This window comes from Apium graveolens, chromosome 5 (genome assembly GCF_009905375.1).
Source record: "Apium graveolens cultivar Ventura chromosome 5, ASM990537v1, whole genome shotgun sequence".
Lineage (NCBI taxonomy): Eukaryota > Viridiplantae > Streptophyta > Magnoliopsida > Apiales > Apiaceae > Apium > Apium graveolens.
The window spans coordinates 208468186-208540274 of record NC_133651.1 but is presented as its reverse complement, the minus strand read 5'-3'; the positions used below and the strand labels follow the sequence as shown (position 1 = coordinate 208540274).

Here is a 72089-nt window from a genome sequence, read left to right as displayed (position 1 = left end):
CATATACATATATATATCAACATCAGGTATTATAGCATCGTATTTCACATGCCTAAATATTTTTAATATTATGTCCATCATTCTATGGACCCATGCTCTTGCTCGAGCTTATACACAATCACCTTTGAAACTCCCTCGACGTCGAAAATCGAATCTGGGATCTCATTCTAGACATCATCGTTCTAGAATTATATGCTTGCACCGCAACCTTCCTCGTATAGTAATACGACTCTCTATTCATAAGAGGGAATAAACATATAATATGTAAATACTCCACTAGTTAGTCTATCAATGATAACTTATATATCATCACGACCCCATTAGGGGTACTCAATCTCAACATCCATTCCAATACAACTCTCACGGTTGTAATCAGCTCATTACTCGCAGAATCATTGTTGCATTACTATGGTCCACCACTGACCTACTGTAGTTCATTCATTTTCTATGAAGTCTTAATAGCTAACCATACGGATTCCATACCTGCCGTATCGGATTCTTCTGAGGAGGTAACATAATCACCATTCATGATTCGTGAAGAACATTCATGATCCTGACGTACATACATGACATGAAGCAGATAAAATTGCAGAAGAGTTTCAGTCAAAGCAACGATAGCAGACTAATACCATTATTAACAATATTTCTTTACTGGGAGACATGAAGCTCAAAGGTTCATTTAGTCCTTTCGTAACATGCTCCTGGCTTATCTCAAGATAGGACCTTCTAAGATAGAAAGCCCGCTCATGGCGATTACATGAATTAAATCTTTACCACCAAACTACTATTACGGTTGAGTACCGCACAGTCATCAGAAGGAATGTCAATCTTTCACACCATAATACAACCTTCACGGAATTAACCATTATCACTATATTCCTCTGGCACGAGCGCCGATAATTGTCCTCTTACACTTAAAGTGTTGGCCACCTCTTTGGCCTTTCCTGATAGTAAAATTTCCTTACAATCAATGTCATTTAAATGACCTTCAACTAAATTTTCTACCTCATTTCCAATCACTGCTTGTGTGAAAATGCTCTTCATTACGCCTTGGTAAAAAAATATATCATCACTTTTCCATAAGTTATTGCCTCGGTCTTTTAGAGGTTAACATTGTCACGATTGCCTCTTGATCATACTTAGGACGTCTCTTATTTTGGGTCCTTCTTGATTTCACTAATCTCGACCCTTATTGGGTCAATATATACTTTCTTATGGTTCAACATGTGCCCCACCTGGCATTATTATAATTACGTCGCATTTCCTTTATCAAAATTTATATTCTTGAGAATTTTGAATATTACCTTTCTCCTTGTAAAACCTCTAAGGTTATCCTTAAATCCTTCATCAGGTACACCCTAGGCACAGGGCATATCAAGATACCATTTACTAATACTAGAATCATTGTCTATATACTTCTGAAAAATTTCTCCACTGATCCTTAAAGGTTGTTGTTACCTTAATCCTTTCCAATTTATACTGTCAAAACTCATACTATCCCTATTAAGGGTGAAATGCCAACTTTTATGCATTCCCCTAGGATTCATTCTAAGTTACCGATGTTCTATCCTTAATTCCACCTTTAAAAAAAGTACATGCATCCTTCCATGGATAAATCAAGTTATATATCCCTAATAAGGGTATCTTATTCAATCATTCCCACCTCGATAGTATATGCCTAATTTCACAATAACATCTGTATTCAAAATGAGGTCAATCAATATGGCCTCCAAAATATAAGAACGGTTATCCGCTTTTCTTGCCTGATTCAGTAATGACAACAAGGATGTTTTGAAAGATATTGGTCGTGTTCAACGTGAACTTCTTCTTAATAACTATTCATTTACTTTTGTTGTTTATCTCAACAGTCATCTTAATGTTGGGATATCTTTCATACCTGGCGTCTCCCTTTCTGGGTATCATGCCACCGGTCTTACATATACTTCACATTCTTGAAGGTCACTTCCTTCATCCCATTTTTCTAATATCTTGTTATCATGTCTCCTCAGTCCATCCGTGTTTTCTTTTTAGCCCATCGATCTATCTCGAAGTATCTTCCAATACTCCCAACTTAAAGGGGATACAATATACATATCACTTATGCCTTAAACCATCAACTTTAACTCATGGTGAATCACCCTCATCCTGACAATGACATACTTTTCTATTTCTATTGCTACGAGTTTTTAGGGTTTCCTCATACCCAACTCCCTTATCATTCCTCAAACTCTATTGCCTTTATATTCTGTTTCACTTCAGTTTCTTTTTATTTTCCTTTCTCTTATCATTATTTCACGAACCAACACAACATAAGCATTGATTTCAAACATCCCGTCATTCTGGATTCGTGTCCTCAGAACGAATCTTGACAACTTTTACAAATTAGATTCATAATTCATCATACTCGTCTGCCTTTGTTCTGGCTCTAAAGCTTTTACACTATCTCCATAACCTTGGGAAGTACTTTCCTGAAAACAATTGACTGAACTTAAATCAGTTTATTATAATCTCTTGCTCCGTGCCTTCCTTGGCCTTTCACCAGCGGGTGGCCTCTCTCTTAGGAGGGTAAGTGACAAAAAATAGTCTTTTGTGATTCGTCCATCATTTAGAATCTCAAATAATTCCTATATTTCCTTTAGTCAGGCTCTCGCCTCTACTGGGTTCGCTTGTTCCTTGGAACTCTGAGAGCTTAGTAACTTATAGGTCCTGAAAGAATTTACCACCGCACTGTCTCCTCAGGGTGGTGGTTGGGGATAATAGTCTAAGTTCTCTTTAGACAGGTCCATGAATTGTCGTATAGGAGTACCGTCTCGGGTCTCATTTCCTTACTCGACTTTCTGTTTCCTTAGTATGAAATGTTTCATCCTTCTCCCATACTTGGGGTTATCTTATACGTTAAAATCCTTTTTTCCACTTCATTATGTTATGGGCTCCTTCTTTCTTAACGGCAACCTTCCTGACTATCACATTCGGGGTTTTCCCTAAATCTTGTTCCTCGAGTTATGGATTTCATCTAAGATCCAGTCCTTAAGCTCTTAAACGTTTGGAACCTAAATTCTGTAGGAATACCTCGTTATTCCCTTATCATCTTTCTTGGTATTAATCTCTTCTCCAGTCATTGACTATCTGCCTTCATTCATCACTTTTTCTTGGCACAATATGATCTTTTTTCGATAATTCGGGCTGTATTGCAATCTCAAACAGTGTTTCGGTACCGGCTCCGGTTACCTTCACTTCTATTTCCATTTTCTCAAAATCTCTTATCAACTCTCCCAAAGACATTATCATCTCGAGTCTCTCCTTTCTACTCAGGGCGTTACCCACCATATTGGCTTTCCTTGGATGATAAAGAATCTCATAATCGTAATCCTTGATTAGCTCAAACCACCTCCTCTGGCGCATGTTGAGCTCTTTCTGCGTGAAAATGCACTAGAGCACTTATGGCTTGTGTAAATCTCGCACTTCTCTCCATACAAGTAGTGCCTCCAATCTTTAGGACAAAACTATTGCCACGAGCCCAAGCTCATGGATGGGGATATCGAATTTTATATTCCCTTAATTGTCTTTACGCGTACGTGATTACCTTGTTGTGTTGTATAAGAAGCACCCTAATTCCTTATGCGAAGCGTCACTACAAATCACAAAATCTCATTTTCCATCCGGCAACGCCAACATAGGAGTTGTCACCAACCTTTGCTTCAGTTCTTGAAAGCTGTTCTCGCATTTCTCTGTCCATTTAAACTTCTCAGTCTTATGAGTAAGCCGCGTTAAAGGGGATACTATCTTTACGAACTTGAACGAACCTCCTGTAGTGACCGGCCAATCCTACCTCTGGTAGTCGCCCTAACCATGGTCATCAATTCCTCAGTGGTCCTTTATTCATTCTTGTCAGGATCCTTCACGGGATCCTTCTCAGCGATGATCCCTTCTAGGACAACATCTTCTACCGCTACATCCTCAATATGAACATCATCCGGTCCCGTGTTAGGACGCTCTATCGGATCCACAATCTAATCACCAATAACTAATAAAACATCATCGCGTTGTTGCTCCTCAACCTCAGGGTTCGGAGTCCCGCTACCATATACGATAACGAACTACGCTCCTATCACGATATTTATAAGGGTTCCTATAAGGGTTTTAACTGTCAGTACTACGTTAGGTAACCCGACTATGAACTTGGCAAGAGTTCTTATTATCTTAATGAACTTATTATCTTAACGTCACATCATCTCTGAGGTTTATAACGTTTAGCTCTGATACCATTTCTGTAACACCCCAAAATCCGGGGTCGGGGATCCGGGTTGTCACGAGTTCCATTTCCCTTAATAACACCCAATCTTAATAAACAATCAACTACTCTGTACTGTGACCCCACAATAAACACACATACCACAAGTTATAGTCTCAGAGATGAATATCCAAAAATAACACGAGTCATTTTATTCCACAATTATATGCCATTACACCTTAAAAGGGTTTCTGAATAAATTTACATTTATTTTCCATTATTACAATTGATAAAGATACATAAGTCTGGTACATCAAAAGTTGAAAGCCTGGCCTATTGGTAGTTCCTACCTCAGCTACAGCGAAATCAACGCCTATAGGAAACTGCGAAACGTTTCCTATCCGCTCGCGAATTGGGAGCTTGGTCATGTTCATCTTGTCTATCTGATGTTGTGTGATGAAAGAAGAAAGTAAGGGTGAGCAACAAGCTCACCGAAATGATATGTATAATGATTAACAATATATGAGCATTCTCATAGTACTCATGAAAGTCTTGGTCAAGTAAAAAAATGAAACAAGTTTGATATCTTATCGCGACCAAGTCGCAAAATATTCAGTATATATGTATATATACTTTTCAAAATCTTGGAAGTCCTCTTCCATGCATAATATACACAGAGTTCCAGTTGATAATTGTATAAAAATATCATTGCAAGGTGATCTCATATATCTAACCTTGTCTTAACATTTTTGTGAAAATCTTTGTCATGCATAAGATAATCATTAACCAGATATAAGTTGAAAAGATGAAGTTACAAGATACTCTAATATACTTATATCTTTTCCAAATACTACTTGAACTACCACCGTTCAATGTATAAATAGTTCATCCCATAGATTAAGCTACAAGATAAAACTTGTATAGAATCAATCTTTATAATATCATCAAAATAAAATGAAGTTACGAGATACTTCATTTGATGCAAACATCATTTTGAAAACTCGACCCTGCCAACACTCAACAATCGCCCAACCGTAGCCTTTCTATCGAAGTGCTCTGGTTAGTGTTGCAGAAATATCCAATTGGATGATGAACTCATTACGGGAGTTTGTCGTGCCAGGAAGACCTCTTACGATGATCAGTCGTAGTAGTGCAACCCCGACATTTTCTACATGTAGAGGAGAACCTGTCGGATTTACTTGTCAACCGAACACTGGACTCCTAAGGAATTGACCGTCTTAGCGGAACTTCCGGGCCATTTGGGCCAATATAATAAGGCTGGGTCGGCGCCACTCAACCACTTACGGCACTCCTAGTTCAGATGAAATCCATGACCCTGAAACGTAAAGCTCATTCTCCCTTTCCCCAAGTAGAAACTTGTTGATACGGCTCCACTAAGAAGTCGTATCTAGTTGGAAAGGAAAACTCACTGATATTTCCCAGGTGATGCTTCTTAATGGATTAACTTGTTCCCAGAATTTTACTTCCCGAGAGTTGGGTAAGTAATCAAAAACTCTTTTGTCAACGCAGCAACCTTGGTGCGAATATAAAACACACCACAGAGCCGGATCCCTCAGGTTTTGAACGTGTATTTAAATCCCCTTCGAAAGGAAGATCTTAAATATAAAAATGGGTTTTGGGATCCGCCCTAACTTTTAAAAATCATTTTGAAGACTCGAAAACATTTTTTAAGAATGTTTGGAGTGATGCTGATTTAATAAAATAAATCAGTCCCAATATATTAGAAAATATCTGAATATTATTATTTAAATAATATTCCCATAAAGAATAATCTTTATAAAAATAATTGAAGTAGAAGTTTTAAAACTTATACTTGAAATGAATATTAAATAACCAAAGATATACTTATACGAAAGTACTATCTTTATTTGAATAATCGAAAATAAGTTTGATTATCGAAATATTATTCTTTAATAAAATAAAGAATATTATTTAATAAATAAGCGGAGTCATAAGTCCTCAAATGAATATTCAAAATAATATTCATTAAATAAAATAAACGGAGTCTTAAGTCCTCGAATGAATATTCAAAATAATATTCATTAAATAAACTAAACGGAGTCATAAGTCCTCGAATGAATATTCAAAATAATATTCATTAAATAAAATAAAGTTATCGAATAAACCTTATTCGATTAATAGTTTTGAAAACTATATATATATATAAATATATATATATATATTATACTCGGGAACATCGACTCCCGGTTTAGAAATATGTTCACCTTTGGGTCCCTTATACTAAGGGTATACGCAACTACTGCTTATCTCTAGCATAGGTATTATGCAACTTATAAACATTGGAATCAACAGATAGATATCAAGATTACGAAATAGACATGCATATATACCATATCAGCATGCTCCAATATATCGCAAGATTTGCTAATTAACCATCATGCATCTATCACAAGATAATGCATATACATATATACATCACAACAACAGTATAACGGGTAGAAAACTTGCCTGAGCAACTGGGGGTGATAAATGGCTTGGGACGAGTTTGGTAACCTATAAACAACATATAAGTTGGAATTAAACCAAAGTCACTTATTAATCTATACTTTAACCAATTAGACCCTAACGTTCGCTTTTGTGCTTAATGATTCTCTTAAGTCGCTTGAGTACCATTTTTAATAAATTAACCCTTAAGAGTTTTAAGGCGATTCTTTCGCGAGTACCTTACCAAATGCCTAATCCACTTAACATAATTGTTTCATATCCCAATTAGTCATTTAAAGATCTTAACCAAGGTTTCAAAGTTAGGCGAGGGGTAATGGTTCGTTCACGAAACACCGTTACTTAAAACGGTCGTTTCTCCTAAACCGTACATCGGATTCAAGAGAACCACATATCAAAATGAAGCTCGTAACATGAACTATCTAATCATGGCAATGGTCAAAACCTAATAGTGAGTGCACGGGTCCTTAAGTTAAGAACAAAAACAGTCTATGGAAAATTGGGCAATTACGACGGCTATGTTTACGCGATTACCAATTTCGTACAACTCCAATTCAATTCACAAACAACCCACAATCATCACCATTCCACCATCATTCAACCACAATACAATATCATTCAACCATAATTCAATATCTCAACTTATTCATCTAAACCAAGTAAAAAATGTGGCCAAGAACTTTAAATCCAACAAGTATCACTCCTAACTCCAAAATCAACAAAACCACTTACTAAACAAAGCTCTAAACATGATTACACACCCATTACACTAACCCATCATCTAAACATTAGGAAATCCAAACAACAAAACTTAAGACTAAGATCATGAAGAGTTATACCTTCCTTGAAGCTTTTAATCCATGAAAGATCCTTGGAATGCCCATGGAAGCCTTAATCTAACCTCCCACAAGCTTGATCTTTCAAAGAAATCAAGAACACAAAAATTAATTTCAAGAAAGTACTATTCACCATCTTCTTGAATGATTTATAGGAAATGCTAGGAAATGATTTTGAAGCTAAGATTCCTAGGAAGTATGTAACTTAACTAGGAGAAGCTAGGATAATTACCTTGTAAATTAGCAAGTGGAGGAGCTTGGACTTCCCATTTCTTAAGGAAGAGGCCGAGAGCTCTTGCTTGGAAAGGTGGAGAAAATATGTTTTTGTGATTTGTGATTTGTTTGGTTGGTTGTGCTTCTCCTCTTGGGCTTTGAAGATGAAGGCTTCACAGTAGGTGCTGAGGATGAAGGTTGAGCTATCTGTGAAGGTTTGAGATGTGTTCTGATAGAGGATTGAGGTATAGATGTATGAGTGGTATTTTCGGATGGTTGTTGTGGTGTTTGGGATGTGGTGGTAGGTTGAACATCAGGATAAACAGATCTATAGGTTTGAGGATCAGCATTTACCAGGATCTATTTTACAGACTGAGGAATCTGTAAAGGTCTAACCACCATTTTCTTAAGGTCAGCATTTACCAAGTCATTAAAAGCCCGTTTTGCAAGTTTAAAGGGTGGAAATAAGTCAGTGGTAGGTTGGGGTTCATCAGCACAACAGAAATTATATATAAGCTGACAGAATCTAGCAAAGTAGACAACATTCCTATCCTATGTCATCCTATCCCCTATAAAACCTAGCACAGCACTTGCAAAATCAAAATGAGTTTGGTTAATAATAGCATACCCGATGTGCTGACTCATTATTGGAATGGCATCAAAGTTGGAACACTTATTCCCGAAGGCTTTAGTGATGCAGTCGAAGAAAAAGCTCCATTCCTTTCTGATATGTGCTCGTTTCAACTGTCCAAGCTTAGCCAAACTCTTCTCATACCCCAAATTGGCCATGAGCTGCTGTAGAACTGGTTCCTCCGGTGTTGAGAAAATGCAGCCTTCTGGTAAACGTAGAGCCTTGCGAACTGTTCCAAAAGTTACCACATGTTCAAAATCATCCACTTCAAAAACAATGCTGGGAGTACCAGTAGCACCACCATTATTAAAATACCCAGTCCGCCAAAACGTCAGAACTTGTTGGCTTGAAAAGACTGGTGGTTGGGTCAATGCATACCCAATTTCACTGTGTGCAAGAAGATCTTGCACAATGTGCAACTCAGATGGAGCTTCATCATGATTTAAGATTGCAGCATAGTTGTTGGGAACGAACTTGGCTCCATCTATAATCAAATCTTTAGGTGCCATGAGAAAAATTGCGAAATAAGTTTGCCTGTAAGGTGTTTGACAAAATGTCTGTATGAAAAATAGTGTCAGGAGATGAGAGAGAGTAAAAGTAAAGAAAGAGAGATAAAGTGTAAAAGTAAATAAAAGATTGTATAATCTTCAATCTCTCTTACTTATACATGGTTAAAAAAAATAACCGTTGGACACCTGTCAGACATGCAGCAATAATGAAGAGTTAATGGGCACGGGAAAACAGTAATCATTACTTATCACATGCAGTTTTTCAAGGAAAAACCATTCCACTTACCAAGTAATCCTATTAATTGAGGTAAGTCAGTTTTAATTGAAAATTTAAACTGTTCCCACTTTTTTTAATCATTTTTACTGCAAAACCCATTTTCTGGAAAAATATAAAGTGTGAGAATGACCAAAAAATAAATCAAGTAAACAAGTACTGACATTTCAGAATCAGAACTTAATTTATATCAGCAATTAAAATGGTCATCAGAATATGGATATATCAGGATTTAAAAATGCAGTAGAATTGCAAACATCTCAAAGACAAAATCTTGCAAAGATATAAAATTCTATTAATATATTAAGAGAATATATTCATGAAATTGAAATTTACATCTGAACATTACAAGACTGTCCTAAGCTACAAACTCCAACATCAACAGCTTTTGTCCTTTGCTAGGAAGCTAGACAAAGCTGACGATGAAGAAAAATAGGAAGAAGAAAACAAATTATTTCTTCTTCTGACTCACTACAAAAAGAATAGCGAGTCGAATGATTCGCTCTTGTTGGCAGAGAGCTTCCAGCCTTTCTTCTTCCAATCGCTCAAGATGGCGATGGTAGTCCATGTAAAAGAACAGGAGGTGTGTGAGAACCTCCTGGGGAACCGAGTCCCAAATCTCATCAGGAATGGCAGTAACATACCATTCCTGCTGCCAGTCCACACAGCTCAACTCCATGTTGAAGGTCTCATAGTTCAAGAACATGTTGTAGTTAACCATGATTTTGTTGATATGAAGGAAAAGAGAGTGAGTGTTTAAGAAAAGAAATTATGTGTAGGCTGATTTGAGGTGTTGGTTTATATAGGCAATAGAATGCCAGGAGATGCAAGGAAATTTAATGGTGACAAGTAGAAATAATTGTACCTCGTCTCCCTAGACTGGGAAGAAAAAAAAATAGTCATTAGAGGAGTAAAACAGGGTTTAATGCGCACAAAAAACAAGTAAATATTACTGTGCATGTACGTGTTCCACTAAACCTAATTGTATTGACTGTTAATATCTCACCCGTACATATTCTGATTTAAAATAAGACTGTTTCATATTTTAACCACAAATAAGTCAAGTAGAGGATCAGAATTTAATATCAGCACTTAGACTTATATCAGAACTTAACAGTCATCAGAACATGATTTCTTACCTCGAAAAGTGAATGGCTATTTCTGTAATTCTTCACACAAATTCTGATTTCGGTTCTTCAGAACTTAATCATCAGAACCTGTCCTCAGAATTTATGCAATCTGACACATAAACTGTTCATCTAAAACAATATTGAGCGCCACAGTAATTTTCATCATTCATATGGAGTGTAAGTGTGTGCATTAAGCAAAATATCAGACAAAGAGTAAAGTCTGATTCACTTCAGTACATCTTAGAAATAAGGCATAACTAAGAACTTTACAAAAAATCTGTCATTATTCTGAAGTTTACTTTTGAATGAGTTTATGCACGAGTCCACCTCAACTGTTTTGTGCTTATTTTATGCATCTTTTGAAATTCCATTTTATAGTGCCTTCTCAGTGTAAGTGAGTCACGACTGCTTATCAGAATTTATGCTTTTATCAGAGTATTTCTCCAGTAATCATAGAGTGTGAAAAGTCACCGAGAAAAATAATTATTTGCTTTTCTGATGCATATTACTTAATACCAGCAATGCACTTGGGTCGTCCCTTTCACATTTTTACTCTAGATCTCAAAGGAGTACCTGATTTTTATTCCTTGTTTCTTTTTTCTTTTTTTTTTTAATAAGTGAGGTTTATCAGCACTTAGTACATTCACCAGATTTACTAACATCAGAACTTAACAGATGAGAAGCATTATTCTAGTTTTTTGACTTAGTAATAAGATAGACAAAGTAAACTTAACTAAGCTCAATATCAGAATTTACTTGTGTCAATAGATTTCCACATAAATAATTACTTCTAACATGAGATCTCTAGTATATTAAAGACTACTAGGTCAGCATCTAGCACAGTTATCCTCATAGGATTGAATAGTCACATAAACAGTCATATCACTATCAGAGTTTAGAAATTCACATCAGACAACAATCAGTACTTAAGCAATTTTCAATTAAGCACAGAATACACAAAGAGAGTAATTTCTGTAAATACTGATCATAAAGTCTGGTGCATCAGAACAAGAGTTAAGCAGATTTAGAGAAAGAACCTGAAACCATTCTAAGTTCATTTACCAATCTTGTAAAAGTAGCTTCACACAGTGGTTTTGTGAAGATATCTGCTAGTTGTTGATCTGTTGAAACAAAATGCAATTCCACTGTACCTTCATCCACATGTTCCCTTATGAAGTAGTACCTAATGCTGATGTGCTTTATCATTGAGTGTTGAACTGGATTACCTATCATAGCAATAGCACTTTGATTATCACAATAAATAGGGATTTTAAAATATGTTAACCCATAATCCAGTAACTGATTCTTCATCCAAAGAATCTGTGCACAACAGCTTCCTGCAGCAATGTACTCTGCTTCTGCAGTTGATGTGGAAATTGACTTTTGTTTCTTGCTGAACCAAGAAACCAATCTGCCTCCAAGAAATTGGCAGCTTCCACTTGTGCTTTTCCTGTCAATTTTGCAACCTGCAAAATCTGCATCTGAGTAACCTATTAGTTTAAAATCTGATTCTCTGGGATACCACAATCCCAGATCAGCTATTCCTTTAAGATACTTGAAAATTCTATTCATAACTGTTAAGTGAGGTTCTCTTGGATCTGCTTGAAATCTTGCACAAAGACAGGTAGCATACATGATATCAGGTCTACTAGCAGTTAGATAGAGTAACGAGCCAATCATACCTCTGTAATCAGTAATATCTACTGATTTACCAGTATCCTTATCCAGTTTTGTTGCAGTGGCCATGGGAGTGGATGCACTTGAACAATCTTGCATTCCAAATTTCTTCAGCAAATTTCTGGTGTACTTGGTTTGACAAATAAAAGTGTCTTCTTCATTCTGCTTGACTTGAAGGCCCAGAAAATAGCTAAGTTCCCCCATCATACTCATTTGATATCTTGACTGCATCAGTTTGGCAAACTTCTTGCAAAGTCTGTCATTTGTAGAACCAAAGATGATATCATCAACATATATTTGAACCAGAAGTAAGTCCTTTCCATGGTTGAGGTAGAACAGTGTTTTGTCTATAGTTCCTCTGTTAAATCCACTTTCCATAAGAAACTGAGCTAAAGTCTCATACCATGCTCTTGGAGCTTGCTTAAGGCCATAAAGTGCTTTATCAAGCCTGTAGACATGATTAGGATATTTGGGATCTACAAAGCCTGGAGGTTGTTCAACATATAATTCCTCCTCCAATTCTCCATTGAGAAAAGCACTTTTCACATCCATTTGAAAGACAGTAAACTTTTGTGAGCAACATAAGCCAAAAATATCCTTATGGCTTCCAATCTAGCAACTGGTGCAAATGTTTCATCATAATCAATTCCCTCTTGTTGAGAATATCCTTTTGCAACCAACCTTGCCTTATTCCTTGTAATTATGCCATCACTATCAGTTTTGTTTCTGAATACCCACTTTGTACCAACAACAGATCTGTTCTTTGGTCTTGGCACTAGGTTCCAGACTTTGTTTCTTTCAAATTCATTTATCTCTTCATGCATTGCTTGCACCCAATCAGCATCTTGAAGAGCTTCTTCCACTTTCTTTGGTTCAGTCTGAGAAAGAAAAGAATTGTAAAGACATTCACTTGAAGTAGCTGTTCTAGTTCTGACACCTGCATCAGGATTTCCAATTATTAAGTCAGGTGTATGTGATTTAGTCCACTTCCTTGCAGATGGAAGGTTTTCTCTAGAACTGGATGCTCCCCCATGATCCATGCTATCTTCATCAACATTTTCTGATGCTCCCCCTGAAACTATGCTCTCTGAGTTGGATTCTTCAAAATTTAAGTTTTCAGAATTATCAGAACTTGGCTTATCAGAACTTGAAGAGCCAGATGTATGTTCTGATGCTTCTTGAGATGTGGTTGTATCTTGAGTATGCTCCCCCTACATATGTGCATCTTCCTTTTGTAATAACCCCAAAAATTTTGGACTTTTTGTAACCCTTATGAATAGTGATTTGGCTGATTATGCTGATTAAGGAAATTTTTCATGCCACACTATGTAGGAATTCTTTTATTGATATTCTGAGATCTTATTAGTACTCCATAACGTATATGAGTGTATGTAAAGATCGCCAGAATCCAAATTCGAACACTTTGATTTTTCCCGAAAATCCACCAGATACCGAAATAATTGAGTATAAGATAACATGATTAAAAATATTTAAATTCAAGGATTATAAGCAAGGATCATTAAAGGACTATAAAATATTAAGAGAGGGTTAGGGAAGCCCAAGTAATAAGATCCCGGATATGATCCCTCAAACGATCAACGAGAACGAGAGTTAAGCGAACCGTAAAAGAAATAAACGTCCAAGGGACAAGAACATGCAAGTAACATGAGAAGGAAGCTTCTAAGATAAGCTAAAACATGTGGTTAGAAGCAAGGTGACATCATCACACCACAAGAATGAGACATGTGGTAAAGTAGTGATGCAAGCAATGACATAAGCAAGTGAAAACAAGATATTTAGCCAATAATTAACCACAACCATGCATTCTTTGCACAAATATCAAGGCAAGACAAGCAAGCAAAATCTCTCCCCCATTTATTTCTTCTTTCATTCGACCTTTTCAAGAAATGAAGAAATAGATTTTCAAAACTCAACTTCTAGGCCATGGAAAATTACAAGGTTTATTTCCTTGGATCCTATATTTCATAACTTAGTTATACCATGAGTTTAAGATCAAGATTCCATGGTTTTCTTAGCTAATTCACTCATCAAAGATGATGATGAATAGTAGTGAACAGTAACTTACTTTGATTTTCTTGATTTTCATGAAAGCTTAAGGTTGATTAAGAATAGATCAAGGTTCCTAGAGGCTTGTTACTGACTACCCACTCTCCAAGGAAGGTATAAACTCTTGAACCCTTAGTTTTAAGTTTGGTTTGTTTGGATGATAATAGTGCTTAGATGAATGGGTTTAGTTTGATGTTGATGGATATTGGATTGCTGTTGAATTGGTGATGATTTGGTGTAGTTTAAACTTTGGAAATCGTTAGGTTATAGCCGTCGTAATGCCCGATTTTCTATAAACTGTTTTGTGATTAACTGTTGGACACAAACACCCACTTCTATAAACTAACCACTTCCATTCTTAGATATTTTATGTTTCAAGCTACGTTTTGATATGTGGTTTGCTTGAATCCGATGTACGGTTTAGGAGAAACGACCGTTTTAAGTAACGGCGTTTCGCGAACGAACCTTTACCCCTCGCCTTACTTTGAAACCTTGGTTAAAGCCCTTAAATGACTAATTGGAGTATGAAACAATTATGTAAAGTGTATTAGGCAGTTGGTATGGTACTCGCGAAATAATCGCCTTAAAATTCTTAATGGTTAATTTATTAAAAATGGTGAAGCTGAGGGTACTCGAACGACTTATGTGATTCGTTAAGCGTAGAAGTGACCATAAGCGAACGTTAGGGTTCAATTGGTTAAAGTCTAGTTTCTTAAGCGACCGGGTTTTAATTCCGACTTATGTTGTTGTTCATAGGTTATCGGACCTACTCTAAGCTTAAGTCTATCCGGGAAAACTCAGGCAAGTTTTCTACCCGTTATACTGTTGTTGTGATGTAAATATATTGATGCATTATCTTGAGATAAGTGCATGACTGTTATTAGCAAATCTTGCGATATATTGGAGCATGTTGATATGGTATGGTATATATATATATGTATGTTGTGAAATATTGATATTTTATTATCAATTCAAATGCTTATAAACTGCATAATACCTATGCTAGATATAAGCAGTAGTTGCGTATACCCTTAGTATAGGGGACCCGAAGGTGAACATTTTCTAAATCGGGAGTCGATGTTCCCGAGTATAATATATATATATATATATATATTTATATATATATATAGTTTTCAAAACTATTATATTCGATAACTTTATTTTATTTAATGAATATTATTTTGAATATTCATTCGAGGACTTATGACTCCGCTTATTTTATTTAATGAATATTATTTTGAATATTCATTCGAGGACTTATGACTACGCTTATTTTATTTAATGAATATTATTTTGAATATTCATTCGAGGACTTATGACTCCGCTTATTTTATTAAATAATATTCTTTATTTTATTAAAGAATAATATTTCGATAATCAAACTTATTTTCGATTATTCAAATAAAGATCGTACTTTCGTATAAGTATATCTTTGGTTATTTATTATTTATTTCAAGTATGAGTTTTAAAACTTCTACTTCAATTATTTTTTTATAAAGGTTATCCATATGGGAATATTATTTAAATAATAATATTCAGATATTTTCTAATATATCGGGACTGATTTATTTCATTAAATTAGCACTACTCCAAACATTCTTAAAAATGTTTTCGAGTCTTCATAATGATTTTTAAAAGTTAGGGCGGATCCCAAAACTCATTTTTATATTTAAGATCCTCATTTCGAAGGGGATTTAAATACTCGCTCAAAATCTGAGGGATCCGGCTCTGTGGTGTATTTTACATTCGCAACGAGGCTGTTATTTTGAGAAAACAATTTGATTACTTGCCCAATGTTCGGGAAGTAAGCCCATCTAATTGAGTCATCATAAGCGACAGGCTGGGGTACGGTCTATCAAAGTGTAAGTGGTTGGGTGGCAGTCCATCAACGCGTAAGAGGCCGGGTGGCGGTCCAGCACAAGGTCCTAATGCGGCCAGGGTGATGACCGGTGGGGGATTCATCCATCTACTAGTAGAAAATGTTACTTATTGGTATCTTTGCCTGATCAGCAAGATATCAGGTTTATGCAAAAATTCTTTTCTTTCCAAATTCATTGGATATTACAACTCTGTTCATACTTTATATGACAGAGGTTTTCAGGAAATGTATGAGAGATATATATATGGATATATATATATCGGGACTTAATGAAGTATCTCTTAACTTCATTTCTTTTGAATGATATTTCAAAGATTGAATCTATTCAAATCTTATCTTGTAGTCTCATCTATGTGATGAACCTTCGAAAACTGATTATACCTTGAACGGTGGTAGTTCAAGTAGTATTCGGAAAAGATATAAGTATATTGGAGTATCTTGTAACTTCATCTTTTCAACTTATATCTAGTTAAGGATTAACTTATGCATGACAAAGATTTTCAGAAAAACGTTGAGACAAGATTAGATATATGAGATCACCTTGCAACGATATTTTTATACAGTTATAAACTGGAACTCTGTGTATGTTATACATGGCAGAGGATTTCAAAGATTTTGAAAAGTATATATACATATATACTAAATATTTTGCGACTTGGTCACATTAAGAGATCAAACTTGGTTCATATCTGCTTGACCAAGACTTTCATGAGTACTATGAGAATGCTCATATATTGTAAATTATTATACATATTATTTTGGTGGGCTTGTTGCTCACCCTTGCTTTCTTCTTTCATCACACAACAACAGATAGATAAGATGAACAGGATCAACCTCCCAATTCGTGAGCGGATAGGAAATGTTTCGCAGTTTCCTATAGGCGTTGATGCCGTTGTAGCTGAGGTAGGAACTACCAATAGGCTAGGCTTTCAACTTTTGTTGTACCAGACTTATGTATATTTATGAATTGTAATAATGGAAAATAATATGTAAATTTATTCAGAAACCCTTTTGATGTGTAATGACTTATAATTGTGGAATAAAATGACTTGTGTTATTTTTGGTATTCATCTCTGAGACTATAACTTGTGGTGTGTGTGTGTGTATATCGTGGGGTCACAATACGCAGTAGTTGATTATTTATTAAGAATTAGGTGTTATTAAGGGAAATGGAACTCGTGACAACCCGGATCCCCGACCCCGGATTTGGGGGTGTTACGGAAATGGTATCAGAGCTAAGCGTTATAAACCTCAGAGATGATGTGACGTTAAAATAATAAGTTCACTAAGATAATAAGGACTCTTGCCAAGTTCATAGTCGGACTACCTAACGTAGTACTGACAGTTAAAACCCTTATGGGAACCCTTATAAATATCGTGATAGAAGTGTAGTTCGTTATCGTATATGGTAGCGGGACTCTGAACCCTGAGGTTGAGGTGCAACAACGCGATGATGTTTTATTACTAATTGGATATCGGATTGTGGATCTGATAGAGCGTCCTAACGCAGGACCGGATGATGTTCATATTGAGGATGTAGCGGTTGAGGATGTTGTCCTAGAAGGGATTGTTGCTGAGGAGGATCCCGTGGAGGATCCTGACAAGAATGAATAAAGGACCACTGAGGAATTGATGACCATGGTTAGGGAAACTACCAGAGGTAGGATTGGCCGGTCACTACTGGAGGTTCGTTCAAGTTTGTAAAGATAGTAGCCCCTTTAACGCGGTTTACTCGTAAGACTGAGAAGTTTGAATGGATAGAGAAATGCGAGAAAAGCTTTTAAGAACTGAAGCAAAGGTTGGTGATGGCCCCTATGTTGGCGTTACCAGATGAAAAATGAGATTTTGTGATTTGTAGTGACGCTTCGCATAAGGAATTAGGGTGCTTCTTATACAGCACAACAAGGTAATCGCGTACATGTCAAGACAATTAAGGGAATATAAAATTCGATATCCCCACCCATGAGCTTGGGCTCATGGCAATAGTTTTGCCCTAAAGATATGAGGCACTACTTGTATGGAGAGAAGTGCGAGATTTACATAAGCCATAAGTGCTCTAGTACATTTTCACGCAGGAAGAGCTTAGCTTGCGCCAGAGGAGGTGGTTAGAGCTAATCAAGGATTATGATTATGAGATTCCTTATCATCCAGGGAAAGCCAAAATGGTGGCTAATGCCCTTAGTGAAAAGGAGAGACTCAAGATGATAATGTCTTTGAGAGAGTTGATAAGAGATTTTGAGGAAATGGAAATAGGAGTGAACGCAACCGGAGCCGGTACCGAAAAGCTGTTTGAGATTGTAATGCAGCTCGAGTTATTGGAAAAAGATTAGATTGTGCCAAGAAAAAAAAAGTAATGAATGAAGGCAGGGAGTCAATAACTGGAAAAGAGATTAATACCGAGAAAGATTAAGGGAATAATGAGGTATTCCAATAAAAAATTGGGTTTCAATGTTCAAGAGCTTAAGGACGGGATCTTAGATGAAAGTCATAGTTCGAGGAATAAGATTTAGGGCAAACCCTAAATGTGATAGTCAGGGAGGACGCCATCAAGATAGAAGGAATCCATAACATAATGAAGTGGAAGATGAGGATTTAAAACATGTAGGATGACCCCGATTATGGGGAGGAGGAGAAAACATTTCACACTGAGAAAACAGAAGTCGAGCAAGATAGGGAGAACCAGGACGGTACTCCTATGGGGCAATTCATGGACCTGCCTAAACAAAACTTATACTTTTATTCCCGACCACCACCTTGAGGAAACACTGCGGTAGGAAATTCTTTCATGACCTTTAAGTCGCTAAGCTCTCAGAGTTCCAAGGAACAAGCTGACCCCGTCGAGGCAAGAGCCTGTCTAATGGAAATATAGGAATCATTTGAGATTCTAAATGATTTACGAATCACAAAAGACTTTTTTTATCACTTACCCTCCTAAGAGAGAGGCCACCCGCTGGTGAAAGGCCAAGAAAGACGCGGGGCCAGAGGTTATAATAAACTGATTAAAGTTCAGTCAATTGTTTTCTGGAAAGTAATTCCCAAGGTTATGGAGATAATGTAAAAGCTTTAGAGACAGAACAAAGGCGAACGAGTATTATGAATCTAAGATTGTAAAAGTTGTCAAGATTCATCTGGAGGACAAGAATCCCAGAACGATGTGATGTTTGAAGTCAATGATTAGTGGGTTCATGAAATGATTGTAAGAGAAAGGAAAATAAAAAGAAACTGAAGTGGAAAGGAATATAAAGGAAATAGAGTTTAAGGAATGATAAGGGAGTTGGGTATGAGGAAACCCTAAAGACTCATAGTAATAGAAATAGAAAAGTATATGATCGTCGGGATGAGGGTGATTCACCATGAGTTAAAGTTGACGGTTGAAGGCATAAGAGATACATATATTTTATCCCCTTTAAGTTGGGAGGATTCGAGGAAACCTTGAGATAGTTCGAAGGATAAATAATGAGACGCGGATAGACTGAGGAGACAAGAAAGTAAGAAATTAGGAAAATTGGATGAAGGAAGTGACTTTCAAGAATGTGATGTGTAAGACCGGTGGCATGATACCCAGAAAGGGAGACGCCAGGTATGAAAGATATCCCAACATTGAGATGACTATTGAGATAACAACAAAAGTAAATGAGGAATTATTAAGAAGAAGTTCACGTTGAACACGACCAATATCTTCCAAAACATCCCTGTTGTCATTACCAAATTAGGAAAGAAAAGCGGGTAACCATTGTTATCTTTTGAAGGCCATATGGGTTAACCTCAGTTTGAATAAGGATGCTATTATGAAATTGGTATAGACTATCGAGGTGGGAATAATTGAATAAGATAATCTATCAAGGATATATGACTTGATTTATCCATGGAAGGATGCAAGTACCTTTTTAAAGGTGGAATTAAGGATATAACTTCGATAACTTGAGATGAACCCTAGGGGAATGCATAAAGGTTGGCATTTCGCCCTTAATAGGGACATTATGAGTTTTGACAGTATGAATTGGAAAGGATTAAGGTAAAAACAACCTTTAAGGATCAGTGGAGAAATTTTTCAGAAGTATATAAACAATGGTTCTAGTATTAGTAAATGGTATTCTGATATGCCCTGTATCTAGGGAATACAGGAGGAATGATTCAAGGATAACCTTAGAGGTCTTACAAGGAGAACGGTAATATTCAAAGTTTTCAAGAATAGAAATTTTGATAAAGGAAATATGACATAATTATAATAATGCCAGGTGGGCACGTGTTGAACCATAAGAAAGTATAGATCGACCCAATGAAGGTCGAGATTGGTGAAAACGAGAAGGACCCAAGATAAGAGACATCCTAAGTATGATCGAGAGTCAGTTGTGACAATGTTCATTCGAGGACTTATGACTCCGCTTATTTTATTTAATGAATATTATTTTGAATATTCATTCGAGGATTTATGACTCCGCTTATTTTATTTAATGAATATTATTTTGAATATTCATTTGAGGACTTATGACTCCGCTTATTTTATTTAATAATATTCTTTATTTTATTAAAGAATAATGTTTCGATAATCAAACTTATTTTCGATTATTCAAATAAACTTCGTACTTTCGTATAAGTATATCTTTGGTTATTTATTATTCATTTCAAGTATGAGTTTTAAAACTTCTACTTAAATTATTTTTTTATAAAGGTTATCCTTATGGGAATATTATTTAAATAATAATATTCAGATATTTTCTAATATATCGGGACTGATTTATTTCATTAAATCAGCATTACTCCAAACATTCTTAAAAATGTTTTCGAGTCTTCAAAATGATTTTTAAAAGTTAGGGCGGATCCCAAAACTCATTTTTATATTTAAGATCCTCCTTTCGAAGGGGATTTAAATACTCGCTCAAAATCTGAGGGATCCGGCTCTGTGGTGTATTTTACATTCGCAACGAGGTTGCTTTTTTGAGAAAACAATTTGATTACTTGCCCAATGTTCGGGAAGTAAGCCCATCTAATTGAGTCGGCATAAGCGACAGGCTGGGGTACGGTCTATCAAAGTGTAAGTGGTTGGGTGGCAGTCCATCAACGCGTAAGAGGCCGGGTGGCGGTCCAGCACAAGGTCCTAATGCGGCCAAGGTGATGACCGGTGGGGGATTCATCCATCTACTAGTAGAAAAGGTTACTTATTGGTATCTTTTCCTGATCAGCAAGATATCAGGTTTATGCCAAAATTCTTTTCTTTCCAAATTCATTGGATATTACAACTCTTTTCATACTTTATATGACAGAGGTTTTCAGGAAATGTATGAGAGATATATATGGATATATATATCGAGACTTAATGAAGTATCTCGTAACTTCATTTCTTTTGAATGATATTTCAAAGATTGAATCTATTCAAATCTTATCTTGTAGTCTCATCTATGTGATGAACCTTCGAAAACTGATTATACCTTGAACGGTGGTAGTTCAAGTAGTATTCGGAAAAGATATAAGTATATTGGAGTATCTTGTAACTTCATATTTTCAACTTATATCTAGTTAATGATTATCTTATGCATGACAAAGATTTTCAGAAAAATGTTGAGACAAGGTTAGATATATGAGATCACCTTGCAACGATATTTTTATACAGTTATAAACTGGAACTCTGTGTATGTTATACATGGCAGAGGATTTCAAAGATTTTGAAAAGTATATATACATATATACTAAATATTTTGCGACTTGGTCGCATTAAGAGATCAAACTTGGTTCATATCTGCTTGACCAAGACTTTCATGAGTACTATGAGAATGCTCATATATTGTAAATTTTTATACATATTATTTCGGTGGGCTTGTTGCTCACCCTTGCTTTCTTCTTTCATCACACAACAACAGATAGACAAGATGAACAGGATCAAGCTCTCAATTCGTGAGCGGATAGGAAACGTTCCGCAGTTTCCTATAGGCGTTGATGCCGTTGTAGCTGAGGTAGGAACTACCAATAGGCTATGCTTTCAACTTTTGTTGTACCAGACTTATGTATATTTATGAATTGTAATAATGGAAAATAATATGTAAATTTATTCAGAAACCCTTTTGAGGTGTAATGACTTATAATTGTGGAATAAAATGACTTGTGTTATTTTTGGTATTCATCTCTGAGACTATAACTTGTGGTGTATGTGTGTGTATATTGTGGGGTCACAGTACACAGTAGTTGATTATTTATTAAGAATTAGGTGTTATTAAGGGAAATAGAACTCGTGACAACCCGGATCCCCGACCCTGGATTTGGGGGTGTTACACCTTTGGCGTAGTCACCACAGTTTCAATAACATCAGAGTTTAATCCATCAGAGTTTGCAGTATCAGGATTTAGACTGTCAGGATTTTCAGTATCAGAATTTAAGTCTTCATTTTTAAATCTCAGCTGATCATGATCATTGAAATCTTCAAGTCCAGTAATCTTCTTATCATCAACAGAGACATTGATAGATTCCATGACCACTCTTGTTCTCAAGTTATAGACTCTGAAGGCTTTTGTGGAAAGTGGATATCCAACAAAGATTCCTTCATCAGCTTTTAAATCAAATTTGGATAGCTGTTCAGGGTGAGTCTTAAGAACAAAACATTTGCATCCAAATACATGAAAATACTTCAGATTTGGCTTCTTTTTCTTCACCATCTCATATGGTGTCTTTCCTTGCTTGTTAATGAGTGTTGCATTCTGAGTAAAACAAGCAGTCTGCACAGCTTCAGCCCAGAAATAGGTTGGAAGATTTGCTTCATCAAGCATTGTACGTGCAGCTTCAATGAGAGTTTTATTCTTTCTTTCAACAACTCCATTTTGCTGTGGAGTTCCAGGAGCAGAGAATTCCTGCTTGATTCCATGGTCTTTGCAGAACTCTTCCATTATCAAATTCTTGAACTCGGTACCATTATCACTTCTTAGTATCTTCACTGAATCTTTGACCAATTTATCCAGTTGCTTGACATGATCAATCAAGAGAGATGCAGTTTCACTTTTTGTGTGCAAGAAATACACCCATGTATATCTGGTGAACTCATCCACTATGACCATAGCATATTTCTCATTTGCAATAGACATGACATTTACTGGACCAAATAGATTAACATATAGTAGGTGATAAGGCTCAAGAATTGATGATTCAGTCTTGCTCTTGAATGAGGATTTCCTTTGTTTAGCCTTCTGACAAGAATCATAAAGGCCATCGGGAGCAAATACTGACTTTGGCAGTCCTCTCACAAGATCTTTCTTGACTAGTTCATTTATATTGTTGAAATTTAAACGAAAGAGTTTCTTGTGCCAATTTCAGCTTTCTTCAATTGATGCTCTACTCATCAGACAGATCGCAGAACCATCAGTACTTGTTGAAAGCTTGGCTTCATAGATGTTACCATGCATGTATCCTTTCAGAACAGCTTTGCCTGTAGATTTACTAGTAACTTCACAGTGTTCTTCAAATAAATCCACATGATAACCTCTGTCACAGATTTGACTAACACTCAGCAGATTGTGTTTAAGTCCTGAGACCAGAGCTACTTCTTTAATGATGACATTCCCAAGATTGATATTGCCATATCCCAATGTTTTTCCAATATTTCCATCTCCATAAGAAACACTTGGGCCAGCCTTCTCCACAAAGTCTGATAGCAGGGCTTTATTTCCAGTCATATATCCTGAACATCCACTGTCTAGAACTAGGATGTTTTTCCTCTTGCCCTGCAATCACAAAGACCACTAATGATTAGTTTTAAGGACCCAGACTTGCTTGGATCCTTTGGCCTTATTAAGTTTGTTAACATATGCAACGGATTTGGCATCAGAGTTTATGTTAACATTTTTCTTATCAGAATTTACACTATCAGACTTTGAATCAGAACTTACACTAGAAGGAACAATGCTAACTTTCTTTAAAGAAGGTTTTATTTGATAATAATCATAGTACAGACTTTGATATTCCTTACAAGTATAAATGCAATGCCATAAACTACCACAACGAAAACAAGGATTTTGTGGCTTATATCTAACAGACTGACTCTTAACTCCTGACTTTGAAGGTAAGGAGTTTATGTTCTTATTCTTCCTGCAAAAAGAAGCCAGATGGTTAGAACTTCCACGGTTATGACATGTTTTTCTAGGAGCATCAGGAACAGGCTTATAATCATTACTTTTATTCACACCTTCCTTTCCATTCCTATTTTTCCTAGGTGATTTTACCTTGTTTGCATTCTTAACTTCTTTCAGCTTATGCTTAAGCTGCTTCTTTATCATTAAGCCTACGTTTACTTCAGTTGTCTTTTCCTGTTTTAGTTTGTCAGAAGTTAATTCCTCTTTAACTTCTGATTTTTCATTATCAGACTTTACAGCTACAAACTTAACAGGCTTTAACTTAGATTTTTGATTAACAACTATAGGCTTAATTTCTACAGTTCCTTTATCATTCTTATCATCTCCATAACCTAAGCCTTCTTTCCAGTTTTCACTACATAACAAATTCTGAGTTGTTCTGCCAGAGTTAGTCCAAGTCCTGATAATCTCTCTTTCATTTTCTAACTCAGTTTTTAGAGATTCATTCATTTTAAGTAATTCATCCTTAACATAGAAAGCATCATCTCTATCTTTCCGAGTTTGATGGAACATGACTAACTCTTTTTCTAAATAATCATTCCTCTTTTTACAAGCAAGATTTTCAGAAGTTAATCTTTCACATGTTAAAGTTTGATCTCTATAGCTAATGAACATGGTTTTAAGATATCTTCTCAACTCATTAATATCATCGGTATGAAAGGCATAAATAGTTTGAGGTACCTTTAACTCAGCAGCTTCAGAACTGCTTTCAGCACTTGCCATATCAGTATTTGCCATCAAGGCATAATTCTCCTCACTTTCAGAATTTGAGGTGTCTGTCCAGCTTTTGTTCTTTGTGACAAGAGCCGTGCCTTTGTCACTCTTCACTTTCTTGCAATCGGAAGATATGTGGCCTTTCTCACCAAAGTTGTAGCATTTGACATTTGTATAATCTCCTCTGTCAGAATTTCCTCCTTTCCTCTTCTTCTTTGTTCCATCTCAAGTTCATGAGTCTTGAGCATCCCATAAATTTCATCAACAGTTGTTTCATCAAGATTATAGTTGTCTCTTATTGTTGTTGCCTTCAAATCCCAGCTTTCAGGAAGAGCCAACAAGAATTTAAGGTTTGAATCTTCAAGATCATACTCCTTATCAACCAGTAACAAATCATTCAAGAGTTTGACAAATCTGTCATATAAATCAGTCAATGACTCATTAGCCTTTGAGTCAAAGTGTTCATACTCTTGAGTGAGTATTGTCTTCCTGTTCTTCTTAATCGTATCAGTTCCCTGACATCTTGTTTCCAAGGCATCCCATATCTCCTTTGCAGTCTTGCAGTTTATTACCCTGTTTGACATTACATTATCAATGGCACTATGCAGTAAGTATCGTACCTTAGCATCCTTAGCAATTGATGCGATATCTTCAGCAGTGTAGTCACTCTTCTCCTTTGGTACTGACTTTGCTGCTTCACCTGCAACTGCAACAACGAGCTTGGTTGGTTTGTGAGGCCCTTCCTTGATTCTATCAAGATATTCTGGATCTGTAGCTTCCAGAAACATAGTCATCCTCACCTTCCATATGGGATATTCAGATGGTCTCAATATGGGAACTCTAATAGCCTCATATCGGCTATGGATTTGTGTCTTTGGAGGTTCTTCAGTTTTGGTGGGCTTAGTTGGAGTTTCTATTTCAGACATGATTGTTTTTGGATCTTAAACTATTTGTGTGTTAACAGATTGGCTATGATGTAATACCCGGGATATATCGTGTAATTATTTTTGCTATTATATAATTATTATGTGTGTTTAGTATCTATTCTGTGAGCTAATTGTTAAGTGTTATCTGTACTTGAATATTTAAAAATAATATTAATTGAGTATTTTAATTTTTTATATGTCCAAAATAAAATATAGATAATTGTCATATCTTCCTAATTATTTTTATGTTGGTTTATGGATTTATAAGAATCATATGAAATTTCTAAAATCTTTTTCCGGGTAATTAAAATCTATTTTATAAAAACGGGAACCAACCGACGTCACCCGTTGTTACGTTTTTGGAACCCGAAACTCTTTTGAGAACTCCTTCCTAACCTAATTGTAATATTCCGAGCATATTCCATGTTTCGACTTTTTCGATCCGGCGTACGGTTTGTCCTGCGCGGGTCCCGGCGCAACATTTTCGATACAATATTCGTTTCGGTAAATCAATAAAACCCGTATTTTCGATAAACGGGAGCTTTTTATTAAACTATCACAATTATCACTTCGTAATACATGTAACCAGGCGCTGAGACCAAGACCGCAGTACAAATTGTACTGATTTGGATAATTATCCCGAAAACCGATACCGTTTGGATCAGTTTTTACAAATAAATGTACCGTTTTATATCCGGAATGATCCAACGGGATCCTAATTTTCCGTAATTATAAATAGCCTTTTACCGTATTTTATTTCGTATCAAAATCATTTGCAGACAGATAATTATATAATTTTCAGAGAAAAACCCTAATTTCCTAGAACTGTTCTAAGAATCAAACAAGCATTTGAAGGTGTTATTGAATTCAGTTTGGAAAGCTCGAGTAACCAATCTGAAGGTCTTGAAGAGCTCTACCAGATTCTGTAATCCATACACCTGCAGAAATCAAGGTTATTTTTCTAAAAATTTATTTATTTTCGAATTTATTTTATTAAAAATATGATTTTTTGTTCGGATGATTGTTTGTATGATTTGATGATTGCATGTTGTAGAGCTTGTTTTCCTGATGATTTTCATATGTCATACGTCTGATTTGGAGTTCAATAACATGTTCAAATTTGAGTTTGATTTTCGAATTTTAAAATTAGGGTTTATAACCCGTATGATTGTTCTTAATTGAAATTTGGGGGTTTCTTATTCTGTGATAGGTTGATGTTATGTTATAGTGGGTTGTGTTCTCTGTGAAATTTGCAATCTAGTCGTATAAGTTTCATGAACCAACGAGGTCTGTAGAGAAGGGAGTTGTGTTTTGAAGTTTTCCGATGTTCGCCTGAAACTGGAAAATTTCACGGCCAAATTCCGGCCAACTCAGGGATTGTTATGATGAATTGATTGCATGGTTGTGTTCCTGGTGCTGTGTAGATGTGATCTGGAGGTGATGGTGGCCTGAGCATCCCTGGAACGTGTTCTCCGGCCATCCCCGACTGTTTTCCGGCGACCCCCTGGAAAATTACAGTTTAGTACCTATAGTTTTGAAAACGATGCAGTTTGGTCCCTGTAGTTTCCAGACTTTGCAAAAGTTGGATTTCTGTTTTAAAAATGTTTAAAAATCATATTTCCTATTTATTTTTATTATAAAAATTCGTTTTTAATTTCAGAAAATTCTAAAAATTATTATTTTAATTCTGAAAATTATTTTTAATTAACAAATAAATCTAAATTAATTAGTTAATTAATTTCAGTTAATTTCTAATTGATTAATTGGTCAATTAATTCGAAAATTAATTGATTAATTAATTTAATTAATTATTAGTTGATTTTAATTAATTATTTAATTAGATTTAATTATTTAAAAATGATTTAAAAATTCTGAAAAATAGTTTCGAGCTTTAAAATATTATTCTAAATTATTTCCAAGGCTCGATAATTATTCTAAAATTATTTCGGAGCCAGAATTGGCCAACCGAACCCTGTTTATTAACCCGAAATTGATCCAACGACCCGTTTTAATTCCGAAAAATGTTTTAAAAATCATTTTAAATACTAGAAAGCCTATTTATGACCCGAGACTTCTTTATAAATAATATATCATTGATTACGTGATGTATTATGTGCTATATGTGACTTGTTAATTGACTATCGGTCTATATATTCGGTGTTTACTTGATTATTGCATAACTTTCAATCCGTTAATCGGATTTGGGTAAAACGAAGGGTAGATAGAAGTATGTGTTGAATAGAATTCCATGAGTAAATTATTGATAGATGCTTATGATATGTGAGCAGAAGAGGCAAGACGTAGGAAAGGGAAACAGATAGTTGAAGAGTAAGATGCTTGTGATTGGAAACGAGGGCAGTGTAGTAAGCTAATATCAGGCAAGTGTTCTGAACTTTCTCGAGATATTGTAGTATTTGATAGTCAGATTGATATTGCAAGTGCTTTGAAGCACTGAAACCTAAACTCTGATTCCAGTTATTGTTCTTGAGTCATAAACCTTATTCTTTCTAGACCATTGATTTTTGTATACCTAAACACAAATCTCAATTATACGATATTACTCCCAAATACATGTAAACAAAATCCCAAACACTGAACTGAATTACTTGTACATTCAATCCTTGTATCCTATGCTTTGAAAGCCTAAATCTTTGAAACCCTGAAATGTTGATTCCTTTGTTATCCAATTCTTTCATTACCCAGCATCCAAGCTTTTAAATTGCCTTATTGATCCTTACAAGGATTGAAACCCTTTCATTGTTAAACATTTATTGTTGTTAATGATTTCGGTTAATTGTTTATTATTGCATATTCTGTTATTATGTTAGAATTGGATTGGTTTTTATAAAATTGTGGACCAGATTCGTGGTCAGACCATATAATGGTCAAGTTAGGCCAATGTGTGCCTTGGATCCAGTAGTTAGAGCAATGTTGTGTGCCTTGCTTGGGGTTAGTGCGGATCAGCAGCCTAACCTTGGTTTTTAAATTAAAAGTATAATATCCAATTCTAAATCATAATTCATTGTTCACTTGATATCATAATCATATTCACCTGATGATCATTATTCTCAGTTTTGTTATTGTGACTTGCTGAGCTAGTTAGCTCATTTGTGCGATGTTGTTTATATTCTTTCCAGTTAAAAAGGAACCAGCTGGTAGCAAGGATCCCCAGTCCAGCGCGAGAACTAGGGGTTCAGGTTGAGAAAGCTGAGCTAGTAGGCTTCTTTTGGGATAATTTAAGTTTGTAAAAGTTTGTAATAATGTTTAATACTTAGTTTGAGTTTGAAATAGTTGGGATTTGAACGGTTTGTAATATATTAGTGTGTTTGGCTTGTGTGCATACTTTAACCTGTTGCGGTTCGTGGTGGTTGGTAAGTAGAGTCACTGCATATATTATTATTATCTTTATTATTGTTATAAGCAGGTTATAATTAAGGTGTGTGTGTGGACCCCAAACTTCTGACCCGGGTTTGGAGGGCGCCACATATGATGCCACTTATTAGGTCACACACACTGTAGAGGGGGTGAATACAGTGTATAGCACAACCAAATCGAACTCTAATAACTCAAGTAACAGAATACAAACTTTATTCAAAACAATAAACTCTGTTACAGTATGGAACTGTCCTCTCTCAGTGATGAACAAATATCACGAGAGCTGCTAGGGTTACAATGAATAATCTTCTCGATAATGATAACACTTATAGTGTAAACCCTATGTCTGTGTTTATATACTACACAGTTACAAGATAATCGCTAATTGATATGGAATATAATTCTGCTTCCTAAAATATATCAATCAGATATCTTTCATTCCAAGTATTCTATTCTTCATAGAATTCCTTCTTCATGCATATCTCTTCTTACGTTTGTCTTGATCTTCTTTTCCTTTAATCAGCTGCCTTCCTTATCTGAATTATTTCCTTTAAGTCCTGATATTATCTTCTGATAAATATCTCCTGAACCTTAAGTACTGATGACTTAAGTTCTGACTTCAGTATAAGTGTTGATTTCAGTTAAGTAGTGATTTGTCCTGTTTAAGTAAGATCTGAAAACTAAACATAAATCATATTAGACATGACATTATCAAATATATCTAACAGTAACCTAGCAGCTCTCGTGATATTTGTTCATCACTGAGAGAGAACAGTTCCATTGTAACAGAGTTTATTATATTGAATATATATGTTTACTGTAACTTGTGTTCGAAATCGATTTGATTGTATTCTACACTGTATTCAACCCCCTTCTACAGTGTTGTGTGACCTAACATTCTTCATCAAATAATCAAAACTTTTAGATCCAAATACTAAAAAAATACAGTCCACAAGTTCGCAGATTCACATTTCATTAAGAATAACATTTATATTATTATTTATTTATTAAAGATACATATAAATTTTCAGATTCGAATCTCTTTAACAACAAACATTTATATTATTATTTATGAATAATATCTCATCAATCATATACTATTTGAACTAAACTTGAAATTATCACAATAAAATTATAATTATATAATCATTATTTAGTATTTAATTATTTATATAGAATTTTAATAATATTATATAAAATAAAAATAAAAATATATAAATATTAATCAAAATCCGTCGATGCTTAAACTTTTAACTTTTAATAAACAATTTAATATATTGTGAGTTTTGTTTTCCCTCTTTTTCAAAAGAACCGCGGACTGTCAACTAAAATGACCTGAGAACAATAAAATTGGTGAAACTGAACAAAAAGGGACGGTGACCCTAAATGTCACTTTGGGGTTAAAAATGACACTAAATGTCATTTTAAAACGGTACATCATGTACCGTTTATGTAAAACACCTAAAACAGAATTTCGTGTAACGTTTTCGCATTTTATTTTTTTTATGTGCAAAACGGTAGATAAAGTTCTGTTTTGGTACAAAACGTTATATGATGTACCGTTTTGAGCCAAAACGCTACTTCAACCACCGTTTTGCACATTATAAAAAAAATTAAAAAAAATTAAAGTACCAAAATGGAACATTATGTACCGTTTTGCATTAAAAATACAAAACAGAAGACGAAATACTTTTATGAAATGACATTTTGGGCCAATATTTTCAAAAATTACATTTTGAACCATTTAGCCCTCAAAAATGACATATTGGTTCATTGTTCGGGGAATAGAATAAAATACAAAGGATTAAAAGGGGGCTAGGGTTTATCACATCACATTCAATCAATCAGGCAGCGTTGCAGTTAGTTTGAATGGGTTCCAAAAACAAGAAAAAGAAGAACAACAATAATGAAAACAACAACCATCATCTTGGTGTTGTAAAAGACAACCCAATGAAGAAAACTACTGAAGCTTCCATCATTCAAACTCTTCCTCATTGCGAGGTATCACATCTTATTACTTTCCCATTTTATATATAAACTTCAATATCATCAGTTTTTCAATTGGAATCGTTATCATACTCACGCGAATTAGCTTCGGATGTAGATTTATTAGTGTGTGTTTCATTTTGTTATAACTAGATATGTATGATTTTTTATTTACATTGGCTGTTGTTAGCTAAATTTAAGCAGTGTACGTTTCGTTTGCTAGTTCCGAAACTTTAAATATAATTTATTACTTCTAACCATTTTACCGGTTTTCCTTGCATTTTTTTATTGTTTCGTGCAAGTGCTAATATTGTTATGGTGTTAACTGTTAAATGCTTATCTTTGTTGTTGGTCATTCCTTGTTTTAGTCATGTTCAAGAGCGTTGTGACGATTTCTATTTTCTTTCTACTTTTAATTTTATGCGAAGGTTGGTAATGATATGGTTATGGTATATCGCAGAGTAAGAAACTTGATTCTTTATCTATAACACAAGACCCTCAAACCATGACGGATTCAGAGAAGTTGTTTGAGAAGGTTAAGGCTAAAGTTGAGGCTCTCAAAGCTGCTCGTAATATCCCATCCCATGATACTTCTGTCTCTACACCAGAGAAGACATATCCACTCGAAAAGACAATTGAAAATGGACAACAGGCCTGCCTTGGCAATTTACCGAATGTTTCTCAAATTGCAGAAGTGACAGCTGATGCCGACCCACTTGTTCAGAACAGTGTAAATAAGTCGGAAGATATCAAGGTATGCGCATTGTCTATCTAATTTAGATATAATGAGAAGCTTTAAAGAAAATAAAGCCTACCAATTAGTTTTTTCATTTTCCTTCTTTTGCCCAAACTCTTCAAATATTTGGCGTTCCCCTGTTGGATACAGCATGTGAGAACTGGGTTTGATCATTCACGTTGCAAACGAACACTTCACAGTTTAGTAGTCCAAACTAAAATACACAACAATCTAAGACTCTAGCAACTTATATTTTAAAAGCAAGACCTCAAGCAGAGTTGCTTATATATAGATTGTTTATGTCTGCGTTACGAATAATATATGATAATAGCAAATGTATCGGTAACAGGAATGGTAAAAAAGAAAAAATATATTTAGGATTTATTGAATCACGCTTTTATGCTGGCAGGGCCCTGAATCCATGTCAAGTTTCGGATCCGATTCTAAAATATCCAAGTCTGAGAATGAGAACATTAATTTTGTAAAACAAAAGAAGAAAAAGATGAAGAAAAAGAAGAAGAAAAAGACTACAGATATCAAGATGCAGACACATCTCGAACAATCAGCCAGTATTTCCCCAATTGTCGTCGGATCCTGTCCAACCAATTTAGATCCAATTCAGGAATTTTTTGTTCAAGAGCTGCCAAAGTACGAGGTATATATGTTTTTTGTTCTGAATTTGGAATATATTATGATGAGTTTTGAAATGGGTGATTATGATATATAATCGGTGTTGCATCACAATGTTTGCTATGTGAATTTAGAATATACTAGAAAAAGGCTTTAAATTGTCGGCAGACCCCTGTCAACTGAGTCTGATCTTTCATGCTGTAACTGAACACTTCACACTCTAGTAGTATAAACTGAAATATACAATTGAAAACTCTAGCAACATGTAGTATATGTTAGTAGCAAGACCTTTGGTGGACTTGCTTTATATTGTTCTTTAAATCTGTGTTTATGAACAATATTTATGATAGGAAATTTATTGGTAACAGACACATTTTTTTGTAAAATAAACTAAGAAAGAGTATGATTTATTGAATCACATTTGCATGTGGACAGGGCCCAGAACCCGTGTCCAATTTTGGATCTGATCCTAAACTTTTCAAGTTCGAGAATGAGAAAATTAGTGTTGTACAACAGAAGAAAAAGAAGATGAATAAAAGAAAGAAGAACAAGGCTACAGATATCAAGATTCAGACACTTATCAAACAATCCGAAAATATTTCCCCGATTGTCGGATGCTGTCCAACCTGTTTCCATCCCTTGAAGGAATCTTTAGTTCATAAGGTTCAAGAGTACGAGGTATACATGTTCTTTGTTTTGAATTTGATAATATAATTATATTGTAATAAAGATGCTTGGTAATGAGTTTTGAAATGGGTGATTATACTACATAATTAGTGTTGCATCATAGTGTTTGCTATGTGAATTTAGAATAGAGGAGAATCAAGTTTTTACATACATACATATATGTATGTAAAATTGTTGATTCTGGAACCTTGAGCTTAATTAAGTACTTTAACCGTGTGTGTGTGCGTGTGTGTATATATATATTTACTTATTTATGTACACATATATGTATATGTGATTTTTTATTTTTTTCCCTCCCACGTCACAAGTCAAAAACATGGTTGTTATCTGCTACAAGCCTACAACTAAGCATTATACACGCAGCTTGTTAATTCTGGAACCTTGAGCTTAATTAAGTACTTTAACCATTTTACTTTTTCCCTTTAATATTTTAATCTGATTTTGTTTTTGTTACACGAAGAGTTGGGTAATAGTTTACTTTTCACATATTACAGAACACAAAATTTGAATCTTTGTCTCAAAAACAAGAACCTGTATCAGAGAAGGATTTAGAAAAGTCGCTTGAGCAGGTCAAATTCTGGAACCTTGAGCTTAATTAAATGCTTTAACCATTTTACTGTTTTCCTTTCTAATTTTAATCCGATTTTGTTGTTATTTTATGAAAGGTTGGGTAATAGTTTGCTTTTCATATATTGCAGAACATGAAACTTGAATCTTTGTCTCAAAAACAAGATCCTATATTAAACAAGGATTTAGAAAAATCGCTTGAGCAGGTCAAATTCTGGAACCTTGAGCTTATTTAACTTTGACCATTTTACTGTTTTCCTTTCATATTTTAATCCGATTTTGTTGTTATTATATGAAAGTTGGGTTATAGTTTGCTTTTCATATACTGCAGAACACAAAACTTGAATTTTTGTCTCAAAAACAAGATCCTATATCAAACAAGGTTTTAAAGAAGTCACTTGAGCAGGTCAAATTCTGGAACCTTGAGCTTGATTAATTACTTTAACCATTTTACTGTTTCCCTTTCATATTTTAATCCGATTTTGTTGTTGTTATAGGAAAAGTTGGGTAATAGTTTACCTTTCATATATTACAGAACACAAAACTTCAATCTTTGTCTCAAAACAATATCCTAAATCAGAGAAGGATTTAGAAAAGTCGCTTGAGCATGTCAAATTCTGGAACCTTGAGCTTAATCAATTAACCATTTTACTGTTTTCCTTTCATATTTTTAATCCGATTTTTGTTATTATATGACAGGTTGGGTAATAGTTTGCTTTTCATAATACTTTAAATATTTTACAGTTTTCCTTAAATATTTTAATCCGATTTTGTTGTTAGTATATGGAAAGGTGGATAATTGTTTGCTTTTCATATATTGCAGAACACAAAACTTGAATCTTTGTCTCAAAAACAAGATCCTATAACAAACAAGGATTTAGAAAAATCACTTGAGCAGGTCAAATTCTGGAACCTTGAGCTTTATTAAGTACTTTAACCATATTACTGTTTTCCTTTCATATTTTAGTCTGATTTTGTTGTTATTATTTGAAAAAGTTGGGTAATAGTTTTCTTTGTATATACCGCAGAACACAAAACCTGAATCTTTGTCTCAAAAACAAGATCCTATATCAAACAAGGATTTAGAATCGTCACTTGAGCTGGTCAAATTCTGGAACCTTGAGCTTAATTAATTACTTTAACCATTTTACTGTTTTCCTTTCAAATTTTATTTCAATTTTGTTGTTATTATATGCGAAGTTGGGTAATAGTTTGCTTTGTATATATTACAGAGCACAAAACTTGAATATTTGTATAAAAAACAAGATCGTATATCAAACAAAGATTTAGAAAAGTCGCTTGAGCAGGTCAAATTCGGGATCTTGAGCTTAATTACGTACTTTAACCATTTTACTGTTTTCCTTTCGTATTTTAAATTGATCTTGTTATTTTATGAAAAGTTGGGTAATAGTTTGCTTTTTATATATTGCAGAACGCAAAACTTGAATCTTTGTCTCAAAAACAAGATCCCATGTCAAACAAGGATTTAGAAAAGTCGCTTGGGCAGGTCAAGGAGAAAACTAAGGCTCTGAAAGCTAATGGAAACACTAGTTTCCGTAATATTCCATTTTATGATAAGTCTGCCTCTACACCTGATAAGGCATACCCACTTGAAAAAATTATTGAAAAGGAGGAGTGGGACTGCCTTGGTGATTTACTCAATTTTCCCCCAGGAGCTAAATTGACACCTGACGCCTACCCAATTTTTGTTTGTAACAGAGTACAAAAGTTGGAAGATATCAAGGTATGTACGTTGTCTAGGTAGTTTGGTTGTGAGCAATGAGTCTGATCTTCATGAGTTTAAACCCAAATTTACAATCTGCTTTCGACTTATAAGTGGTACTCTTGTATTTTATGTTTCATATGTAACATACCATTACGTTACCCAAATGTTAGTCAAATATTAAGTGTTAAAATATGAGGGTATCAAGAGGAAAGTCAAAAAAATTATTGCATTACAGTTAAACCTCTTTAAAGTAATAGGGGTGGGATCGAGAAAAAATATTATTTTAGCGAATTTATTACTTTATCGGGAGTAAAAATACATTGTGTACATTATGTTGGGACCGGAGAATAAAATTATTTTAGCAAGGTTATTATTTTATCGATTATTACTTTATCGAGGTTCAACTAGTTAGAAAATTTAATAGGACAATGGTATTTTTTAAAACTGTTCTTTCTAATATTTCTGAAATTTTAAACTATGTTTTGTTTAAAATATTCTAGTAACGATGTTTCTAAATGTAGTAGATTGTTAACGGAATGGCATGTTATACGCGAAACTTAAAATACAAAGGTGTAACCTTACAAGTCCAAAATAAAAAAGACACTGATTTGAAACTCAAAAGTAGAAGGGTGTCATTGAGAATATCCTTAATCTTTTTCTTTCTTTTTAAATTTAATGAAGAAACACAATTATATATTTTCTTTGAAATATTTTGGTATTGAACCAAAACCCAGATAAACCAAACCGGGGTCTTTACAGCATCTGTTTGGATTCGGTTTTCAAATTATCAGAATCGAGTTTTTTGGTTTAGTTCAGTTTAACCCTCCAGGCCCCGATACTGCCTAAACCGGTCCATGCTCACCACTTACATATATGTGTAATGGCAAATTTATCGGTAATTGCCATTTTTTTGTAGAAGAATTAAAGAGACCTGTCTGGTTCCCTAATCCCTCTCAAATTCTTTTAAGTTTGATAATCCAATCTGACCCTTGTTAGACTCACATTTTTGGATTTTTTTCCTTGTCTTCGTGCTTCATATTACAGGATGAGTCTGAGAAGAGAACAGTTGCTGGTGTTCTTCAGTACATTACACATCTTATCAAGTACAAAGACCATCATTCCCACGAGTGCAAGCCGGGAAAGAGTCACAAATTCCCAAGTATAATTGAAGAAAAGTTTCGAACCATATTTAATGAACCAAGTTCAAGAAGTCTTTGGCTTAAGAATAGGAAACTTCTTATCAGCTACGTCTTGGTGCTAACACTTTTTGTTGATGGTTATCAGTCTGATACCTTTGATATAGCCAAAGATCTGAGGTTGAACATCGTAGAACTGAAAAAACAGTATGAACGGTTGGGTTGCAAAATTGTTGATGACGAATCTGTACTGCTTGTTACACTTCCTGCCCCTTTGGAATCTCCAATTTTGAATAATAGGAGCAAGAAGCGTAAAAGGTAGAGCTAGTTAGGTTCTTTTTTTCTGGCCCGATTCATTTGACAACTACATGAGTTCGGAGTAGTTTTCACAATAAATTGATGAGACGCATATTCCTGCAAGGGCTTCCTGAAAGAGCTATATTCCTGCATAAATTGATAAAAAGCAATAGGTTATACCCAGTTTGTTCAATCAACCCATCATGTAGCAAATCCGGCCTTCCTGCCAGGGCTTCAAACTACATCTACTAATTATGAATGCCTGTTTATTATCTGTTGATCGATACGATTATGTTTCAAGGAGGTATTTGTTTCATCTCCTTTATCTCTGCAGGCCGGCTAACGAATCTCAACTATGTTTTTGTATGGAATTGGCATAAACAGGGGAGAACTACGATGATGTGCTTTTGTAATAGTTGTTTAAGGTTCACAGTCAAAATAGCTAGCAATTTTTACCTTCTCTATTTATTTTTGTGTGTTTTTTCGAAAACCAGTTGAAGTTTTCTGCTGTACAAGTGAAGATGGGAACTCACAGCACAGCCCCCAGAAGAACATACTGCATTAAGCATAGTCTTTCATATGCAAATATAATTTTGTGCTTAAATTACTGTTGTAGTTATAACCTGTAAAATTATGTGATTTTTTCATCAGAGTAATCATTCTGATTAAAGGTTACTTTGTTCTTGATATTCCAGTTATAAATCTGTTCATTAAAGCAATGTGTCATTTGATGGTGTTGTACTGAGCTCCCAGCTTTACTCGGATCTGTATAGAGTAGAATCTGAGCAATTTCTTTCCAACTCGTTTTCAGCGATGCTTTGTTTCATTTGTCTAGATGACAAAAATATCAGAAGTGCTACTGTCACAAAGATTTGTATTTTTATCAAATTGAGATGAAAATGCGCGGTGGTAGAGTTGACAAGAATGATTGTTTTGGCTCTAAAGATATTCAGATATCAAACAGTACTGATAAACAAGATTGATGCCTGACAAGAACAAGAACGAGCACATTGATAAATGGGAGCGCCAGATATTGATAAGAGAAAAGAAGAAGAAAGTCAGTCCGATGGGCTCGCACAAACAGAGTGCGGCTGTGTTTGGGATTGCTGTTGCAGAAAGCCATAGCAGCTTTTTCCTGAAAAGCGGGTTCGAGAAATGTTTGGTAAATTTAAAAGCATCTTTTTCTAACAGTGCTTTCAATTAAAAAGCTGCTTTTTGGGAAAGCAGGGAAGATAAACTTTTAGGAACAACAGCTTCTGCGGGCAGCAGTAAAACAGGTCGGGTGATCAAACCCCAGCAATCACTTATTTAATAAAGCACATTCATCACTTAGAAGTTGCATCGAAAGAACTTTTGGAGTTTGGAAAAAACGGTGGAAGATTTTATCAAATATGCCTTCTTACTGGTTTGGTGCTCAAAGAAATATCGTTGTCGCAACAATAGCACTGCATAATTATATTAGACTAAATTCCACTGGAGATACAATTTTTAATGGGATCGATGCAAATCCAGACTTTGTGCTAAGAGATATTTTTCCGGATCATATACCAACATCAATGGACCAAAGCCAAACAAACAATAGAACAAGTGAGGTGGATTTACTTCGAAATCAAATTGCTGCCAGTTTGATGATGGTGTCGTTTATTAGATTTTATTATTGTAATTTACTTCATCAATCTGAATAATAATAATTTTGTTAAGTGTTCCATCTTTTTTGTTTTTGATTTTGTTAGCGACAAAACTCAAAAGTTATATATAACTGATGACCAAAACTAGTTAGTTTATCTTAACATGTCTCACGTTGCTAAACAACACTTACACAAATTATTTACCAAACACCTGTATATCTGCTTTTCGTTCAACAGCAGATTTGATATAAAATTTACCAAACACTCAGCAACTTTTTGAAACAGCACTTTTTCTAACAGTACTTTTTCTTACAGCTACCGCACTTTTTAACAGCAATACCAAACATAGCCTACTAGAAATTTGTATTATGAGCCCTGGTTACCAGCGCCATGTAAAATCGAAAACCATGTATTCAAACTGCTGACTGCAGACACTGACAGACTCCGTTTAAAAAGTGTAAATAGTATAAAATTGCAGACTCAAATGCACCTGGAGAACGAACTAAGTAATTTTCCATGATCAGGTAGCAGGTCAATGTATCAAGACTTGGAGTTGCCTGAGATTCCAAATACATAGAATACATTTCTATATTTGTCTACTTGACATATATATTTCAGTGTATAGTGTTGGAATAATCTTAAATTTAGTTATTAATTATTTGTTTATTTAATTATTAGATATTTAGCAATGATTAATTATTAGAGAAAAATATTATTTTAGAATTGTTTAGTAGTGGGGTAGTGGAGTTATGGAGTAAATTATGGACATGTAATTTACCCATTAATTAGTAGTGGTTAGTTTTAGTAATAGTTAGTTTTAATATGTTTGTAAAGCCTATATAATGGCTAGTTTACCTTGAGTTTTAGGAGAGGAAAGGAAAACAAATAAACAAGAAAAATAGCAGTACAAGTCCTCTGAAAAAAAAATGTAGGTGTCTTTTTTCTCTAAGTTTTTTCAACATGGTATCAGAGCTATATGTTATAAGGCTTGTGAGACTCTTATAAAAATACATACATTTATATATATATATATTAAGTATTTATATGAGATTTCAAATGGTATTAAAAATTTCTCCATATATATTTAGTGAAATATCAAGATGAAATGGTACGTGAAAAAGGAAAGAGAAGCAAGAATAAAAATGAAGGAGGAACATGAGCGGGGAAATAATGAGAAAGATATCATGGCTCAAGAGGCAATGAAAGAAATTTTATTTTAGAGTTGTGGAGAGAATGTGCTCCAAAGTGTTTTTGGAGAGAAAGTGCTCCAAAGTGTTTTTGATGAGATAGTGCATCAAAATTGATGGTGATGAGAAGTGCATCACAGGCGAAGAGAAAGTGCTTCGTAAATTTAAGATTATGGGGGTGAATGTTGGAATAATCTTAAATTTAGTTATTAATTATTTGTTTATTTAATTATTAGATATTTAGCAATGATTAATTATTAGAGAAAAATATTATTTTAGAATTGTTTAGTAGTGGGGTAGTGGAGTTATGGAGTAAATTATGGACATGTAATTTACCCATTAATTAGTAGTGGTTAGTTTTAGTAATAGTTAGTTTTAATATGTTTGTAAAGCCTATATAATGGCTAGTTTACCTTGAGTTTTAGGAGAGGAAAGGAAAACAAATAAACAAGAAAAATAGCAGTACAAGTTCTCTGCAAAATGTAGGTGTCTTTTTTCTCTAAGTTTTTTCAACATATAGTTTGTCCTTGAGCACGAATTCTGCGTCTACCTGGCACACTACGTAGCTGCAGGCTTAAGGTTGCTAGTCAAACCTTTTCGCTATCACTCAAAAGTTGACAGTAACATACATTTGGTTTTGTTCTTGTGATCTCAATAATTACTTATTCCAGGCAGTCACTCTTGTTTTGAGCCAGTAAAAATCACTCCGGACAAGCTGAAGCAGGTATCCTTTGTCAATCTGCTCGTATGACGTATCAAATGATAAAATAGGGCAATGAGAAGCATACATGATTAGCATCTTTTGATTAAGAAGTGTGTGTATTGCAGTCTAATTACATCTTAATTACCGGACAGATTTGAACAACACAGTTTGCAACTAGTTGCCTATAAAATGAAGTCAAACTTGGTCTAAACTACTATTGATGTATTAAAGTTTCATATTTATATCAAATAGATGACATTTTACATTTGTTCCTTTGTTCTTGTTGGATTTGCTGTGTCTGATCCATCCATGCATGGCCGGTCAATTGGGGCACTGCATTACTGTCTTTTGCACAAGTTAGTACTTCACTTAGTATTATACTTAGGAGGGCGGCAGACTAGGCAGTGTTTCTCATCCTATAACTAGTAAATTCATTGAACATATATATGTGTGTATGTCTGTGCATTAGTACTACTCCTACCAATTTAGCCATCCTTGGCCTTGATCGATAAATTCTTATCATCATCTGTGTTGCCAGATCTGTGTACATTATACGCATAGAGTGCTTAACTAAGAGTCCTAAAATGGTAAAAATGCATTTCATCCAGCTTACATTCATTTTTTGCTTGTCAAAACATATTGTTACGCGTTTCCTCACATTTTTTAGCTAGCAAACTGACTTCTTGCATTGTGATGTTTAGGAAGCGACTGATGAAAGAAGCGTTATAAATGTTATTTACCTGCCCATGAAGAATCATAGAGAAGGTGGATTTAGAGCCACCCTTTTCGTCTTTGGTATGTAAACAAATTGCACCATGCACATTAATGTTATTAATGGCTAAAAAACTTATTTCTAGTAGTATCGGAACATCAAATAGAGCTTCATTTCTAACACTTTATGTATGTTACAGGACTGATGGGGTTGGATAATATAGGCTTTGTGGCTAACATGGTGAGCCTGGTGTTGTATTTCATGAATGTCATGCACTTTAGTATATCTGGCTCTGCAAACACCACTACCAACTACTTGGGCACTGTTTTCTTGCTTACATTACTTGGAGGGCTAATCTCTGACTCGTATATGAGCCGCCTCAACACTTGCCTAGTGTTTGGAGGATTCGAGTTACTGGTAACTAGATACATTTATCCTTGCTGATTTTATCAATTATAAAGATTTGAAACTGAACATAGCTAATTGTTTTTAGAAAAAACCATCTTTTTCAGGGATATTTGTTGCTGATCATTCAGTCTCATTATTCTGAGCTGCAACCTGAAGCCTGTGGGAAGTATAGCTGCCTGGACGGTACTAAAGCTCTGCTCTTTTACGCTTCCATATGTTTTGCTGCTCTGGGAGGTGGTGGGGTTAGAGGGTCAGCGCCTGCTTTGGGTGCTGATCAGTTTGATCAGGATGATCCAAAGCAAAGCAAATATATAGCCAGCTTCTTCAATTGGCTTTTGTTTAGTATAACTGTTGGAGCTTGTATTGGGGTTACAGTCATTGTGTGGATAAACACTAACAGGGGATGGGACAGTGGCTTCATCATATCCATGGTTTGTTCGTTCACTGGGTTTTGTATAGTTTTGCTTGGAAAGCCTTATTATCGTGTCCGCTTGCCTGGAGAAAGTGTCTTGCTAAGAGTTCTGCAGGTGAACTATCTACAACTGCTCATCAAATTCGCTAAATGATCAGCATGTGACAATCTCACATATAAGCAATCAATGATTCTTCTACTAACACTTTGAGATGTTTGAACTGTAGGTTCTGGTAGTAACAATTAAGAATTTGAAGGTAGAGTTCCCACAAAATTCACGAGACTTGTATGAAATTGATGATCCTGAGTCAAATTCTGGCAGAGAACGCATCAAACACAGCTACCAATTCAGGTAAATCTTCCTATGTGTTCTTAAAAAATTCATTTTGTTTAGTGTAGTCGACATATTTTAACATGATGAAATGGCGGTACTGGTACAGGATACTAGATAAAGCAGCGGTACTTCCGGAAGGAACTATTCCAAAGAAATGGAAAGTGTGCACAGTGACACAAGTTGAAGAAGTAAAGATCTTAACAAGAATGTTGCCAATTCTCCTAAGCACCACTCTCATGAACACATGCCTAGCTCAGTTACAAACATTCTCCGTCCAACAAGGTGTCCTCATGGACACAAAACTTGGAAAATTTAATGTCCCGGCTGCCTCAATTCCCGTTATTCCTCTAGCATTCATGTCATTTCTCATACCACTCTACGAAATTATATTTGTCCCCGTACTGAGAAAATTCACAGGTCATCCAAATGGAATAACTCACCTCCAGAGAGTCGGGGTTGGTCTGATTCTCTCCGCGATATCCATGGGACTAGCAGGAATCATTGAACTAAAGAGGAAGAATGAATTTCTACACAACAATACACGTATAAGCGTCTTTTGGCTATCATACCACTTTGCAGTATTTGGAATAGCAGACATGTTTACACTTGTTGGCCTAATGGAATTCTTTTACAGCGAAGCTCCTCTTCGCATGAGATCACTGTCAACTTCTTTGTCATTCCTTTCATTGTCAATAGGCTACTACTTGAGCTCGGTCTTCGTGGGGATTATTAATTCGATAACATCTAAACTAAGTTCAAACAACATGGGGTGGTTGGAAGATTTGGACATGAACAAAAATCATCTGGAGCTATTTTATTGGTTCTTGGCAATCCTCAGTGTGCTTAACTTTGGGAATTATTTCTACTGGGCTAACTGGTACAAGTACAAGAAAGATGTTCCAGCTGACAAACAAAGGCTGTTTGATCAATCTTTTTCAGATGCGAGTATAAGTTTTGTGGCTAAACAACAAGATGATGTGCGCTCTACTAGTAACGGGAATTAATCAATGTACATTAATTTTCTAGGCCTTTTCCCAGAAATGTAACATGCAACTAGACTGCGAACAAGTTGGTTTTGTATCTGTAACAGTAAGTTAGTTTATGATCTGGGAATGTAGAAATGTAGATTCTTGCGATCTCTGTTGTTCCTGTGGCAAACGAACGACTGGATAACCCGAGTCAAGGAGAAGATTAACGAAAGATTTTTAAAATTATTTTTGATTTTACGACAAAAGAATCGAGCTCCAGATATACGATTTTCTTATGATCTTGAAGTATCGAGTCAGAAGTTATAAAAAAAAATTGAAACAGACTATCTCCAACAGTTGTGATCCAAAAATCCAAATTTGGATTATCAACTCATCCAAATACTGATCATGTGATCCAAATATTTTATCCAAATTAGTTTTTACATATAATAATATATAAATTTCATATCAAGCAATTTTAACTTAAATTTATCATTTAATCATTATTAACAATTTATATAACATTTCATAAATTAATTAAATCAAAAAAAAATTAATACACATAAAAATATTAAAATTGTGCACTTAATTCACGAAAAACACATTTATTACAATAATTAAGATACAAGATATCATTGATACACACTATTGTTCCGAATTAGTATATTTTTCTCACAAATGCTCAATTAATGCATCTTTAAGTGCAATATGTACCTTTTTATTTTTTATCTTTAAATTTTAATGAAATTATGTATTCTCATTATTTTAAATTTTATTTTTAAAATAAATTTTGTTAGCTATTAATTATATTCAGTTATTAATTATATAATTAAATAATCAAAAATTAATTTAAAATCTCATAAACTACAAATAACAAAACCATTATTTTATATTAAATCAAGTGATCCAAATTTGAATCATCATTTGGATCACTGTTCGAACAAAATTTGGCATAATCTATCCCAAATTTGGATGTTTGGATTTGCATAATAGAACACAATGTTATCTTTATCTTGGGCTTCAATTAAATTCTCTACCTTGCATGAAAACTTCTCAGCATTCACAGTCAAACTTTTTTTTGTCAGGATTGAAACTTAACGGGGCAGAGTCTATGACATTGTTGTCTCTGACGGTTACATGCTTTTTTCAGGTACTGATTTCTATCTAAAGCTGTATCTTTCTTATCTTTCCATCTCAACAACACTTCAAATATTGAAAGTTCATTTGTAAATGTTTAGTTTATATTTTAGAATGGCATCCTGTGCCAAGTCCCATATATCATCCCAACTCCTGTCCAATAATCGCTTCTAGTAACATCTTCAATGGTTAACATCCTTAATTTTCTCACATAATAAAAATATTATTTTTTATATTCTCTCTTTTTAGCATCAATTTTAGTAACCTTCTTTGAAAAATCACTCTAATAATTGACATTCTAAGATGTCAATTTTAGTAATTTAAAAGAAAAAATAAATAAATAATATAAAAATAATACAGATACATATATTTTATGCAACATTATGACCATAAATAAAATTGTCACCCTAATTTTTATAGGACCCCAATTTTTGGCACCTACACCAAATTATCACTACATGCCAATTCACTTGATACGCAGATAATTTTCTAATAACTTCAACTAGTGTGTTAAAAAGATATCAAATTATCTAATGTCACATGACATTAACACCGGTTGTCCTATTAAAAATGTTCTAACAAGAATGATAAGTAAAATCATATCAAGTGGTGTTAACTCCTTAATTAATAGTTTTTATTAAAGATACTTTTGTGCTAATGTTTTTTTTTTTTTTTTTTTTTTTTTGCCTAATTTTGGCTTATAGCCTTACAAATGAGTATCTTGTGCTAATGTTTTTATTTATTAATAAAATTGAGTTGTATAAATTGATTCGAAATCGAATCGAAACAGAAACCCAATCGGAAACGTGAGTCTTGAAACGAAAATGGAAGTAGCGAACCGTTCTTGACATAAGAATAAGGAAACAAAGATATGAAACAGAAAAGCTGTTTACTGTTGCAAACAGAAAGCTTTAAACTTAAAAGCAGAAACATGGTGTGTATGTAATTTGAAATCTTTCCGAAATCTACTCGTACGTTGAGGGGTCAGAATTAATGTTAAAGAATCTTAAGTGCACTATTCAATATAAAGACCACTTTATACACCGACTCGAGAGTGTAACATGTCATACGAAACCTCGTTACATTTCTAGTATCACGATCGCTCAAGAATCAAGATTGCCCCCGAACCCGGTCAACCTATAAATGATTAAAGATTAATCACCCAACTTTTCCAAATCAATTTATTTTCACTTCCTGATAGCCCTATATTACTACAGACCTAATAACAGAGGCCCAGGCTCAATAAATAAAAAGCCTATAAAACACTCAGCTTTAACCTTGAAGAGCTCAAAACGCGTGGTAACATCACCACCGCCCAGGTACCCCGGATCCAGAACATTACTACGGTCTGGATTCGATAGTACTTCGGCGCATCTCAGGCGTCCACACGCCCTACAGTCCAAAATACACACCTATGGTCCGGATAAAAAGATACAGACCCCTAAACCCTAGTAGGAGGCCTATAAAAGGCAGGACAAAAAGAAGGTTGCAGGTTACTCTCTCTCTCTCACATATACTTACACGCGCACACTCCACAATACTCTCGTATAATTCCCGTTTTGCCCATTTTCTCCTTAAAAACCCTCTCTTATTCTCACAGCTTGAGACCGGGCTCAGTAAGGAGAAGATCCCGGGGTGAACTTGGAGTTATCATTGGCGCTAGGAGGAGGGGTTGAACCTCCGTCCAGTGGTGCTTATATCCGCCACTCCTTCCCCACCCAGCAACTCAGAATACCACTCCTCAGTAAGAACCTCACTCCCAAACTCTCAGATCTGTTTTTTCCCTGAGATTGTTTCCTTTCAAGTACTGCTGATAGATCTTGTTAACGTTGTAATAATCCCGGAGCTTGTTTACAGTGTATTTTGGATCTAATTTATCTATTTTAGCACTTGAAATCGCGAATTATATTACTATAAATTTGTGGTATTGTTGAACAATCATGACGACAAGAAAGAGCAAAGCGGTTGTTTCTACTTTTTTCCTTCCGCCTCCGCCCCAACCCAGGGACGGAGAGATGGAGGATGTGGATAAAGGGCTCCCCATAACCCAGACTCCCTCTAAAAATCTCCAACCAGGAGACCAGAGACTAGTCATCGAGAGAGCTGCCCATAAGCATACCGGAACTTCAGCCAACCCCTAGGAAGACATGACCCCGGATCAGATACGAGTTGCGATGGACCTGTGGAAGGAAAAGCATAATGCCGAACCGGAAACCCGCCCAGGGGATCAGGAAGCGGTCCGGAGAATCCCGGGGATCCGTCTTTGATCGGATTGCGAAGAACTTGAAGAAGTCGTCGGAGGATGCCATGGATGAAATAAAAAGAGCTGCCCTTCGGGAGAGAATCCGGAAGGAAGAAGAAGCCAAAGCCAAAGAAGCTATTGAAAAGCGAATCCGGGAGGAAGAGGCAAAGCTAAAAAGAAAGGCGCACCGAATTCATGTTTTTTCCGATTCGGAGCCCGAAAAGGAGTCCAAGCAAGAACAAATGGCCCGGGCTCTTAAGAGGAAAGTAGAAGGCGATATGGAAGTGGGTGCGGCAGCCACCCCGTTCACCAAAAAGTTAAAATCTACCCCAGAGAATCAGGGCTCAAACACTTCAATTTTGACTCCTTTGATGGATTAGCTGACCCTGAAGAGCATCTCAACTACTTCGAACAAATTTCTAATATTTATGATTACAGTGACCTAACCAGGTGTTGGTTCTTCGCATCAACACTCAAAGGGGGAGCTCATAAATGGTTCAGCCGAATTCCATCCCGGAGTGTGGACTCCTAGAAAGACTTCCGTGATATATTTTTGAAAAGGTTCAGAGCTAACCGGATGAACGAGCTGCAAATGTGTCATTTGGAGATAATCCAGCAAAGAAGCAAGGATTCCCTCCCGGAATTCATCAAGAGATTCCAGGAAGCAGTCAATCAACTCTCCAACTTAGAAGAAAAATAGGCAGTGAACATCTTTCGAAGGAACTTACATCCAATATCATGCGAAGGTTATGTTAAAGATCTGATCCATAGAGAGCCCCAGAGTCTAGCATCAGCTTATGCCTTGGCGTCAAAGTTCATAAAGGAAAATGATTTCCTCAAGTCAATGAAAATGAATAGAATAATGCATGACGATGATGAGTCTCCGGAGCGACGCTCGTCGTCCCGGAGAGACAAAAGATATAAACTTGACAGGCAGGCCAACTACATTCAACAATCTCGTGGAACCCCACCCCGGGAAAGTTACGCTGAACCGAGAAAGAATGAAAGAAAACCTAAGGCCAAAAGAGAACCCAAGCCGGAACCCGAGTGGACGCCCCTCAACCGGCCCCGGACCGACATTTTGCGCGAAGTTAAGGGTAAGCCATTTTACTACCCACTGAAACCTTTACTAGCACCTCCCGAGAACAGGGCCCGGGAAAAACATTGTGGTTATCATGAGGATCATGGCCATACCACAGAAAACTGTTTCTCTCTCAAGATGTTCATAGAAGATCAGATCAAGAAGGGAAATATGAACCAATATATTCAAAGGAGGTTAAATGACAAAGACAGGGCCCCGGGAAGCGACAAAAATATGGTGAATATCGTCTTTGGAGGCACAACTTCTCCGCCTCGGAGCCCGGACCCGGAGAATGAAGTGATGACGATCCATCCTTCGGAAGATGAGCCAATCTACTTCTCTTACTCTGATTATGAAGGACTCGGTCTAGATCATAACTTGGCCTTGGTCGTGACCTTTAATGTCGCGGATAATGAGGTAAATAGAATTTTAGTTGACAATGGTTCATCTGCTAATATTGTATTCGAGCACACACTTAGCAGGATGAAGCTCAGACACCTCCGAATGGACCCCTGTCTTGAAGATCCCTTGTACGGATTTGGAAACACAATGATTCCAATCTGGGGCGTCATTTATTTATCGATTACCTTTGGGACCGCACCCCAGCAGATCTCCCACGTAATAAAGTTCTATATCATAAGCGCAGCCTCATCATACAATATGATCCTCGGGAGCCCCACTATAACCAAACTTATAGCAATCCCCTCGACTATTCATTTAAAGCTCAAGTTCCCAACCCCGGGAGGTACTGGTGAGCTAAGAGGAGATAGAGAAATGGCGAGGAAGTGATACGGCCAAGCTCTGGTCATGGCAGAAACAGAACCTGAAAATAGAAAAAAGCTGATGACCCTGCCCAAGGGACAAAGTAGGAAGAAGCATCGCGAACATCTTAGTAAAAGGGCCCGACTCGATGTAAATATGATCGAGGACTCCGGGTACAGCATAACCAACGCGGAGGCCCGGATCTAAAAATTCGTGGAAAGCAAGGAAAAGACAAAGGTCGAGCCTGCCCAGCAAACAATTAAAATAGAGCTGGAGCCCGGGAACCCCACCCGAAAGCTTAAAGTCGGCAAAGGCCTGGAAGCCACATTCCAGAAAGAACTCATGGATCTATTGAAGGAATATGCTGACGTGTTCGCTTGGACCCCGGAAGACATGGCGGGGATTGATGAATCAATGACGATGCACAGTCTGGATGTGAATCTAAGGCAAAGACCAATCAAACAAAAATGAAGAAACTTTACCCCGGAGAGACAACAGGCGATCGATCAAGAGGTCGAGAAGTTGTTAAAGGCAGACATAATATGTGAGATTAAGTATCTGGATTGGCTAGCAAATATTGTGCTAGTCAAGAAACCCAATTGAAAGTGGCGAATGTGCATAGATTACACAAGCCTCAATTCGGCATGCCCTAAAGACTCATACCCCCTACCCAATATTGACTAGCTGATAGATGCAACCTCGGGTCATGTTATGTTGAGTTTCATGGACACGTTTTCAGGATATAACCAAGTGAAGATGAATCCGGCAGACATCGCGAAGACTGCGTTCATTACACACCGGGATGTCTACGTTTTTGTTATGATGCCATTCGGATTAATCAACGGCGGGGTAACGTACCAGAAAATGATGAACACCATCTTTAAAAGTCAACTGGGCAGGAACATGGAATCTTATGTCGATGATATGATCTCTAAGTCAGTCACAATCCCGGATCACATCAAGGACCTCAAGGAATGCTTTGACAAGTTGAGGAAAATATAACATGAAGCTGAACCCGGAAAAATGCGCTTTCGGGGTCCCCTCTGGGAAGTTTATTGGTTTTCTGGTCAGTGAACGGGGAATAGAAGCCAATCCGGAAAAGATCAAAGCTATAATGGAAATGACAGTTCCCCAGACTCAAAAGGATATTCAGAAGCTCGCGGGATGCTTGGCAGCCCTTCGCAGATTTATCCCCAAATTGGCGGAAAGGTGCTTGCCTTTCTTTGAACTTTTAAAGGGAGCCCGAAATAAAAAGTTAATCGATTGGACTGAGGAATTCCAGACAGCGTTCAAAGAAGTCAAACAACACTTGATGAACCCGCCTATTCTTTCAAAAGCAAAGTCCGGGGAGCCTTTTTACCTCTATATTGCAGCCGGAGAAAGAGCGGTATCCTCTGCACTCATCCGGGAAGAAAATGGTTCCCAAAACCCGGTATACTATGTGAGTCAAGTCCTAAAGGACGCTGAAACCCGGTACCCAAACTTGGAGAAATTCGCCCTAGCTCTTGTGCACTCGAGCAGGAAGCTGAGGCAATATTTCCAAGGCCGGGAAATCAAGGTGATTACTAATCAACCACTTCGGAAAATCATTCACAAGCCAGATGCCTCCGGGAGATTGGTCAATTGGGCAATTAAATTGAGCCAATTCAACATCAAATTTATCTCAAGGACGACAATAAAAGCCCAGACGTTGACCAAATTTGTCATGGAATGCACCTTCCCCGAAGTCCCAGAGACACCTAGAATTCAACCCGGAGAAGAAAAGGAGATTAGCAACAGAAATTCTTGGACAATGTATGTTGATGGTTTGGCAACAGCGGAGAGGTCCGGGGCTGGCCTGATCCTTACCAGCCCGGATGGATTCACAATCCAACAAGCCATAACCTTCGCTTTCAAAGCAGCAAATAACCAGGCTGAATATGAAGCTCTCCTCTACGGACTCAGGCTAGCCAAATCCCTTGGGGTAAGACGTTTAATCATCTATAGTGATTCTCAAATTGTGGTAAGACAGACCAACGGTGAATATATTGCGAAGGACCCCAAGCTGGCTCGATATCAGCAAATGGTGAGGGCTATCCTGGAAACCATCCCGGACTCAACCATCTTGCAAATAAACATAGAAGAAAACGCGAAGGCAGATGAGCTGTCCAAGCTCATCCAGAATACTTCGGATTTAAGCAGCTCAGTCTACTTCGAGGAGCTCAGGGCACCCAGCACCGACCGGCCCGAAGTCTTATGCGTCAACAGCCCGGACAACTGGATGACTCCTTACATGGCTTATCTTAAGGATGGGACCCTGCTAGATGACCAGAACAAGGCACGCTACCTCAAGTATAAGGCTGCCCGTTTCTTTCTAGAAGATAATCAGCTGTACATGCGAACCTTTTCTGCCCCGACTCTAAAATGTGCTGACCCGGATGAGGCAGATTATTGTCTTCGGGAGGTACACGAGGGAATCTGCGGGGATCACTTAGCTGCTAAAGCTCTAGCCTACAAAGTCATCAGACAAGGCACCTATTGGCCCACCATCCACGTTGATGCAGTTACCTATATGAAGAAATACAGGAAATGCCAAAAGTTCAGCAATGTGCCAAAGCAAAGTCCAAGCCTCCCCGGGTCCGTACTGTCCCCGGTCCCATTCGCAGTTTGGGGAATTGACATCATGGGTCCTTTCCCCCGGGCGAAGGGGGATTTGCGTTATGTGCTGGTGACAATCGATTATAGGACTAAGTGGGGAGAGGCCATGGCCATGAGAACCATTAATCAGCAAGACTGCATCAAATTCATGGATTCGATTGTGATGAGGTTCGGGATTCCGATGGTTTTAATCTCTGAACGGCCCGCAGTTTATCGGTTCGGACTTCGAAGCATATTTGAAAGAGCTTGGGATAAAGCATAAGAAAGCATCCGTAGCCCATCCCCAGGGAAACGGACAAGTAGAGGTCACCAACAAAACCATACTCCGAGGTTTGGAAAAAAGGTTGGAAGAGTCTAAGAAAAACTGGCCAGACGAGCTCCCGAAGGTCTTATGGTCCTACAGAACCACCTCCCGGGCTAGAACAGGTGAAACTCCATTTAAACTCGCCTACGATACCAAGGCTCGGCTACCAGTAGAAACCGGGTCCCCTTCCCACAGAGTGGTCAACTTTGATGAAATCTCCAACATAGAAGGCCTTAAAACCAACCTTGAACTCTTGGATGAAGTAAGAGGCCGGGCTGTAGAGAAAATGGAAAGCTACAAGTAAAAAACAAAGCTTTACTTTGCAAAGAAGACCAAGATAAGAGAATATGTGGTGGGAGATCTAGTACTCCGGGACACTGAAGCCTCAAACCCAACTAACCAAGGGAAACTGCAGCCGAACTGGGAAGACCCCTACATAATCAAGGAAGTGCTCCGGCCAGGAACTTACAAGATGAACTACCTCAGCGGGACCGAGGTCCCCAACACCGGGAACGGAACCCGGTTAAGGAAGTTCTACCAATAAGAGAAAGGTGCACATTCTTGGAACATTTATACATTTATACTGTGATATTTTGATGTAAATACTATTCTCATTCACCCCAGAATGTAATTTTTACTTTCAATTTAAATGAAAAACTCTACTTTAAGCGTTTCATAGCTTGAATCAATTTCATTATGTTGCTTCTTTATTTGCAATCAAATTTAAATAAGCACAACCCATGTGTACTTATAAAATTCCTATAGTTTAGGAATTTTACCCCTACCCGGGGTCACATATTGCAATCAAATTTAAATAAGCACAACCCATGTGTACTTATAAAATTCCTATAGTTTAGGAATTTTACCCCTACCCGGGGTCACATAAAAACACAGCCCATGTGTACTTCGAAAATTTCTATTGAATTGGAAATTTTGCCCCTACCTGGGGTCATAAAAAATAAACACAGTCCATGTGTACTTTGAAAATTTCTATTAATTGGAAATTTTACCCCTGCCCGGGGTCATAAAAATTAAACACAGCCCATGTGTACTTAGAAAATTTCTATTAATTGGAAATTTTACCCCTGCCCGGGGTCATAAGAATTAAACACAATCCATGTGTACTTAGAAAATTTTTATTAATTGGAAATTTTACCCCTGCTCGGGGTCATAAAAATTTAACGCATCCCATGTGTACTTAGAAAATTTCTATCGAATTGGAAATTTTGCCCCTGCCCGGGGTCATAAAAAATATGTGTACATAGAAAATTTCTATTAATTGGAAATTTTACCCCTGCCCGTGGTCATAAAAATTAAACATAGCTTATGTGTACTTAGAAAATTTCTATTAATTGGAAATTTTACCCCTGCCCGGGGTCATAAAAATTAAACACAGCCCATGTGTACTAAGAAAATTTCTTTTAATTGGAAATTTTACCCATGCCCGGGGTCATAAAAATTAAACACAACCTATGTGTACTTAGAAAATTTCTATTAATTGGAAATTGTACCCCTGCCCGGGGTCATAAAAATTAAACACAGCCCATGCGTACTTAGAAAATTTCTATTAATTGGAAATTTTACCCCTGTTCGGGGTCATAAAAATTAAACACAGCCCATGTGTACTTAGAAAATTTCTATTAATTGGAATTTTTACCCCTGCCCGGGGTCATAAAAATTAAACACAGCCCATGTGTACTTAGAAGATTTCTATAATTGGAAATTTTAACCCTGCCCGGGAGCATATCAAAACACAACCCATGTGTGCTTGGAAGAATCTCCATAATTTAGAAGTTTGCCCATGGTTTAATTAAAGCAACTCAATATGATGAGGGAAAAGAAGGAAGAGCACAAATACATTAAACTACCCCGGGGAAACACACCCCGAGGGGAAAATGGAAATCGTTCAAACTACAAACCAGATTAAAATAGCCAAAAGGCTAAGTTCAGGCAATACTTAAAAAACAGGTGACAGAAATTACATGCCAAAAAATGGCCACGTCTTCAAGCTTCTGCTGCTGGCTCGGCAGGAGGAGAGGGAGGCTGCTCTGGATCATCTTCTGGAATCGGAGGCTACTGGGCGAGTGGCGATTCGGGGAGAGGAGGGGCGTTGTTGGTAGTTCTGACCCCGAAATCCCTTGCCAGGATGGCTTCTACTTCCTGCTCCATCCGGGTCTCCTCCTCGATGTACTTCTCTAGGAAGACATCAATCGTACCCTGAGGATTTTCGTCGAGGTACTTGGAAGCAACCCTCCAACAAATCTGAATTTTTCTCCAAGGTTTTGTCATTTAGCTCCTCAAAGTATGCTGAAGTGCCACGGAACCCCGTCAGGACCTCTTCGGGAGTTGGACGGGCAGCCAAATCATCCTTCAGCTTCCTATTCTCCTCCTTCACTTCCCGGAACGAAGCATCAGCCCGGTCCTGCCTCTCCCGGAGCTCGGCTATAAGCTTCTTGTGCGCATCAACCTCCCTTGCGTTAGCCTCTCTATGCTCTTTGATCTCCCGGGACAAGTTCTCGGACTCAGTTTTATAAACCTCGGCAGCATCAGCCTTCGCCTGCAAGCTTCGGGTTATGCAAACCAATCCAGCAACCCGGGAGTTAGCCTGAAATTATTACACGTCACGTTTAGATGATACAGATACAGAAAAAAGGCAAGTGCAAAATCAAAGTATTACAAGGAAAAACTTACATCGGTATTCTCCTCCTGAAGTCCGACCAGGAAGTCATCGAGGGGCTCCTTTCTGTACTTCTTCCTTTCGGCGGTGCTGGCATAATTTTCAAAGAACTCCTTCCGGAGAGTATCCGGAGTAAAGCAAGCCAGCAAGGCCTTCAGGGTCTCCGGGGCCAGCTCAACGGTAACCTTCTTGGAAGCACGGACCTCGGAGCCTTCTCCTCCTTTCTCCCTGGGACCTGTAGGGGTACCCTTCCTCTTCCGTGGCACTAGGACCCTCGTCGCGTCCCTCTACTGCACTTCCTCAGCCCGGGGTTCATTGATAACAATAGTGGTCCTCCCCGGCCTAGTCGGTGCATCCTTATGGGTCGCCTCTTCGCCTTCACCAACTTTCTTCTTTCCAGAATCCAAGCTCGTCACTCCTCCAATCCTTCGCAGCTTGGCTGACAAATCCTTGAGCTGAGCAGACATGTTCGGGGGATAGGGAATTAGCTTGGGAATACCTGAAAAGGAAACAACAAGATGTCAGCCCCGGATACAAGCAAACAATAAAAGTTAGAGTAACAAGATAAAGCTAAAACAAAAGACTTACAGCCGGCAGCATGCATATTTTCATTGCTATTAAAGGTGTCCCGGGTCCATTGCGTCCCAAGTGCCCCACAGAAGGCGTAAACCTTCACGAGAGCTGCTTGCCCGATCCGCTGGACCGAAAATTTATCTGTTTTAATTTCGAGCTTATGGAGTGGCATGAACTCCAAATCCCCACCCCGAACAAAGATAAACTCCCGGTGCCGCCCCTTAAGCGATGTCAATATGCTGACCGTGAGTACCATCTTATTTGAAGGATATCCACAATCCTCGATTCGGAATAAAAACTCATATATTGGCCGAGAGGTGGATCTCTTAATCTTGAAAATGTGATGGAAAAGTTTGAAGGTGGGAAGGTAACTTTTGGCATGACAACAGGCTAGAAACCAACTTATCCACTTTACTGAATTCGGGGCCAGTTGGGTGAAAGGAATCCCATACACGTCCCGACATAGAGACTTGGTGAATTGGTGTAATTCGAGGCGTATGCCCCGGAGGTGTTCTAAGGGAATACCGACCCATCCCCCCTCCGGTCTGTGGTACACCCTCTCGTGAATCTCAGGCCATCTGCATTCGTATTTACTCTCAAGGTTAAAGGCAAGCCTAAGGGCACTATCCACCTCGGCATATGTATACTTATCCTGGATCTCTTTGTGAACCGCCCCACATTCATACCTGGTCCCCGGGGCGGTAAAAAACTTCTGGTTCATGTCGTCCTCGTCATAGGGCTCCCTACCGCCTAGCCCATCCGGGCCCCCATACGCCTCAGATAAATCCCTGTAATAAAAGCCCAGGGGCTTAGGGTTTATTCGGCACTAGACGAAGTATTCATCTACATCCTCCCAAGACCCATCCGGATTGGACAAGGTACCCCCGGGGCCTTAGACTAAAGTCTGGGCTAGAACTTGCTGAGGCTGGTCAACTCGGGGAGGCATTTCTATAGAGCTACTACTAGAGGAAGAGGAAGAAAGGTAGAATGCGATTAGTTCGCCTAAGTCGCTAGGCCGCTCGGGGTACCGATTTCTAAGGGTAACAGTACGCGTAAAGTGGCTACCTAGCATATACTATATGTATCTATATGTAGGCGCACCCCGGAGTCAATGCCAAACCTGAACCCAACAACAAGAGCAAAATAAAAAATAGAAGAATCTTAGAAACAATTCGTATACAAATCTGAACCCAAAAAACAAGATCTACGACATACACATACGCACACAACCACAAACACGTATCAAGAACACACCCCGGGCTGAACTACTTCTTACACTACCAAAAACCCACATTTTCGCGGATTAAATTAGCAAAAACTGGTCAAATAGACGGTGTTTACACAAATTAAACATAAAACCATACAGAACCCCACACAACTCCACAGATTCAAGGTCAAAAGAATAAGGCAGTGAAAATAGCGAAGCAAAACTAGTACAAAGCAATAGCATGCATGGTGAAAGAACAAGAAAAGTCCAAAAAGAAGACAAGAACTTACAAAAAGGCAGTAGAAAATGTAGAGGCTTCGCAAAGAAATGCTCTGATAATCTCCAATACAAATCTCTGAAAACTCTCTTTTTGCTCTCTCGACTAAATGTTTGTGTAAAGAGAAAAAATAGAAAGAAGGGAGATATTTATAGAAGGAAGAGGAGCATGAGAAAGATGAACGGTTTTTTGAGGTAAAAATTAACCCCCCACCCCACGTGACACCTTCCGATTGGTCCCAGAAAATAACTGCACAGCAGTTATTACACGACTTGTCACGTCATCATTACGTGTGCGCGACTTTTTAGGAGAAAAAAAGGGGAAATTAAAAAACTGGTACACTCAAAAGATACACATATATATATATACGCGTGTATCTTTGACCCCGGTTGGAATCCCAACAGTCTTCTGCCACTCCGGATTTTCAGCATCAGTTTTTCAGAGTCCGGTCAAATCAAATGTCAGGATTGTCCTTATCCACCAAACCTTGCCCAAAATTCAAATTTCAAATCAAATGACTACCCAAGTCAACCCCGGCGTCTCATTCCCATTTGACCCCGGAGTTAGGGGGCAAAAAATTAAATAAACCCCAAAATTTTTCTTACTTCAAGGAATTCCACCTTGGACTAACATCAAATGACTAACCAAGTCAACCCAGGTATCTCACTCCCATTTGACCCCGGGGTTAGGGGGCAACAAATCAAATAAACCCCCAATATTTTTTCTAAGGCATCGCGGCACAATGATAACTAATCTACTCCCCCATCCGGGTAAACCCGCATAAGGGAGTGGGGGGCAAATGATAGCATATATTAGTACAGGCCCAATAACATAGGTCCAAGACCCAATAAGAAAAAGTCCAGGAAGCACTCACCTTTAACCTTGGAGAGCCCATGACGCGTGGCAACATCACCACCGTCCAGGTACCCCGGATCCAGAACATTTCTACGGTCCGGATTCGATAGTACTTCGGCGCATCTCAGGCGTCCACACGCCCTTCAGTCCAAAAGACACACCTACGGTCCAGATTAAAAGGTACAGACCCCTAAACCTTAGTAGGAGGCCTATAAAAGGCAGAACGAAAGGAAGGTTACAGGTTACTCTCTCTCTCACATATACTCACATATACTTACACGCGCACACTCCACAATATTCTCGTATAATTCCCGTTTTGCCCATTTTCTCCTTAAAAACCCTCTCTCATTCTCACACCGGAGGTGCCGCAGGGACGCTACCCCCTCCGATTCTATTTTATAGCCGTCATTTCTGTCAAAACGGAGTTTGAGACCGGGCGCAGTAAGAAGAAGATCCCGGGTGAACTTGGAGTTATCACCGGGGAACATCGACATTTTTTTCTTCCTCACAAAACTCACATATAATCGGTATCGATCGAAGAGTTGACTTCCCTAAGTAAGTCAAGAGTAAGTCAAGAGTTCAATGACAGTTGACATTAGTATCATCATTATGTTGCTTAATTTTATGTTATTAATTGAACTCATTTATAACATTACATACGTATAGCATTGTATTGAACTTGCTGTTAAAGACATTGGGCAGAGCATTACCGAAAAGTGGAACTGTTTCATAAACATGTAGTATAACATTAAAAGTAGAGGTTGCAGAGTTTGCAGTAGTATCATCAATTATTGAGAGGGGGTGAATAAACAGGGTGTGGCTGGTTTGAAAATTTTAAAATATGTGCATATATAAAAAAATATCTAGGGGCATACATGTGGTCAATATTGTCTGCCAAAAAAGATGGTGGAACTAACTCTGTCCAAACAGGTGTGAATTTTGTCATAATCATTGCCCCCTTCCTAATTTATATTTCCCTGGATTTTCTTTCCCCCCTACTAGTTTCCTATGACATGTGTGTTCAGTTATTGAATTATACTTATGTCTTTGGGGTTTCTGTGTTACATTATTCATAAAATATCTTTTGCTTCCGGTTTCGTTTGTAGGATACAAAAGGTTTAGATTTTTTTTGTGGGTTACAGTTTACAGTTACATAGTTTAAGCATCTGATTAAACCTAATTGGGACGTTTTGATTCTGATATTGGAATGAAATCCGAAATGAATACACCATTTTTAAGTACTTGAAGAAACTAGATGAATACCTTCTCCTGCAAATCTTCCTATGCTATATAACATAAATTAAGGTTAATTCAGACTTAATTTGATTTGACAGATGAGTTGTGCGGGCATGGTTCCTAATACTCTAAAGCGGCAAGATTTAATATATTTTAATTGAAATTGTTAATGTTTGATATAAATACATGAACTCATTTTAATTAAAATTTAATACATATTATTTTGTACAAAATTTTATATCAATATTTCATAAGACGTTCTAAACTGAACTGCTCTAAATCTGTCATGTAACCACTTGGAAATCTTGAATAACAATATAAAAGTATACAACACAAATATATTTGTCGAATGTGTAACCTTTGAAATTGTTAAGTTAACAAAATGAACCAAATCTTTATGTGAATAGTGGAACCATTGCTGTTGGAATGCCAAAAATAAAAGACATAAAACTGAATTTATCCAAACATAAAAGAAAATCAGAAACAGGATTGAAATTAAAACAATCTCACCATGATATATGTGTGTATATCACAGGGATTCACTCGTGTTGAAGATGACAAGAACAACAACAAGCTTCAAATTTACAAAGGAAAATCATCATCATCTCCTTTGGACCATCTAACCAAATCTTCCTTCAACACACCCTTGTTTGATTATACCAATCCTCTCTTGCTCTCGGGATCAAACCTTGATCGATCATCACATAGATCAAGATAAAAACATAGGGGCACCATGATTCATGACTACTAGATAGCTAGCTAAACTAAATACTAACAAACAATAAAGAAAAGGGCAGAGGTTTGATTTTATTACAGCATCCTAAACTCATCTACCCCTCCTCTCTGTGTGTCTTCTTAGCAAGTATTTGAAAAAGTTTAAGAAGAAACATTGCACATTCTTTGGTTGGACTTGTCCAAAATGGACCACATCACTTGAACATCTTCATATGGACATGCCATCACTTCTCCTTGAAGTTGAAGATCCATCATCCTCTTATCCTCATGTCCTGCAATTTTATCACATGTACATCAGTTTTCTATTACAGACTTGTAATATATTTTGTCTGTTGATAAATGAATAATCTCGTAAAATGAATTAATAACAGGTACAATATATTTTTAATCTTGATAAAAGAATAAAAAGGAAGTACCTTGGTGGTGGTGGTGAGACTTGGGAGATGATCTAGTGGAACTTCCATTAGGATTGAAAAGAGTTCGAGCTTTTCTGAAAGGAGTGGTGATTGTTTTCACCCATGAAGTGTTGCCTGATGAAGAAGATGAAGAAGAAGTCATTTTTTCCCCTTTTCTTTGTTTGTGTATGAATATATTTGATAATTGTGTGTATTTGATTTAGTTGAAGTCTTTGTCCTCCTCAAATGACTGACCCAAAACATGTTACATTTTGCTATATATATACACACACAACACAATAGAGGAGGTATCATGTGTGTGGGGCCAGATCAAGCAAGATCCGTGAGATGAGCTTTCTTTTCAGATTTTTATTTGGTCGCCTCTCATTTTCAGTCCCTCAACATATTTTATTATTTGTAATTAACTAATTGTATAATTTATTGATATTTAAAATTGACGGGTTGGGTTATTTATTTGCCTTGATTATGAAGTCAATGAACGTTATGAGACGACTTTAAGGCTGATGGTAAAATATTTTTGAAAAGGTATGTTTAATGATGTACGTGATATAAAAGAATTAATTGGAAAATAAGCAGTCGGTCACGCTTTAAATCCAAGGGGGTTGGTTTTGGGCTACCGACTGCTGCCTTACTTTGCACATGCAACACGTGAACATTCATTACGTTTTGCTACGCTCACCTATTCTTTCAAAGGCTATTGCTGAGCCCAAAATTAGGTATTAAAAATAATTTTAAAATTATGTTGTATGAATTAATATATTAATTTAGACTATCTTAATGATTGAGGTTAATATAAATATATTATATTTATCTAATTTAATTTTATCATGACCAATAAAAATATACTCCCTCCGTCCCTCCCAAATGTTTACATTTGGGTGGGGCGCGGAGTTTAAGAAAAATGATAAAATAGTGGAGGAAAGTTAAAAAAATGAGTAAAGTAGTGGGACCGATTAATATTATATATATAAAGTGGGTATAGTGGAGAGAAGTAGTGGATGTAGTTATTTTAAAAATTATAAAAACCTTACTATTTTTGGAAAGTTTTGAAATGTAAACAATTGGAAGGGACATCCAAAAAAGGAAAGTGTAAACAAATGGGAGGGACAGAGGGAGTATGAGGCGATATTTTAAAATCATTTTTGAATAAATTTTGGGTATCTAATATTTTTCATTGTTGAAATACAACTTACTCAGTCTCCCCTAGTGTCTTTTCCGGTTTCTCCACCCTCTGTCTAGGTTTCTAATTCGGTTTCCCCTAATATCTCACTACTATTTTGAATTGTAAACATCGTCAACAATCCTAACTCAACAATTGCATACTTGAGAATCCGATAAGGCGGGCCAAATCTACAAACACTTGTACTCCCCTTCACTTTTTTATATTTTTTTCAATTTTCTACATTTCAAAAAATAGCAAAATTTTATAATATACAAATTAAAATCATTCACATTCACTACCCTATTACAATATATTAATTATATTTATTAAAAATTAATCGATCTCACAATTTTACCCATATTTTTTTTTCTCTAAATTATATTTTTTCTTAATTTACATGTCACATACCATATATATAATTTAATGGGACGGAAGAAGTAGATTCCTTTCAACTATATAATATATATTATTTTATTCCCACATTCACGTAATACGGGTTAAATCTCCTCACGTTATCGCATCGTCTTTGATAAGAACAACGCTGTAAAAAACCGGGAGTCATACATTTATACCGAAATGTTGGATCATGATATTACTTCTGTATATTCAAATAATGATGAGTATATTGAGTAATTAAAAATACTAGTTGGTAACCGTGCCAAGTATGGGTCCGAAATTAAAAATAATAGTATCTTATTATTATTTACATAAAACTGAAACTTATAATCTGTATAATATACAGATCTAAATATAATATAGAAAATGTTGTTATGTAGTTAAAAAATCGAAATTACGAAATTAAGTGTAATTCTAAAATTTCACCCGTATAATTTTAGTTGTGCATGCATCTAATTATTTACTTATATAAATTTGACACGTTAACTTACTAATACGATTATTTTAAATAAACTGACGTTTGGATAATCAACAACAAATAAAAATTGAAAGAAAATAAAATTTACAAAGAGTAGAAGTTAATTTATGTTTGTGGAGATTTTATTACATAAAATTTTAAAAATAGTTGTATAATTTTCTAGTGAGTACCGATATTTGAAAACCTAAATATGGTTTTCTTATTAGTATAGATAGTTGATAACCCGTGCGACACACGTGCTCGAGACTAAAAATATCGAATTAATCGAGACTAAAAATATCGAATTAATATTTGTAGAGAATTATTCAGCATCCATGCGAAACAATTAATATATTAATATCAATATTAAATTGGTACATGCAAAAAATAGTTATGTGGTTAAAAAGAATCGTATCAGTTATTAAATTTTCCACTATAATTATGATTTTGCATTGTTTTACTTGATATAGATATCTAACATATTAGTTTTATTTGTGTGAAACGAATTGTATCGCTATCTTATGAACCAAATATATGTTCTTTAGATAATATAATATTAATTAATATAATTTGATAATTATCTTATAATTAGCTTTTTCAGTCTAGTTTATTTAATATTAATTAATTATCGATAAAAATTAATTTATAAATTAAAAGTAAATAGATGTTATTAAACTAATTTAATATTACATAATATAATCTAAATACAACCCATAAATTTGTTACTGCTAAAATATGTTTTTTTAATTTAAAGTAAATAAACGTTGTGATGGACAATAACAAATACAATCGTTAAATCAATAATTTTCAGTTTAAAAGTTAATAAATGTTACTAAAGTCATTTTCTATTACTTAATTATTTTTAAAATAATACTATGGAAGTTCACAGAGAATATAAGTCAATTCGTGTTAATAGTTTACTTTGTAATTAATAGTTTTTCAAAATAAAAGTAAATATATGTTATTTTACTTAATTCAACGTAACTTAATAATTTTTTTATATAATTTATAAATAAATAAAATTTACAGAGAATATAAGTCAATTTGTGTTAGTAATTTACTTAGTCTATTTGTAGTTTTTCTAAAATTAAAAATAAATATAAGTTATTTTACTTAATTTAACGTAACTTAATAAATTTGTTTAAAAAATATTTTTTATTTTATAAAGTAAATAGACGATTGGATGAACACTAACTAAAAATAAAATAAATTTAAAAATAATAGAAGTCAATTTGTGTTAAAAACAAAATTTATTCAAAAAAGAAGTCAACTTATATCATGTAAGTACCAAAATTTGATATTTTGGTACTTTTAGCACCAAATTATATATAGTTTCACTTATTAATAAATAATATAGATTTGCAAAAAATAAGAAAGCTACAATGATAAATTGTTGGAGGTGAAAACTTTTTGAAACTCTTAAATAGGCATGAGAGTTAATATCTTACTAATATTTTCACGAGAACATTTTTAAGTTTATTGATGATATTCTAAAAATAAAAATTATTATTATTAGAGATTGATACTTTTAAGTAGGTAAGTATAAAATATAATTTTTAATATAAAAATATGAGGGGTATTATTGTAATTAAAATTTTAATTTTAAAAATTATAATTTTAGTATTAAAAATATATTATATACAAAATTAAATCTCTAAATATGTACTTAAGGACATTTTTCTCCAGTTAACTTAGGGAAGCTAAAGAAAAAGAAAACAATTATATGCCGATAAATATTGCGCACAAACTGTCTGAAAATGAAATGAGGTTGGGTCGGTTGTTCCGTTAGAGAAGGCTGATGACTTTTAGTAGAAGAGGCAAGAGCATGTGTTCCTGCACATGCATTTCTTGTTTATGCAAAAATATCTATTCTAGCTACAACTACAAGACATCCCCCTCCCCCGTCATCTCCGCTTCACTTTCTAGCTTTATTCGTATCTTTCATTCACTAAGGTCTCATTTGTTAAATCTGAACAATATTTGTTTAAAATTTCTGAATGAGTGAAAAACCTGAATAAGGATGAATAATATCATTTGTTAAATAAAATATAAAATTATCTAAATGATTAAATTTTAAAGTTTTTAATATTTAATTCCTTGTTACAACTCCACATAATTTATACATTAAACTACTTACATATCTAGTTTATTTCGGTTGCATTATATTTTTGCAAAAATATAATTTTTCTATAACTCGAAGCAACTAATGTAACCAAAACACTCGATGCAACTAATTGCATCTTTGGTTAATTTCGTTGACACTCTATGTTTGAAAAAAATCAGAAGATTGTAAAATAGCAAAATACTTAAAACATTAATATTTTTTACAATTTTTTAAAATTTTAATCATTTTAAAAAAATTATAATTATTTTTTATGATTTCAATTAATGTTATTGTTCATATTTTAAATTTCTTTATAAAAATCCGTGAACCTTCCCTTTGCGGATATTTTATAATATTTTTATGTAAAATAGATATTAATAATAATAATTACATGTGAATTATATTATTTTGATATTTTCTATGAAAGCATACTATTTAAATTAATAATATTGTTGTTGACAAGAGATTTTTGTATTTTTAACAATATTATATGATAAAAGAAAAATCAATTACATAACATTCAATAAATTTTATAAAAAATTTGATACCTTAGTGCTACACAAACCATGATCAGTTTTTCTGAATGACACATGCTACATTTTCTATAGTGACTCATTCAGGAACTTTTGGCATCCTTCAGATAAAAAAAAGTAATTGTCAAACAATCTTAAGTATGAAAAAGTGAGTCGTTCAGCACATCATGTTCCATTCCTTTGTTAACAAATGTGTCCTAACTTATACTCATGGCTTGGAGTGATCAACAGACCGTACAAACCGTTGGCACCACCTCACACTGTATCATAAATTGCGGATTTTAATATTTTATGGTACGATTGCAGTTTAAGTTTTTGACAAATCGTGTGATGCGGTGCGGTTTACGGTTTGACATTTTAACAATGCGGTTCAAATCGCACTGCACCGCAATTTTATATAAATATAAATTTTTTCTTAATTTATAAAATATATATATAATGTACATATTTATATATATATTTATATATTATAAATTCATTTCTTGTTTACTATTATTTTGTGCAATAAATACTGGTTTACATATTATAAATTATCGACATATTTTTAATTTTAATGAAAAATATATTGTTTTAACTTTCTTCTTAGCTTAATTATTATTATATTTGTATGTAAATATTAATTTTTTTGATTAACTAAACCTCACAAACCGCACTATATTACACCACATTTTCGTGATATGATTTATACGGGTTTTGAAATTATTGGTTACGGATAGGGTTTGGTTTGCATTTGAGAAAAAATAACACCGTGGTCACCCCTGTTCCTAGCTAGTTGTAACTTGTAACTACCTCTTTCATATAGTATGTAATTGTAATACACGGGGCATTAGTGAGTAATTATTCCCTCTATACTTGTATACATTTTTCTTGTTGTACGTTGAATCAACGAGAAAATGATAGAGATTTTTTTTATTTTTTATTTGAAAGTAGAAAATCAGAGAGTTAGCATATAGTATATAGTTTTATTTAGTTGGTATACAAAATTTGAAATTGAGGAAAATTATCACATATTTGTAAATTAAAATATCATATCGGTAATTTGAAAATTAATATTGAAAATTGTATGTAAAATCCTGAGTGAAGGTTTAGTTTAATAAATGTGGGTTAATATATGTTTTTCATTCATTTGCGCCATTTCAATGCTATTTCCATGTAGATAGACCATTATTTGCGGGATGCAAGTATTATTAGATATCTATACTAAACTATAATAGTCCGAATGAAGCATAATTTTGTACAATCACCATTTTAACTATCTCATCTAACGATTGGATATTTTTAATTAAATGATAAAAATTGTTAGATGTAAATATGAAAATAATGGAATACTCAAAATTAAAGATTCGAATATCTTTGATAACAAACATATATATATATAGAGAGTAAAATAAATATATCTTCTATTTATATAATAGGAGAACAAAGAGAAAATATTCATGAGATTTGTGGGAATCGAACTCAATATACTTTATTCACCTATACAACCTCTTGCCATTACATCATATTGTCACATTTGCTTTATATCATACACATAATATGTAAGTATGCTAAATTAATATTTTATTTAACTTTAGAGGTAGTTACTTGAATTCCGCAAAAAAAAAGATAGTTACTTTAATATTTGAACAATTAATTTTAAACAACTTAATTCGAGATATAAAGTTAGGCATATTACATAAATGAATTATTATCTTATTTATTAATCATTTTTTAGTTTGAAAATATATCTTATATATTTTTAACATGTTTTTTATTATAAAAAGTAATTAAAATGTATATATCTAATTTTTTTAAAAAATATTGAAAAATAAAATAGCTTATATGTAAATAATCTATATTGATATTATATATTTAGATAATTTTGAATTATAACGAGTCAATGCAATTTAGTTTATTTCGAATTTGAAATCAAAGCTTGGCCTATAATTAAAAAATACTCAAAATTTGACTACACGACTCATCCGAAAAACATTGTCACATTCTACGCGTGGTAAATTTAAATTACAAACTCGGCGAGAATATCTTATCAATAATGTGAAATATTTTAATATCATATGTTAATATAAATTAATGTATTTGAGGTCTTTATAGGATAAGTCAATTGATTATTTGTATTAAAGTTACTAACTTCACTGGTAGCGTATTATTGTTTTTTGGAGTTATCTCGGTTTTAAAAATATCGAAATTTGATATAAGGTCTCACGAGATTTGTTAAAACTACGATGATATATTAAATCTATTTATTATTCATTTTTCACTTGAAAAAGACTAGTTTTTAAAAAGAATTATTTTCGATAAGTAATATTCATTGATTAAGAAAATATTGTACAAATATTTTTAATTATTTTACCATTTTAAATTTTTTCAAATAAAAGTTATATCTATACTATATTATAGCATTTGATTCAATACATTTTATATTATTTAAATAAATAAATAAATATATATATATATATTGTTCAATAATTTGAATGAATTAACTAGTTCAACTGATATTTATCAAATTTTATCGAATTAAAAAATATTTAATTTTAGAAGAATAGTATACAATGTTATCAAATTATTATACGAAGAAATATTAGAGTCGTAATAAAAAAAACTTAGAAACAGTTTAAATAAAGATATAATTACAATTTTTCTTCAAATTTTTGAAAAAAATCATGAATATCAATTACAAGTCTTTACAATTTATAATTTTATTTTATGTTACAACCATGATTGGTACTTGATTGCGTAAAAAATAGTTATGAATTTTTTGTTAGTGATAATGTGAATACCATGTATAAATTATTGCAATTTATTCATTACATAATTTTAATTTTTGAATAATTATAAATACATGTTATTTAGGTAATCAATTATCTCACTAAATGATAATAATGAATATACATGTACATAAATCAGATATTTAGCATATAAATAATTGAAACCATCGTAATACGATAATTTACATGCTAACACACATATAACTTAATTTTACTTTGTTAAAAGTAGTGTAAATAAAAAACTAACATTTTTTCATATATGCATACGTTGAATTTCAAAAAATAACATTTTTCATTAGAATCAACTTTTATATTAACAGTGGTGCAAATTTTTTATTATTGTATATTATGATTGCAAGTCATTCTAACTTCAGTTATGCATTTTTTATCTTTTTAAATTGAGTATGTTAATTGTAAGTTGGTCGTAAACTCAATAATAATACATAGTAGTGCATATAGTTTATTTCAATAAAATTCAAAATTTCTGGTCAACCTTGTATTAAACATATATGTTAATTTTTAGTTTTTTTTTGTAAACATAGGGCATGTTTGACTACCAAAAAAAAGTTACTTATTCGCTTATAAGCCAATAAGTACTTATCGACAAATGTTTGTCGACTGAGCTTATAAGTCGAATTTATAACTTATAAGCTGATAAGTTGAATGTTAGCAACGACATACTTTTTTTAACTTATTTTGATTTTTCGCTTTTTTATTATTTTTTGTTTTAAATTTTATTTTTTACTTGTCTTTCTAATTTAAAATTTACGAATTAAGATAATTATATTTAAAATTTATTTATTTGAGCCCAGTTAAGTAACAAAATATTCTGACACTTAATCAAACACTTATTTAACTTATAAATATTAATCCAGTTATCACTTGTAAGTCTCTTGTTCATTTTAAGTTATAAGTTACTTATTTGAAAATTTCCCCAAACGGGCACATAATAACGACATTTTACAAATTAAGTTTAATCGTTTCATTTTAAACGTACATTGATTATCCTATTTATATTAATTCATCAAATACAAATCATACAACACAAATAAGAATATATATATTTTGCTTAATGAGCTATATTTGCAACGTTATGTAATTTGATACTGTTTTTTATGAAAAGAATACATGTTGATAAACAATCAACTTGTATTTAATATACGTTAGACATTGTACAACATTTACAATCAAGAAAACAACTAAGAATATTATAATTACATGATGCATAAAAAAATTCTAGAAAATGACTCGTGTATTGCACGAGTTATTATGCTAGTTATCATTTATACATATACAAATAAGTTTCAACATTCGAATTCCAACAACAACAAACATTATTCAATATTAAAATAATACATTTCCCAAATTTTCAAGTTCGAATCTTTTTAACAACAAATATTTAATTCCCCATGTTCAAATCACACCAATAACAATCATTTATATTATTTATAATGTTACAAAGAAAGTTAATAGTTTAAATTTTAATTATATACTATTTTATACTTTTTAATATAATATTGAAATTGTTTACATTGAAATTAAATTTATATTCTTATAATTTATTATTTAAATACATCAATTTTTTAATGAAATTTATATAAAATAAATAAAAATATATAAATATTAATATAATTATATATTATACGGGATTTAAGCTATCATATATTAACTAATGATATTAGGCAGCTCGAATTAGTTTTCAAATTATTTTTAAAATGTATACTTTAGGGACGCATTGTATAGAATTATAGATGCAAGATTACATCTTATTATCTAAAAAGTTATAAGCATACATATTTTCTGTCAATATTAGGAATAACGTTTTGATAACTCTAGCATTAATCATGTTCTAATTAACTTAACCACATAAGATAATATTGATCACTAATATGTAACTTCAATTTTTTTTTTGATAAAATATTTAACTTCAGTTTATCTAAAATGCAACAAGATAAACTGAATATCTAACTTGGCTTTATCTTGTTGCATTTGTGTATATGTCCATTGATTGAAGAAGATCATTTGTTAATTACAAGGTGAAAGCATATTGGAATCCCACTACCCTCAAAGATTAGTGGATTAAATATCAAGTTACTAGAGTTTTATACAATTAGGTAGAAACAGTGCTTCTCCCCTTTCTTTTCAGACTTATCCAAATTCACTGCACCTGTAAATGTAAAAATTTATTAATTATAAAATATCTGACACTCCACAGTTGCTGTCGTGCCACAAAATAATACTATACTTTAATTTCAATTCTTTAAAACATGATTGACCGGATGATATTAAATTAGAGACATGATCATGATTGCCGATTGGTTCATTTTTTGCTTCACATGAGGGCAGACTGTACATCAAGTTACGATTAAAAATATGTTTTATGGCCAGTTTTCGTTGTTCTAGTCTTCCGATACAATTTAATCGAATGATGGCTATTCCATCTTTCTTTACAAACATTTCGTTTTATGTTGTACACATTTGTGAATGTACACTTTTAATTGTTAATATCTTTAATTTTGTATTAATATTAAATATAAAAATTTTATTTTATTAAAATACTCATAAATACGAATTCAACAAGATCACTCATGAATCATGACTATATTTGATCTTATACATTACACGTAAATTAATAGTCAATCATTTACCACAAATAATGTCAGAAATCAATATAGGAAACGTATAATGAGACGGAGAGAATATATTATACTATAAAATTTAATTAATATTTCAGCTTGGTTGTTTAAACCTAGGATTTAGTGGTGGGTTTACTCGGATCTCATTGATTTGAAAATCGAATTTCTGGGCACAGAGTAAGGAAATATGTGTCAAAATTTGATTAGTTTTTCAATCATAATTGTTAATGGACCTCTGCATTTATATCAATTCTCCCGATAAAAACACTCAAAATTCATAAAATGTAGTGATTAATGTGTGCGCTAGTTCCATCTTGATTAATCTAAATTAACCTATAATAAATAAAATATGATATAATTTTTAATTTGATTATCCCTCATTTTGAGTATTCATTTCATTCATTATGGTTTTGAGGAGAATTGTCAGATTTTAAATAAATTTATTTTACAATCCAATGTTAAATTTGAGTACTATCTTAAATTTGGGTTTCGACGACAACATACTTTAATCAATAGTTTTAGATTTATTAAATATACAATGATATGCGATACCAACAATAAGATGTATCCCTTCTTTCATCCTCTCTGTTAGGGTTTGTCTATTTTCAAGTAAATCGAGGGATTTTCACTGGTTTTCTCCGGTGGAAAACTTCAACCCCTTCATTCTCTGTTATTCTCGTTTATTTCCTTTCAATAAAACCCATTTTTTTGGGTGTTTGTGTGTCTCTCTTCTTGGAGTGTATGTTTTGTCTCTACTTTTGGAGTGTTTGTTATGTTTTTATGTAGTCATGCCTGGGTTTATCTGGTGATGGATCTGTTGAGAACGAATTTATTGATATTTTTGGTGATCTGCAAAGCCTGTATCGGATCTGTGACGGTGGTGATTATTGCAAGAGCTCACCTTTCACAACTAAAGATTGTTCATCTTTCATGGGTTTATACTTTCGACATGTCTATAACTGGTATCCGGCATGTAGATAGCTGGGGTGCCTTCGGCATGTCTATAGCTGGTGTCCGGCATGTAGATAGCAGGGGTGCCGCTTCTCCAATCTCATTTTATGAGATTGGTGTTTCTGAACACTGGGCTAACCATAGTTTTTATGTGATATGGTCAATTGCGATGTTGCTATTTTCAGATATGCTGCTGCAATTTGGATCGCTTGGGATGTATTTGATTTCATTTTTAATTTCAAGAATTTTTAAATTTTATGTGTTAAACGATCAGGAAACAAATTATCTAATTGTTTTTAGTATGTTATTTATTTTATCACCCGGTTGTATCGACAGTTGGCGATTTGTCCCGATTGTACTATATTCAATTTAATGATAACTTTCTTCATTTGTCAAAAAAAAAATATACAATGATCTCATATTTAAATTCGGCGGACAAAATGTACAGATTTTGAAAGAATTTGTACCCCGTAATAATATGTTTTATGGCCGGTTTTCGTTGTTCTAGTCTTCCATTACAATTTAATCGAATACTATCTAAATTATACTATAAAATGTAATTAATATTTCAGCTTGTTTGTTTAAACCTAGGATTCAGTGGCGGGTTTACTCCGATCTTATTGATTTGAAAATTATAATTATATTGCACCGGCTTGTTTCCGATCAGGTCATAATTTATTGGTGAAATTAACTTATAGCACTGACCAGAAAAATTCAATTATATAGTTGTTTTGCGTTCGGTCTGAGGTTAATAACTTAAATTTTAGTTCCATCTTGATTCATCTATATTAGATTATAATAAGTAATTCTGATATAATTTTTAATTTGGTTATCCCTCATTTTAATTATTCATTTCATTCATAATCCTTATATCTTTTAAATTAATTTGATGGAAACTGTGAAATTTTTAATAAATTTATTTACAATACAATCTTAAATTTGAGTACTATCTTAAGTTTGAGTTTCGACAATAATATATTTTAATCAATAGTTTTAGAGTTATTAAATATACAATGATCTCATATTTGAATTCCGCCAACAAAATGTATAGTTTTTGAAAGAAATTGTATCACATAATAATATATTGTTTTTTAAAATGGTGACTTAAAAAATTTCTTTGTAAGTGCTTTTTGAAAAATAAGAAAAATAAAATAACGTCAATTAATTAGCTAAAAAAACATGTTTTAATATTGAACCAGTTAGACAGCCCCAAGAATTTGGTGTCGGGCCGTCTGTTAATAATAGGGGGTATACCATTATAAATAGGGTTACCCTACAGAATAAAAATCATAGTTAAAAACAAGAATTGATTGATTATTGTATGTATCTGTAGCCACATAACATGACCTTGGTGTCCATTGTGGTGGTGACTCCATAGTCCATCTTCAAAAGTTATGGGGACGTCCTGGTCTGCACCATAAAACTTGTCACCCTTCACCTTATTTTATTTCAGTTAAAAGTAGAAGCGGACAAAAGAAAATGGTTCAGTTGTATTTTTAATTGTTTAAGTTAATCTACTCTAGATCTTCTTGCCTTCCATAACTTAAAAAATAACACAAGGGGTTGATAGAATAATAAAATTAAACTAAAAAGTTTATTTGGTCCATTAGTTGGAAATCTTGCAGCACTAAACGTTTGGCCAAGTGATTTGTATACCGTGTCTGTGGGTGGTTAGTGGAGGCGGGTGAACTGAATACGTGTTATTATAAAAGATCTCGTATAAAATTGAGCTGTGACAAAAAATTGGCAGAACACATTTTTGAAGAAAA

The 72089-nt window shown here is 34.7% G+C and overlaps 4 protein-coding genes across 7 annotated transcripts; all 4 read left to right on the top strand.

Annotated features, from left to right (window-relative positions):
• Positions 1 to 30856: 30856 nt before the first annotated feature.
• LOC141724755 (uncharacterized) lies at positions 30857 to 37562 on the top strand. 4 transcript variants are annotated; one of them, XM_074527006.1, is made up of 12 exons: positions 30857 to 31061; positions 31507 to 31800; positions 32192 to 32437; positions 32848 to 33090; positions 33594 to 33668; positions 33798 to 33872; positions 33998 to 34072; positions 34490 to 34564; positions 34695 to 34769; positions 34899 to 34973; positions 35099 to 35410; positions 36437 to 37562. In XM_074527006.1, the coding sequence occupies exons 1-12, from the start codon at positions 30930 to 30932 to the stop codon at positions 36848 to 36850; spliced, it is 2091 nt and encodes a 696-aa protein (XP_074383107.1). In that variant the 5' UTR covers positions 30857 to 30929; the 3' UTR covers positions 36851 to 37562. The 4 variants fall into 4 exon arrangements, with proteins under 4 accessions (XP_074383107.1, XP_074383108.1, XP_074383109.1 ...); XM_074527007.1 differs by lacking the exon at positions 34899 to 34973; XM_074527008.1 differs by lacking the exons at positions 34695 to 34769; positions 34899 to 34973.
• A 245-nt stretch (positions 37563 to 37807) lies between these two features.
• Positions 37808 to 43382, top strand: LOC141660623 (protein NRT1/ PTR FAMILY 4.3-like). Its single transcript, XM_074467612.1, has 8 exons — positions 37808 to 37987; positions 40161 to 40260; positions 40312 to 40364; positions 41045 to 41138; positions 41255 to 41472; positions 41568 to 41990; positions 42103 to 42227; positions 42316 to 43382. The coding sequence occupies exons 1-8, from the start codon at positions 37808 to 37810 to the stop codon at positions 43211 to 43213; spliced, it is 2091 nt and encodes a 696-aa protein (XP_074323713.1). The 3' UTR covers positions 43214 to 43382.
• A 4036-nt stretch (positions 43383 to 47418) lies between these two features.
• On the top strand, positions 47419 to 48426 carry LOC141660622 (uncharacterized). The gene has a single exon (XM_074467610.1). The coding sequence runs from the start codon at positions 47419 to 47421 to the stop codon at positions 48424 to 48426; it is 1008 nt and encodes a 335-aa protein (XP_074323711.1).
• A 976-nt stretch (positions 48427 to 49402) lies between these two features.
• On the top strand, positions 49403 to 51298 carry LOC141660621 (uncharacterized). The gene has a single exon (XM_074467609.1). It carries the CDS (start codon positions 49403 to 49405, stop codon positions 51296 to 51298), a length of 1896 nt encoding a protein of 631 aa, XP_074323710.1.
• Positions 51299 to 72089: the final 20791 nt, after the last annotated feature.

Bases quoted from the DNA above. Each gene is read 5' to 3' on its own strand.
- LOC141660621 (XM_074467609.1), top strand. From the start codon at position 49,403: ATGAAGCTGAACCCGGAAAAATGCGCTTTCGGGGTCCCCTCTGGGAAG.
- LOC141660622 (XM_074467610.1), top strand. From the start codon at position 47,419: ATGCATGACGATGATGAGTCTCCGGAGCGACGCTCGTCGTCCCGGAGA.
- LOC141724755 (XM_074527006.1), top strand. From the start codon at position 30,930: ATGGGTTCCAAAAACAAGAAAAAGAAGAACAACAATAATGAAAACAAC. The intron at 34,565-34,694 runs GTCAAATTCTGG...TATATACCGCAG, and splicing joins TAGAAAAATCACTTGAGCAG to AACACAAAACCTGAATCTTT. The intron at 34,770-34,898 runs GTCAAATTCTGG...TATATATTACAG, and splicing joins TAGAATCGTCACTTGAGCTG to AGCACAAAACTTGAATATTT.
- LOC141660623 (XM_074467612.1), top strand. From the start codon at position 37,808: ATGCCTGACAAGAACAAGAACGAGCACATTGATAAATGGGAGCGCCAG. The intron at 37,988-40,160 runs GTAAATTTAAAA...TTCAACATATAG, and splicing joins GCGGGTTCGAGAAATGTTTG to TTTGTCCTTGAGCACGAATT. The intron at 42,228-42,315 runs GTAAATCTTCCT...GTACTGGTACAG, and splicing joins AAACACAGCTACCAATTCAG to GATACTAGATAAAGCAGCGG.